At 53.2% G+C, this 69786-nt stretch overlaps 6 protein-coding genes across 6 annotated transcripts in view; 2 read left to right on the forward strand and 4 right to left on the reverse strand.

Annotated features, from left to right (window-relative positions):
- Positions 1-284: 284 nt before the first annotated feature.
- Positions 285-8219, reverse strand: Fbxo42 (F-box protein 42). Its single transcript, XM_037223696.1, has 11 exons — positions 8139-8219; positions 6815-7137; positions 6246-6401; positions 5502-5755; positions 4451-4626; positions 3946-4076; positions 2884-3029; positions 2110-2471; positions 769-819; positions 730-733; positions 285-515 (listed from the first exon to the last, which is right to left on the reverse strand). The coding sequence occupies exons 2-11, from the start codon at positions 7119-7121 to the stop codon at positions 285-287; spliced, it is 1818 nt and encodes a 605-aa protein (XP_037079591.1). The 5' UTR covers positions 7122-7137; positions 8139-8219.
- An 8576-nt stretch (positions 8220-16795) lies between these two features.
- LOC119100620 (gastrula zinc finger protein XlCGF71.1) lies at positions 16796-17895 on the forward strand. The gene is made up of 4 exons (XM_037223698.1): positions 16796-16952; positions 17221-17647; positions 17726-17793; positions 17875-17895. The coding sequence occupies exons 1-4, from the start codon at positions 16911-16913 to the stop codon at positions 17893-17895; spliced, it is 558 nt and encodes a 185-aa protein (XP_037079593.1). The 5' UTR covers positions 16796-16910.
- Positions 17896-19573: 1678 nt separating this feature from the next.
- LOC119099710 (putative G-protein coupled receptor AH9.1) lies at positions 19574-33806 on the reverse strand (the record flags this gene model as incomplete). Its single annotated transcript, XM_037222774.1, has 2 exons — positions 33733-33806; positions 19574-20047 (listed from the first exon to the last, which is right to left on the reverse strand). A coding segment is annotated over exon 2 (474 nt), but the record flags the coding sequence as incomplete, so codon positions are not given.
- Positions 33807-39109: 5303 nt separating this feature from the next.
- Positions 39110-47378, forward strand: LOC119100966 (uncharacterized). The gene is made up of 2 exons (XM_037224193.1): positions 39110-39191; positions 46544-47378. The coding sequence occupies exon 2, from the start codon at positions 46559-46561 to the stop codon at positions 47114-47116; it is 558 nt and encodes a 185-aa protein (XP_037080088.1). The 5' UTR covers positions 39110-39191; positions 46544-46558; the 3' UTR covers positions 47117-47378.
- A 2544-nt stretch (positions 47379-49922) lies between these two features.
- On the reverse strand, positions 49923-66826 carry LOC119100621 (ubiquitin-associated protein 2-like). The gene is made up of 14 exons (XM_037223699.1): positions 66566-66826; positions 62297-62505; positions 58480-58623; positions 57473-57659; positions 56594-57108; positions 56425-56557; positions 55888-56045; positions 55479-55679; positions 55228-55302; positions 54832-55005; positions 54118-54244; positions 52447-52595; positions 51460-51603; positions 49923-51149 (listed from the first exon to the last, which is right to left on the reverse strand). The coding sequence occupies exons 2-14, from the start codon at positions 62432-62434 to the stop codon at positions 50571-50573; spliced, it is 2724 nt and encodes a 907-aa protein (XP_037079594.1). The 5' UTR covers positions 62435-62505; positions 66566-66826; the 3' UTR covers positions 49923-50570.
- Positions 66827-68957: 2131 nt separating this feature from the next.
- The window catches only part of LOC119100622 (regulator of nonsense transcripts 1), a 16644-nt gene continuing 15815 nt past the window's right edge, over positions 68958-69786 (reverse strand). Inside the window, exon 20 of the mRNA XM_037223700.1 lies at positions 68958-69136. Coding sequence (XP_037079595.1) covers positions 69128-69136 — 9 coding nt within the window. The 3' untranslated portion in view covers positions 68958-69127. The remainder of the gene's footprint in view (positions 69137-69786) is intronic.

Raw genomic sequence — 69786 nt, forward strand, 5'->3', positions numbered from 1 at the left:
GCCCACACCCAGACCACATGAAACCAGCACTGCGGCTCTAACAGCACCGGCATTTCCCCCAGCGAGCCATCTGCTTACGTCTTCACTACGCGCTGCCAGCGCCAGCTGCCTACCGTGAACAGCCTGTCACCTATGGCCACCCTGAACAAGCAGACGATCTTTGCCCTCACACAAGTCCGCTGTAAGCGCGACAGGCCGCGGGCCGCTAAAGACGGCGGCCAAACATAAGCACAGCAGCAGAGGAAGCCGTGAAACCCCGCCGAGCCTCTCCAGCCCACGTCCCCTCAGCCGAACAGCTCACAAGGGATGGCGATAAAGCTGAGTGCGTTGAAGACGGCATTCTCGTGGGCGGCGTCGGCGGCGGGCTCCGTGGAGCGCGGCGGGGTCACAATACCACCGAACATCACCAGCTCGCCACGCGCCGCCACCAGCGAGTAGAAGTTCCGCTCGTCGGGGCCGTCGGGGCGGGCGCAGTGGCGCCAGCGCACGGTACCAGCCGACACGGCCGCCGCCACCTCCAGCACGTGCAGGGCGAGCGGGCGGCGGCCGACGGGCGCCACCAGCCGGTAGCCGGCGGCGAGCGCGGCGCGGCAGCGAGGTCGCGGCCGCGGCGCCGCCCGCTCGGCCGCGGCCGCCTCCAGCCGCGCCTCCATGCGCCGCAGGCCGGCCAGGCGCAGGTCGCGACTGCCGCGCGCGTTCGGGCGCACCGAGGGGCGTGGCGCGCCGCGCTCGGCTGGCGGCGGCGCGCGTCGCGTCAGCTGGCCGGTCTCGGGCCCGGCCGAATGCGCGGCCGGTCGCGGCGGAGGCACGCGACGCTCGCTGTCGGCAAACGGGAGGCCAGGCATTCAGAAATGAGACCGAGCCAGCACGAAAGAAACACTCACAGCTTCTAAAACCTTGAGACGATGAAAAACATTACGTAAGCTGTTAAGTGCATTTGCGCGAAACAATATGCACATAAATAAGACAGTACTAATAGCCTTATTCCTCGGAGACAGACCAGGCCAAAGGAGAAACAGATGCGTTAAAAATACGTACATGCGTTTGCATGTACACGCGTTTTTCGCGTATTCTCTTAGCTAGATATGCACAATATGGTAGTAATGGCTGCCCAGTGCTCCCTGTTTAATCCCCTGAATGTTGGTGTTCTGTAAAAACTGTGACTCGCTGTTTCCCCCCCCCCCCCAAAAAAAAACTGAAGCGTCAAGTACGATGAACGGCCGGCAATTTTGAATTCGCTTCTGCTATTCGTTTCAATGAAGGCACGTTGCCAAAATATCAACGCATCTTTATCTCCATTCTCCTAGCTTTTCCCTGAGGAGTACGACAGTGAAAAACATTATTTTCTGCGCGTCGGAAGCCGGCAGCCCATCTTCACGACGGAGAGTGCTCGTTTAGCGCAGTATGCCGCTCATGGCCTGACTAATCGCAAAATGTCCGCCAACGACCTTATCTACGCAGCAGCACAGCCATTATTCAGAAGATAACACTGCCCACGAAGCCAGTCGCGCAGCCAAGAGGGGTCTCATGTCGCTTTAGCCCCTTCCCCCCTCGTCAGGTTCAAGCGCAGTATTTCACCACGACGCTACTGAATAACCATTTTGGTTTGGAATCTCGAAGACACCACCATGGGTAGCATCATGCAGAGACCACCAGCCATAATTTAGGTGAAACAACTGATAAAGCCACCAGGGCAAGGCGACGACGGCCCATTGATGCGCAGGCTGGGCACCGTACTTAGCAGCGTTTATAGGGTGTGTTAGTCTGTTCGCAGTGCGAATTACCCCTAATGGAACTGGAAATCGTGCGGTGCCTGTGGCCTCTCAATCGGAAATCAAGGTAGCCCACCCCCCCCCCCTCGTCTAAATTCTGACTGCGCCCCTGCACGGATATTGTCCGCAGTCACTCATACGATACCCCGAAATACACGACACGATAATACGTACGCTAATACGATATCCCGAAATACCCGACACGATAATACGTACGCTAATATGATTTCTCAAGCGTCACAGATGCTCTTATCGAAACACAACATACCCAACACTCAACCGGTAATTGCCAGCCGACGCAGCGTATGCGACGGTCCAAGTCCGCGCCACCACTCACCCGTGCAGGGCCGGCGCTGCATGGACGCTTCCTTGCGCCAGGTGCACGTTGCCTTGAGCCGGAATGGCGTTTTCCTGGCCCTGGTGGACATTGCCTTGCGCCGGAATGGCGTTTCCGTGCCCGGGGTGGGCGTTTCCCTGTCCGTGGTGGGGGTTGCCCTGTCCGGGGTGGGCGTTTCCCTGCCCGGGGTGGACGTTGCCTTGCGCCGGGTTGGCGTTTCCGTGCCCGTGGTGGGCGTTTCCCTGCCCGGGGTGGGCGTTGCCTTGCGCCGGGTGTCCGTGGCCCCGGGCGGTCTGCGTTGGCGAGGAGAGAGCGGTCGACTCGCCGCGACACCGGCCCAGCACCACCACCTTCCTGCCCACCTGGGAAGCGAACGACGCCAGTTGGGTGACACCTGCACCCAGTAGGCCATGGTGTCACCATTCCGGGGGGGGGGGGGGGCACTCGCTACAGGCGACAACGTTCCCTGGTGTTGATTCGCTGATAAGCCGGATCTGTTGATCTGCGCAACCATCAGTCATATGTTGCCAGTCTAACGCGGGCGACACGGCGCAAGCGAGGGGGACGCCCCATCATGGCGTGACAATCGGCGCATCAGTGGACCAGGCGACAGTGGTCAAGCATGAGGTAAACCATAGCAGCAACCAACGAGATAAAGAGGCACTTGTAGGGGACTCTAACTCCCACTTATCGCTGAAAAGCAAACAGAGGACCCGTGCTCAGCCCATTGAGTCTGCGCAACCAGCACGACCAGCGACAAATTCACGGACGGACCAGGCAGGCCGGGTGGCACCAGAGCTGCAGCGGCGCGTTCTCGATGCCCTCCACGGTCAGCTGACGCCAGCGCCACTCGGCGGACGGCGCGCCAAGCTCCAGCAGCCAGGCGTCCTGACGAAGCTGGTTCGGGCCGACGCAGCCGCCTGATGGCAAACGCGCGAACTGAGAATAGCCGCGCTCGGCGGCAGGCTGCGCCACCATGCAGCGAGCGATCAGGAGCGTGCCTACCAGCCACATCGCGCAGGGTGAAAACCCGCGCGGATGACAGGTTTCCAGTTTCTTTCCTCCGGTACCAACTAAGCAGCCGCCGTTCCTCGCTTTCAAAGGGTCCCCTGGTTCATCTGGTTGTCGCGGCAATCGTTCCTTGAAGGGAGTGTTCCACATTTAAATGGGTTTTCGAACTGAACAGGACATGTTGGAGACTTTCCGTAGCAGTTCACGGCCACGCTCATTTTAAGACCTAAACCCCTCTACTTTCTGAACTATACGTCCGCGAAGATGTACTTAAAGGCCACCCACGCATCCACAGGACCATCATAACGCCGTCCAAATCCTGCTATTCCATTGCCAGTGCGGCGAATAAGGCCGAGAAAAATAGAATTGTCGAGTTGGTCGTATCTGACGACCGTGAGCACGATTTCCTGACATAACAGCCGTCAATGGACTCTCAACAAAGATGGTGCAAGGCACGATGACGGAATCACACAATGCCACATTGAGGAGCGTGTTTACTTAATAGGAAAATTGTATTGTCCAGTGCAGTCTCTGTCAATTAACGAGTAAGCACGGTTGTCAGTAAGCTTGTTCCATCGCATCTGATGCTTACTTTAATATCTTCAAATGTGGAGCATTCCCTTCAACCCGAACATGGTCTCCGGCTACCGTTCACCGTTGGCGTCGCCGTTCAGTGCTCGTTGCCCCCGCACCCGAGCCGCCCCGCCCGACAGCGACCCTTCCCCGAGTCCCCGGCACCCGAGCCGCCCCGCCCGACAGCGACCCTTCCCCGAGTCCCCGGTACCCGTGCCCCCCCCCCCCCCCGCCCCCAGAGCGGCCCCTCACCGAGCAGCAGCAGGTGCCTGTCGTCCAGCACCAGCTGGGAGTGGCCGTAGCGCGGCTCCGGCGCCGGCACGCTACACCGCTGCTGACGCCACTCCTCCGTCACGAAGTCGAACACCCACACGTCGTTGCTCCTGCATGGGAGGCGCAGCCGGCTGTGACGGTCACGCGGGACGTGTGCGTCGATGACACGGCTGTGTACGACGCCATCGGGTCCAGCTCGGGCCGACACTACACCCACATCACGCGACCCGCCTCAGTGGACAGTGCACACACGGGCCACGACATACAAAACCAGACACGGACTCCTCGCTAGGCTTGCGACATCACCGGCACAAGGGGCGGTGAAACGGAACTGTTAACGGGTCTGAACGACACCAGCCTGGCGGCGACGACCGGAGACGAGCCTCAGAGCTGGGACCTGCGGACCACCGGCACGTGGCCGGAGGTAACCCGCCGCCCACCGCGTGCTGCCAAGTCCCGCTTCGGCGGCGTCGTGTCGACTCACGGCGCAAACCGGCTGCTGTGGCTGTGCAGGCCGCCCACCACCACCATCTGGTGGCCGTGCACCGAAGCTGCGTGCCGCGCCATCTTAGGTGGCCAGCGCGCCGAGCAGACGGTGCCCGGCAGGCCGGTCTCGGGCACGCTGGACGTCACTCCACGCACCTCCTCCCAGCGACACTCCTGCCGGCCGGGGGAAAGGAATGTCACCGCACACATCCTCCAGTGATGCTCCTGCCGGCCGGGGCAAGGAACATCACTGCACACCTCCTCCCAGCGACACTCCTGCCGGCCGGGGGAAAGGAATGTCACCGCACACATCCTCCAGCAACACTCCTGCTGGCCGGGGCAAGGAAGGCCATCGTACACCTTCCAGCGATATCCCCTCCGGCAGGGGGCAGGGAAGGTCACCGTAACCTCCTCCCAGCGATATCCCCTCCGGCAGGGGGCAGGGAAGGTCACCGTAACCTCCTCCCAGCGATATCCCCTCCAGCAGGAGGCAGTAAGTGTCACCGTACAACCCCAGCGACACTCCTGCCGCCCGGACCAGGGAAGATCACTGTACACCCCACTACATCCCACTCTGGCTGCTGCCTGAAGGTGACTGTACACCCCTGTGGTTTATAGTAGGGTCGCTGTATAGTTCTGGGGCGACGAAGCGAGGCTGCGTGCCTTGTCTCAGCGACACAGCTTATTGAATCTATAAAATATACGACCACCGTGGAACTATTTACTATTTAACTTAACTATTTAAACTCTTATTGCACTACACATGAAAGAATGTCCCATGGACTACCTGGAACCATGTGAACGGCAACAGTCCTAGCTGCCCATTCCTCCCCCCTCCCCCATTGATAAAAGACGTCAACGGTCAACCCTAAAATGTCGTATCATCCCCACGGCATGGTGAGCTCTCCACGACACGACGAAAATGCACCACAGCCAGACATAGTAAACCAAAACCGCGCTACAGACCACTTCCAGAGACGGCAGGCACGATTCCAGACGCGGCACGAGCCAGGGCCGCCTCCGGGCTCAGTCCAGCCGACGCCACACACCTTGGTGTGATATACGTGCAGCTCGTCGAACAGCTTCCAGGACTGGTGCAGCGGGTAGGGTGCCGCCTGACTCCAGCCACCGAATAGCACCAGCCGGTCGCCGTAGGTGACCAGCGAGGCGTAGGCCTTGGGGCTGGGGTACGAGCCGACGGCCGGGGGACGCCGCCACTCCAGGCCGCCCAGCTCCAGCCACCAGAGGTCGTTGAACGAAGTCATGCGCGAGCTGCAGCCGCCGAAGACGTACATCCGCCCATCTGGTGACAGGGAACAGCATCAGAGCCAGACTCACACCCCATCCCTGGCGACAGGGAACAGCGTCAGAGCCAGACTCACATCCCATCCCTGGTGACAGGGAGCAGCGTCAGAGCCAGACTCACACCCCATCCCTGGTGACAGGGAGCAGCGTCAGAGCTAGACTCACGCCCCATCCCTGGTGACGGGGAGCAGCATCAGAGCCAGACTCACACCCCATCCCTGGTGACAGGGAGCAACATCAGAGTCAGGCTCACGCCCCATCCCTGGTGACAGGGAGCAACGTCAGAGCCAGGCTCACGCCCCATCCCTGGTGTGTCTGGTCGTAATGTCGCACTGCGAAGATAACAAGCTTTGGCGTGCAAGCACATGGTCTCACAACTGCTACAAATAAGAGCAGAACTCGAAACAGAGCGATCCTCTCCAGCACCAACCACGCTTCAGAAGGGCATGGCACCACCCGCCACACAAACAGACAGCGGCAACACCCACCGAGCATGGCGGCGGAGTGAGCGCAACGTTTCGTGATGACGCGGTGCGGGGCGATCGGCGAGCCCGGCACCGGCGGCGGCGTGTCGTAGTGGAACCAGGCCACGGACAGCTCATCCAGACTGCGAGTCAGCAGGCGGCGCAGCTTGATCTCCACACCTGCGCCCAGCACACAGGACAGGCCATGGTGACAGAACTGTGATGAGTCTGATGATTGTTAGGGAACATCAGAAGGTTCATCCAAAACGTACTTTGAAAAACGGTCTGTTGAAAGTAAAAACTGCAGTAAAACAGCAGTAAAAAGGTTATGACTAAACTGCAATAAAAAGGTTATGTTGTATAGGCACACTGCAATAAAAGGACCGGAACTGCAAAAAGAATTCCATATGCAACTGCCAAAGCATCATTAATAATGATCAACTGTGGCACCTCAGCCAAGGCGCAACATGGGCCACAACCTCACATGAACCTTAAAATCAACCACACTCAGTGACAAGGGCGAAAGACACGTCACCGCCGCTGGCTGGTCTGGTCTGGACGCTCCACCGTTCATTTCCCCGTCTGGCCCTCACGTCTGACGGCGTGCAGCCAGCGGCGCGACACCAGCCTGCAGCTCCGCATGTCGTCGTAAGGCAGCACGAATGTCAGCAGGTGATCCAGGATCTCGTCAGGTAGGTCGCCAGTGGACCTGCCCCCCTGCCACGGCTCGTCGTGGTCTGAGTCCGTGTCGCAGGGCGAGGTGTCAGGCGCTGCATCAGACATGCTGGGCAGCTGCCCCTCTTCTGTTTGTGGGGTGTTGTCCATGCTGGGTCCAGACACTATGTCTTCCATGCTGGTCATTGGTTGGGCACCAGCAGAGTTGACGTTTTTGTCATTCATGCTGATCTCCTCATATCTGGAAATGATGGAAATGGTTGGATTCAGCAGGAACAGTCCTTACATACCATGCCCATCCAACAAAATGGACTAGCCCCAAATATTTTTGCATGAAGAAGTTTGAAAGCACTTTCTATTAAGCTTAGGTTGGTGGTTCAGCTGGCAAATCTAATGGGTGGGAGAGGTATGTTTAAACTCATCCAGTGAACTCTGATGGCTAAAAACCATATAACACACTTTAATCATCCTTTCAATGGATAGATCACTACTGCAAGGCTGATGTAAGTTTGTTACAGCAACCCCTTTGATGGCTTTATGTCACTGATTCCTCCAAGACCATATTAAATGGAGCAGGGCACTGCCACTATTCCACCTAAAACTTTGTCATGGTTGCAGAGCATGTCTATAAGGGCCTCATAAACAAATATATATCTGGCCTAGAGCTTCTTATCACCAAACCAAAATGTGAGTTGGTTGCATAGCACTTGCAGGCTCCAGAAGAATCTCAGATAGCTTAATTCTGGTTGCTGTGGCAATCATGGCAACACACAATGATAGCAAATACCAATGACAACACCCTCATTAAAAATCTATCCCTTGCTTGGGGTGTGACCTCACCATCTTTTTTAAAAATGCATCCCTTCCATGGCAAACAAAGTGAACACAGCCAAAGCATTTCACAGAAACATGACTGAATAAACTGGCCAAGTTTACATCCCCCAAGTCAGTTGCATTACAGCATTCCAAATGCATTTCCATGAAATTGCACTTAGGTAACAAACCTAAATGTCTAAAAATTTATTCTGTCTTCTCTTTGCTCCAGGGAGGCCTGTTTTATTGGTGGACGATTTCCGAGAAATGGCATCACAAGTTTTTGGGCATTCCCAACGTAGGCCTGATACTTCCAAGGAGTTTGAATGAACTGTACTGATCATTAAGCCCATGCAATATTGACGAGCCAGATACAAAAGACATTTCTGAATACTTATGGCACCTTCTTGAATTATATGCTCTGCATACTGGCTGTAAATCGTCCGCCACCTCCCCCTTCTCAACCACTTGCAAGGCTATATTTCGCTTGTGCATCAACCAACGTCTAACCTGCGGCGTATCCGCCAGCTGACTAAAACAGCAAAATATAGCACAAATGCCTTCAGCTGATTGTACGATGACGTCACAAAACCAAAAACCGATGGAACCGCGCAGGGCCGTACGGGAACGGGCGGAAATGGGTGGGACCAGACGGGCTCGGTCTGATCCCGCCAGGCCCCGTTCTGTCTCTTTCTACTCCTTTTAGATACGTTCCTTGCCTTCCGATCCTGTTTCATCGTGCCAAGTCCTGCATGGTTAGGTCCCTTCAGGCTCCATCTAGTCCTGCCCGGTCCAGGGTCTCATCCCTTTCCATCATGGACGTAGGAACAGGTGGGGGGGGGGGGGGGACAGCGGGTCATGCCCCCCCCCCCCACACACTGTTCAAGGTGGGAGGCAGCAATGTGAACTGCCCCCTCCACTTTTCAGATTAAGGTTGCATTTGGCTTACTTTTGCACTACATTAAACATGCATGCCGATTTACCTAGTTCACCAGCCATCAAAGATCGACGCAGCACGGCCTGGAGACCGCAACGCCGGACATCGAGGCTGTTCTTGCTATGGCTTGCGAGCTCGCATGTTCAAGACCATATTACGTAGCTGTCCTATCAGTGATCAGCTCTGACAGGATCTTGAGCATTTTAAGACGAACATGGGATAGCCATGTTAAAACAAATTAGGAATTTTATTTCGTCTGCAATCTACAGTCAGAGAGAATCAATATCTCTGAGGAACACAAAAAACACGGAACTGGAGTCTATGTGTCAACCATCGGACCACCTGCAGTGGTCAGGGATGTTGTTGCGTCAATGACGGTTCCTGTGCTGATCCGCGGCCAACTGCGCGGATCATAAGGCCTTCCGTGTCAGGAATGGGAACAACGTGATATGATATATCCTTCTAATGGTCTCCGGATCGACCAGGAGATCCTGCCCCGTGCCACCAGAATGATAGCCAGAAGACACTTTGCGATGGGACGGAATGACCCTTCAGCCCTTGACCGGAAACGGTAATGTACCCCTGGTGCTCTACTCAAGAGGCCCTTGCCCGTAATGAAATAAGGGATCTCATTCTTGTTGAGTAGATGGGTGTCTCATTGTTGAGTAGGGTGGGACGAAATGAGCTTAGAAGACGAACGAGTTCATGCCATATTTTCCTGAGAACGTTCATTTTTTCAGAACGTATTTTGAAACAAATTACAACAGGAGGCTTGAACATGCGCGCCCGCAACCTCGAGAACAAGGACAAGGATGGTCCGGGTTGCAGCTTCCGTAAAACCGAAAAGTTTCGGCAGCTGTAAGTGCCGCCAGACAGCGGGCGTCGGGTTAATCTGTCTTCTGGATAGATAAATAGCTGCAAAAGCACGAGAAATAGAGATTCTGCCTTCACTCTCCCAGTTCAACCACCAGATTCCAGCCCCACTTCGCGGTACTTTAAGGGCCAATCCGTTCTTTTCATCAGTCGAAAAATTGTACACGTGAAATGTGCGCTCAGATTGCCTTCTAAATGTAAGATATGATGTCATGAAGCGTTTGAGGATACTTTTTATGTCTTTTGTCATTGTTTCTTGCAGTTTCAAGCTCCAGAATTTGTTTCAGCCTAAAATGTTGCGACAAGTCTTACCTTTTGAAAAGCAGACAGCAAGATGAAGGTGCATGGAAAATCCGTCACACTGTGAGCCATCGATCCACTTTCAAAATTTCCACCAGCCTATATCCGGGCCGTATTTTGGCATCTACACTGTGGAGGCAGATGCTTCCTCAATGACCCAAAATGCCTACCCTCTCGTGGAATTTCGTCTCCCCAGGAAAGACAATGTTAAATAGAGAAACTGGATAGCCTTATTAGCCAAATGACAGATAAGTCCAATAGGCAAGATTGTGCACCAGTGAGAAACAGCTTTAGATACATATCTAGCGCAGCAGCCATGACATTTGAATGAAGAGCGATAACAACCTCCATCCCCCCCCCTCCGGTCATCGGGCTCGCTTTCCAGAAAAAGTTCCTGAAGTACACCCTGAGCTTGGCCCCGCCCCGCTTTCTGAAACGTTCTTACGCCTATGCTTTCTATCCAAGCCCATCAGTCTCGTCCATTTCCACTCAGCACCTTCCAATTCCGTATAGTCACATCTGATTTCATCCGGTCCACTGGTCTCATCGCATTCCATCCTGTTCAGTCTGGTCCAGTTCCGTGTCGCCCCGCTCCATTCGGTCATGTGCGGTGCCTCCCGATTCCATGTGATACTGTCCGTTCACGTCTGGTTCGGTCTGGCTCTGTCCGGTTCCGTCCGGTTTGGCTAGGTGCTTCGGTCCGGTCCGGCCCCGTCTTGTTCAGTTCTGGCCTCTATTCCGTTTGGCTCTATTCGGTCACGTCCCGTGTCGTACGACCCCATAAGATCTCATCCAACTCCATCCAGTCCCGTTTGGTTTGATTCCGTACGGTCCCGTTTGATTCTGTTTGGTCCCGTCCGGTCCCATCTTGCTTCATTGCGTTCCGTTCGGTTCCGTTCACGCCCGGTACCATCTGATCTTCTCTAGTCCTGTTTAGTTCCATGTGGTTCCGTCTGATTTCATCAGATTTCGCCCGGTTTCATGCAGTCCCGTCCGGTCTGGTCATTCCTGGTCCCTTCTGGTTTGGTCTGAAATGGTCCCGTCCGGCCCCGTCTTGCTTCATGGTATTCCATCTGATTCCGTTCGGTCCGATCCGATTCCGTCCGGTTATGTGCAGTCCAGTTCTGTCTCCCCCGGTTCCTTTCGGTCCTCATGACCGCATGTGTGACAAGAAGCGGGCAGGTGCCATCATGGAATCCAAGGCCTAAATGCTCATGTAACCGCCTTGCATGCGACTACCACCACACCGCCGCACCGTAGTTTGTTAGCTGTAATTTTGTGACGTCATCAGCTGCCCGTACAATCAACCAGAAGTGCCATTTGCCATTTTCACTAGCATCGCATAATCAGCTGACAACCGCACATCAGTTTCGTGTTGACGCCAGGTGATGATGAGTGTACGTCGGTGATAGGTGCGGGGAAATTCCCATTTGTTAACCACATTATTTAGCGCCTAGATCACACCAAATGTGCTCGATGTATGCCTGAAAACCTAGTGCGTCGAATTATACTATTATTCCATGATTTGCTCGATGAATGTCTTTTGTTTAGCCTGTTTTAGCAAGTGCAAGGCCTACTCCGGTGGTACCGAAGTTCCATGGCAGAATTTGCTCTGATCGGTGGCCTTAGGTTCATACCATTGAGGTGGAGATTGAAAAGCACCCTGTGCCTACCACTTAAGCATTCTTGTAGCTTAATTATTTCCAGGCTCAGTTTCAGTACACTGTGTTGCAATATGAAATTCGATTTTTTCAAAGGCATGATACCCAAAGATGTCTGAAGTTGAGGTTACCAGTGCACCAGCATTGAAAGATAATTCAGCTGATTGTCATCCACACAGAGACAGCTATGATGCATCATCTACACAGGTAAGCACCAGTCAGTGGCTTCTGCTTTAAAAGCTTTGGTTTGTCACTACTAGTGAACTGAAATCTGCTCATATGAAATTGCTGCTCATTACAGCTATTTGCTGATCTTAGTGACATGGCATTTGCATTTCCTTCCTTGCCCTGCTTTAGCATGCTCTGGATGAATAAATGTGCCTGTATTCTGTGCATCCTTGTCTAGGTGTGCCTCTGTAGTGTCCCATGCCAGGGTGTTGTGCCAGGGCTGGGCAGATGAAGTGGCCAGTCTTCAAGGATGGGGATTTATGTGCTAGCAGTTGTCAGTAGTATGTGTATGCTCTGGTATCATTTTATTGATGGCTACTAAACTGCTCTAAAGGTATCAATTAGTCCTATCTTGGTAGGCATTTGTTTTGGCCATTTTGAGATTGTTATCAAGCAGTAGGTCTCTCAGAAAGTGTCAATAGGATCCTGCTCTCATGATTATTTAAAATGTGTACCACCCAACCTTTCCCTTGAGTCTTATCCTTGCAAACCATGCCATGTTTTCTGCTATCTTTGTGCTGATGCAGCTTGTCAGCTTCTTTGTGAATTTGTTCATCACTTCCCTGCTTGTTGATGTTTTTCAGGAAGCTGGGCCACCAATCTGTGTGCTCTGCAGCGGTGCTGTGACAGTTACCCAACCAGCAGACCTGGACAAACTGGATGTGTTTGCCAGGCTGTCCTCAGCCTCAGATATCATCATTAGCAAGGTATGCATACATTCTGAATTAATCTGATGTGTTTAGGACATCCACAGCTTAATGTCTGGTGGTGGAGGTGTGACTTGTCTGCTTTGCAAGCTAGCTTTGATGTGCACACATGCAGGAATGCTGGACAGTGGTGTGTGTCACTGCACCTGTCAGTGACCAACCAATCTGTACTATCTCCATGACCAGTGTGTCACTGCAGCTGTTGGCTACCACTGCCTGTACTGGCATGGTGGTCTGATTGTGTAGGCTGCTACCCTGTATGTACTGGTACTGTGGCCTGGTTGTGTGGACTGCCACCATGTCTGTACTGGTACTGTGACCTGGTTGTGTGGGCTGCCACCATGTCTGTACTGGTGTTGTGACCTGATTGTGTGGGCTGCCACCATGTCTGTACTGGTGCTGTGACCTGATTGTGTGGGCTGCCACCATGTCTGTACTGGTACTGTGACCTGATTGTGTGGGCTGCCACCATATCGGTACTGGTGCTGTGACCTGATTGTGTGGGCTGCCACCATGTCTGTACTGGTACTGCGGCCTATTGTGTGGGCTGCCACCATGTCTGTACTGGTACTGTGGCCTGATTGTGTGGGCTGCCACCATGTCTGTACTGGTACTGTGACCTGATTGTGTGGGCTGCCACCATGTCTGTACTGGTACTGTGGCCTGATTGTGTGGGCTGCCACCATGTCTGTACTGGTACTGTGGCCTGATTGCATGGGCTGCCACCATGTCTGTACTGGTACTGTGACCTGATTGTGTGGGCTGCCACCATATCTGTACTGGTACTGTGGCCCGATTGCGTGCATGCCTGTGTGTATGTGTGTGTGGCCGCAGCTTTCGGCGGTTACCTCACCCCCCCCTCTATCTTTACGGTCCCCCCCCCCGTGACCGGGGTGTGTCTGTGTGTGACCGCAGCTCTCGGCGGTAACCTCACCCCCCCCCCCTCCCCCATCTTTGCGGTCCCCGTGACTCTGGGCGTGCCTGTGTGTGACCGCAGCTGTCGGCGGTGACTGGCTGCAGTACTGCGGCCCTGCATTCCCGCGGAAGCCACGTCTGTTCCGCCTGCCTGGACCGCTTGCAACAGCTACACAATCTCGAGGCCACGGTACGGACCACACGATACAAGCACAACGTCCACATTACCGGGAGTAACTGGCGCCTTCAGCTGGGAGGAAATGTTCCATGTTTGAACAAACTGAAGCAAGCATCAGTTATGATGGAAAATATAACCTTTAACTGTTGGGGCAAGTGCAAAAAGCTAGGACAAAAGACTTGCAGAAAATTAAGAAAAAACAGAAAAAAGTGCAGAAAATTTTCTGATAAAACTCATTTACTATTTAGTAGATACACCACACAATATGCCGCCATGTGATTACGTCATGACACGTCTATGACGTCAGAGTCGCTGCCGTTCTGGTCGTATCAGGACTGCCACTGTAGCGGACGGGGTGACTCACTCCCAGCACTTTAACTGGCCACAAGGTGACGGGGGCCGTCGTCCGAGCGCCAGGCGACATCCCTCGGAGGGATCTCTGTGCGGGTAGTCTCGATAGATGGGTTAGTAGACACTTTGACGACTCCTAAATGTTATGAGACTTTTAATGACGTATTCAAACGATAACGTATGGAGGAGCGTATTTATCAAATGGTGGAATATTGTTAAATGGAGCCTTTTGAGCTTATGATATCTAGCAAGAAGAGAGAGAGAGCGAGAGCGAGAGCGAGAGCGAGAGCGAGCGCGAGCGCGAGCGCGAGCGCGAGAGAGAGAGAGAGAGAGAGAGAGAGAGAGAGAGAGAGGAGAGGAGAGAGAGAGAGAGAGAGAGAGAGAGAGAGAGGAGTTGAGTTGAGTGAGTGAGTGGGGGAGTGGGGGAGTGAGAGAATACACATATCCTGCGCCTCTTTCTTTCTCTCTCCACACCCTTCCTATCTTTCCGTCTCTCCTCTCTTTTTCCCTCCCTCTCGCTTCCCTCCTTCCCGCTCCTCCATCCTGTCCTGTCAGTAGCTCCGGCTGCGACGAGGCCGAGATTAGTTCTTTTCGACCCAGTATGCTTCTGCTGACACTCGGCAATATGGCCGATTTTCAGTTTTGTCACGAATAGTTGCCTTCAGAAACGATCTCTCTTTGGCGTTATAGTCAGCACTGCGTTGTACCCCTTTCGTGTTGATAATGCTGGTATATTTCGTGGTCAAGTTTGTTCTCATGGTATTATCTTGAGCGCAGCGTGACGTTGTAGCCTGTCTGCTAGAGAACGTCGCGATGTGATGTGAATTGTTGTTTTTCTTGCTCAGATTACGAACCAAAAAAACTGTTTGATCACTTCATAAGCGATTTTTGCGAATTCCACGGTTCCAAGGACAATTTCAAGACTCGTCGGCAGCTCATTTTTTTTTAGTAAGGTTTTTTAATGGGAGTACCCCGTCTTTCGGGCATATTTAAAAAACATGCTCTGGTCAAACCGCAGAGCCAATTACATGTAATTGTGGCACAGGGTAGTGCCATTGCGTCTCCATGAATTTATCATAATGAGGATCGGTTTGAATTATTTTCGGGGTCCAAATTACCTTGTCAACGCCTTGCAATAACATTAAACTTTATTCTTGGTAGCCCCAGAGCGAAGCCCTTGTCGCGACTGTCGTCATGACGACGGTTGAATTCTGCTTAGGGCCGTCGTCGACTGTTACGCTACGGACTAGAGGTACTACCTTTGGGCTGTTTAAAGCCGCCCATTGCAGCCGTGGAGCTTTAAAGTTGCACCTGTCCCAGCTTCAGTGATACCAGTGCAAGTGAACGTTTCTGGTTGGTGCGTTAGATGATGAATGTCATTTACCGAGAAACGCATTGGTTGAAGCGTGAACCAGTGTGTCACTGAAGACCATGCTATACTATGTTTCCCAAAGCCAACAAGCGTTTCGAGAAGAGCCACTACGCTAGACGCTATTTGGGAGAACCGGAGGCCAAAATATAATGTTTCATTGCATTCGTGTGATGATAGCTCATGTTTACATATGCTTTTCCTAAATAGAGCGCTTTCGTAAAATGCGTTGCAAAAACATTCTGACGAATTAGTGTATCGCTTTCATTGGGGTGAAGATGGAGTCTAATGACATTTCTCCCGCCGTAGCGCTTACTTCGAATCGGAAGACTGAGCTGTTCAGAAGGCTTCCAGGAAAACTGGCATTGCCGATGAATGTGAGGCGTCTGATCGAACAATGCTTGAAAAGTGCAGCAAAGGTGGCATACTCCCTTTAACTATTCCGTTTCGAGTTATGTGTGTTGTGGCAGGAGTAAGGATGCGTCTGTGAGTGTGGCGGGAGCGGGAGTATGCGCCCGTGAGAGTAGCGGGAGTGCAATAACTTGCCTGTGGGAGGGATAGGAGTGTGACGATGCGTCTGTGAGAGTGGCGGGAGTGTAATGATGCGTCTATGAGAGTAGCGGGAGCGAGAGGACGTAGTCGGCAGTGGCCGAAGCGTGAAGATGCGTCTGGCAGAGTGGCCGAAGCGTGAAGATGCGTCTGGCAGAGTGGCCGAAGCGTGAAGATGCGTCTAGCAGAGTGGCCGAAGCGTGAGGATGCGTCTGGCAGAGTGGCCGGAGCGTCAAGATGCGTCTGGCGGAGTGGCCGGAGCGTCAAGATGCGTTTGGCGGAGTGGCCGGAGCGTCAAGATGCGTCTGGCGGAGTGGCCGGAGCGTCAAGATGCGTCTGGCGGAGTGGCCGGAGCGTCAAGATGCGTCTGGCGGAGTGGCCGGAGCGTCAAGATGCGTCTGGCGGAGTGGCCGACGTGTGAGGATGCGTCTGGCAGAGTGGCCGACGTGTGAGGATGCGTCTGGCAGAGTGGCCGACGTGTGAGGATGCGTCTGGCAGAGTGGCCGACGTGTGAGGATGCGTCTGGCAGAGTGGCCGAAGCGTCAAGGTGCGTCTGGCAGAGTGGCCGACGTGTGAGGATGCGTCTGGCAGAGTGGCCGACGTGTGAGAGAATGCGCCGATGGCCACTTCTTCGTTGGTCTCTTTGCAGTCCCCCCCCCCCCCCGCCCCAAAAGCGGCAGCAACATCATCACGGAGCGTAAGACCTGTTGAGATCTGTTGTGTCAATGTCGTGGCAGATGTCGCGGCAGATGACCCGCCGGCCTGCTGTCCCGTACGGATCAGATGGTGGCTGGCAGCTGGAGCGGGCCTGTGTCGTGACGCCGCGCCCTCTGCTGTTCATCGGGGCTGGCCCGGAAGCCGCTCTGACCCGCTGCTTAGCCCCTGTTCCTGCAGAACGGATGGGGTTCCCTGACGGCGACGCGTCCACCTGACCGGCCGGTGCCGCCCCGCAGGTCGAGCGGGAGCGGGCCCTGCTGGCCGAGCTGTTCCGCCGCAGCCGCGCCACGCCCGCCGCGCCGGCACCGCCGCCGCGTGAGGGCGCCAGCCTGCTGCTGGTCGATGACGTGGAGGTACGACTGCAGGATGACCGGGTGGCCGCCGTGCCCCTGACCTCCACGCGCCGGCGGCAGCTGATGCGGCAGGCGCGCAAGGCCGAGCGGCGCTTCGAGTGCGAGGTAAGCTGCTCAGGCTCAGGCGATTAGTGATGCTCGCTGAGATTTTTACTGCTGTGATACGTGTGTTGAACTCTGATCCAACAATGTCTGCTTCAGGCATCAGGGGTGGTGGGGTGGCTTCTTTCACCGACGGCTGGGACGTAAAGGCGTACGCTCGGAACTTGTGCGGTTCTGTAGGTTGTTTGGCTAGTCACGTGCCTGTTGTTCGTTTATCGGCAATGCTTGCCGAGAGTCGACGTCCTCGAACTCGCTGTGGCGTTGTTGACAGGCGTGCGGCAAGCGATTCCGCGCGTTCAGCCACCGCGTCGAGCACATGCTGATCCACGTCAAGGAGCAGCCCTGGTCGTGCCCGCACTGCCCCAAGAGATTCCGCACCAAGTCGGCGCGCACGGCGCACCAGCGGGTGCACGCGCCTGCTGCCGACGGCTTCGCGTGCACGCTGTGCGACCGCCGACTCACCGACGCTGCCTCCCTCCGCCAGCACGTGCGCACGCACTCGGCGCGCAAGCCGTTCACGTGCGACACGTGCGGCCACGCGTTCGCGCGACGCAAGGACCACGCCGTGCACGTGCGCCAGCACACTGGCGAGCGGCCGCACGCGTGCCCGGAGTGCGCGCAGACGTTCGTGGCGCGCTCGCGACTGAACCGGCACCTGCTGCTGCACCGCGACAAGCAGTTCACGTGCGGTTGCGGCCGTGCGTTTCGGCGGCGCTACGAGCTGGAGCGGCACGCGCGCGCCTGCGGCCAGCCGGCGGCCGCCGAGCCGCTGCCAGTGACCTACCTGTCGGCGCTCGTGCTGCCCGAGCCGACGTCCACGCTCTACTACCAGGTGGTGACGCCGGTGACGGCGGCGCCGGCCGAGAGCGAGCCGCCGGCCGTGGCTGCGCCGGAGGCGGACCGGCCGCCGGCCGCCGCCGGTCAGGTACTGGTGCCCTCCTACTGACAGGGGTCGGCGCCGGCGGTGGCGGGATGGTGCGCCCGGCTGCCGCGAGAGAATTCACCGCACAGACCTTCCTCGGTTGTGAATCTTGACCGCGACAGCGCGAGCGGACGCGAAGCTTCAGCTCGGGTTGGGGGCCAGCCACTGGCTTCTGGCTAAGGATGTTACAAACGTTGCAGCTATGTCAACTCGTATTTGGTCTTGTTGCTGATGCGGCCGTCTCTGGCGAGTGTGGGGATCTGGTCCAAGTGCATGTAGCATTGAGTCATTGCGTATTTATTGGAACGCTGGTAACCGTCTCAGTCGTTGGGCAGACACAGACGGAGGTCGCGAACAACAGTAAGAAAAAAGACGACTGAAGTTCTCAGAAGTTGTAAAGATTACGTCAAGGGTGGCGGGGTACGAGCCCGGATGCCAGACTTGACGCGCTGGCACTCGATATCGCACTATTTTTGTCGCATACCGGGCCGCTCGTTCGTTTTATTGCGGGCGTCCCGAGCTTCTCTGCGGCGAGTGTATCCGGGCGTGAAATATTGTCCTGCCGCGTTGCCCCCCCCCCCCCTTCCGAAGTTAAAACGTGCATGGTCATGGTGTGTGAGCCGGTGTAAACACGCGACGGTAAACAAGCCTGGCTGCCGTGCTTGTATCGCTGAGGTATAAGGGCACATGATATGAATTATGGCTTTGACTTGTTGATTACTCTACGACCCGGATCAGACCACTGATTTGAGTTGTGAACGACTCCTGAGTATCAGCAGGGCCTTTGTGTGCAGGATTTATGACAGTCCTGAGCACAGTGACCGCGGCACTAACGGTCTGGAGTGATATCATGTGTTGACAACGTACATCTCACGTTTTTACAGGTCTTTTTTCATGCATCGTCACTCTGCGCAGTGCGAGTGCGAAATTCACCCACTGTCATGTAAATATATATTTTGTATAGAAATGGTCGTGTTAGGCAGGCAATCGACGAAATCGCTCTTGAAAATGACGATTAAAGAGTCTTGCATTTTAAGCAGACTTCCTTCAGAGAAGTCCAGGTGTCATATAAGCATATCACACACGCTCACCCACGGACGTGCCGTCTTCCGGAGCTTGGCCAGACAAGACGCTTCAAGCCACAATGCAGTCGCATCACTCATCACGCATTGTCAATCGATATTGGCCTATCTTTGCGCCGGAACAAGTTCCGGTAAAACTCCGCCAGCGACTTCCGAAGCCGCTTGTTGAAGAGTAGATAGAAGAGATAGTTGGAGCTGAAGTTGGCGATCTCGAGCAGGTTGGCCGCCGCGATCGCCACGTCGAGCGCCTTGCTGGGACTGGTGACGTACAGCAGGTAGAGCGTGGTGACGGTGCCGGGGATGAGGCCCACCACCAGACTGACCATGATGACCACCACCAGCCGGACGAGGGCGCGCTCCTCCGCCGCCAACTGCGAGCCGGGCTCCGGCATGCTGGCCACGCTGGCCTCGCGCCGCGCATGCGGCGGCGGCGAGAGTGCCGCCGCACGCGTCACCATCTGCTGGAAGCCCGCCGCGATCCGCCAGTTGAGCGCGACCAGCGCCGTCATCGGCAGCAGGCGTGTCAAGCACTCGCCGAAGATGACGTAGCCGTTCCAGGCGGCCGAGCTGGCCTGCTCCGCCTGCCAGCCGCCCGGCACGGCGCGCGCCGTGCCGCGGAAGAACCACGGCACCGCCGCGGCCGTCGCCACGCAGAAGACGACGACGACGCGGCGGAGCGCCACCTCGCGCCGGTGCACGAGCTTGAACTCCATTTGCCGGCAGACGGAGACGAAGCGGTCGACGGTGAGCGCCACCACGGTGCCGATCGACGCGCAGGTGGTGACGGCCAGCAGCCACTGCTCCACGTGCGCCGCGTACACGGCCAGTGCGTGTGAGCTGAGCAGCGCCGACGGCGCGGCCAGCCGCACCAGCGTCGGGATCAGGCACAGCATGATGGCCGTGTCGACCGAAGAGAGCACCACCAGGAAGAAGCGCGTGACGCCCCAGCGGCGCGGCGCCGCCAGGCACGGCAGGCAGACGACGTTACCGACGATGCCGGCGGTCACGAGCAGTGGCGCGATGACGCCGTACGTGACGTGGTGTAGCCGACGCGTGAAGACCGGGTCGGTGACGTTCAGGTACGGGTGGTCCATCTGCGGGTGCGGCAGGGCTTGAGGTGGCGGGTGCAATCATCGGCAGACACACTCAGTTGGAGTTGGGAGGGGATGCAAGAAAACGCAAAGCTCCGAATGCAACGCCGTGGCCAGGGACCTCGGTTGGAGCTTCGACCCTCGGTCGGAACCTCGGTTTTCGGTCGAAACTTTGGTCCTCGGTCCTCAGTCTGTATGAGACTAAACCTTCACATTACTAATATTTGATTATTATTATCAGCTGTGCTGGTAAAAGCCTTTTTGGCTGACAAACTCTCAAATCATAGCGGCGCATTGCTTCACCGCAGCGTAATGCTGTAACACTGTGGTGTTACCATTTCGGTGGTAAACTGGTTTGCGAGCTTGTTCGGAATGTCAGCAGTTTCGGAAAAGACGCGTTGCTTTAAGAGCAAATCAAGACCAATGGGTTTGATTGTCACGAGGCGTGCCCAGATTTTTGCAACGGAGGAGCAAACTTCTAAATTTTGTGTCGAAAATCCAGTAAGTCCAGTTACGGTCTAATTCAAAATCCAGTTAAAATCCACATTTTTAGATATTGAAGCAAGCATCAGTTATGATGAAATGAGCTCACTTATCACGGTTGGTATAACTTTAAGTGAAAACTGCTGTTTTAGACAGCACGATTTCGCTATTTAGTAAACATGCTCCTCCACACAACATCGTTGGACTATGCCATCGTACCTTGTACAACATTGTTGGCGAACCAATTGATGGCCGTTACGTCTGGAAATCATGCTCACGAGCGTCAGATATGGACGACTCGAAAATCGACTTGGCCTTGGTCGTCGCATAACCGACGGGGTAGCAAGACTTAAACGACGTTATTATGGGGTCATGGATGCCTCGGTGACCTTGAAATAGTCTCCGAGAAAAGTCTGCACATCTTCGTGGGCTGTAGCTCAGAAACTAGAAGGATTTAGGTCTTAAGAATGACAGATTTGTGAACTGCACCAAACGATCTTCAAGATTGCCACTTCATTTCAAAACCCTACGGAAATGTGGAACACTCTCTTTGGCAAGCCGCAGGTGCGTGTAGTTTATCGCGGGCCGTAAAACAGCATCGCGTGTTCTCGATCTTCTCATTTTGCGTGTTTCTTTCGCCTTTTTAAAATCGATCCATTCACTCGCACACTAATTAGTAAATGCAATACATTTGAAAAGAAGATGGGGCATCTGAATTTTTAGGCCCCAGGGTATTCAGCGGCGCATAAACTAGCATGTGTCAGAAACCTTCCCAAAGTCAAATGACGGGGTCACATGTCACCCAAACTTTGCAGCCCGACTTAGGATGTGTAGACGCCAGAATCTTGTTCACAAAATCCAGCAAAATGGGCATCATTTTTGACGTTCGTGATATCCACTTTCGTCAAATCTGCAATAAATGACTCTCATGGCAAAAATAAGATCACAAAAAGTGTGGTATTTCGGCACTTCTTCGGTTCCCAAATTGATGCAAGAAATCGGTATCATGTTAATGCTCGTGATGTCCACTATTCGAGTGAGTCTAACTTACCTGCTCGTATGTTCCGCACTATGGTTGAAGTGCAGGGCAGACCCACGGGGCGGACAATAATCTGTTTACACCCCGTTCGCGTACTGAGATGGGAAAACGACGTTTTTCTATTCGCGTATCCAAGATGCACACCGAGCTCCCGCAAAAAGACATATGAAACACATGAAGATGGAAAGACCTGTTTGTACGGCGGAGTCGTGACTAGTGTGTCTGTGCGTGTGTTTCAGTGCGTTTGCTTTTGAATGACTGTCTTTGTCCTCATGACCTAGCCGTTCATCTACCTGCTAACGATGGGTAGTAATAGCCCTGAGTTTACTCGGAATTACCGAAATACACGTCGATCCATCAATCAACCTCCAAAGATGTCCTCAAATCGTCAAAGGTCCTTGTCAAGCAACACGGGAGGTACCCTGGTAGTCACACACACGAAAACAACGTACATGAACACCACGACAGAAGTTCAAGGTACATGCAGATCATGCTTCAACGGAGCACAAGAAATTAATGCTTTAATACGATACGCGTCGTTGTCGTAGATACCTGGCGACTTGAGACCACCAGGTGGTCCCTACTGCTTCAAACTTTTGCATATGTGTCATTCCCAGCCCCAATTCTATTGACTTCAAAATTGTTTCCCCATATCATACCAGCCTAAAAGCTATGGTATACGCACCTTGCGTATATCCTTTAAACACGCTTAATTTATTTAAGTGCAGGCCAACTCATCAAACTCGCTGCAGGGTAGTACTTGGACATGGCTATTTATTTTATGATGATTATCTCATCAGGTTGTTTTGCTAATTTAAGGACAATGAAAAGCTGTTTTTGTTATCTGAATACGTACTTTATGATTCCATAGTGACCTTGGGCTGTATATAGCCTTGGGATGTCCTTGATGCATAAAAGCATTGCATAATTAGCAAATTTCTTGCAAATTATAAAGTATCACGTTGTCAATGGTTTTTTCCCTCGCGTTTTTTCCGCTGTTGCAAAAATGGACAGTGACCTGAGGTCAAACAGAGATAGTAAACCACAGCATTATTCAGTTTGTCTTGTCTAAGGCCTGTGAATGCTGTTTAATTGTTGCTTTCATTAAAAAATATGTGTTATAGGGTGTGCAAGATATGCCTGTCTTAGCATAATAGGTGCCGCGTAGTAAGATCCGTAGTGGCCTTGCGTTATTCGATTACATTTAGCGTTCAAGCCTTTGAAGGTGCATGATCCCCAGTCCTGTTGAATTGTACGGAAACTGAAACTACTGTTCCATCTCATTTCAGCCTGAAGTTGTAGTATAAGCACGGTGTGGCCCTGATGACCTGCTTCTATTTCAACAAACCGATCGATTAAATTTCCTACGGAAAAGCTGTGTTATTTACATGCTGGTGATTACCTTTGGAATATCTAATATCAATCCTAACTTAACAAAAAAAATCGTTTGCATGTGAATGCGCATCTGATAATTGTAAAGAACACCTAATTGTAATTGACCTTGTCATGTCTCGGACCCCTCATAGCACTGTTTGATAATAAATGCCTGTTTATGCTATAAACGCACAATCTGCCTTTTTCTTGCCGTAGCATGCACGCGTTTATTTTTCAACTTAGCAAACATCAGCTGTGACCTGAGGTCCATATGGTATTGCGTGCAGAGAAGCGAGTTGACACTAACATTCTCCCCCCCCCCCCCCAGCTCTAAAAGGGTTCCACGGTCACTGAGAGCCTATGGTAGTCAACTAATGTATAGGATTGAGCACCGCACGGAACGCGCCCATTGATCCGGCCGGCACGTGAGATTATTCGAGTGAATAGATGCCCCGAAGCCGTAGAAGCACTGGCCTGTTTTCTGTCCAAGAGCTGCAGGCTGCTATTCGATGTAGATCACAAGGAAAGTGGTTGGGGTCAAAGGCGTAGTTCCTTGTTCAGTTGCGGGGGGTCGCAACTTGTGCTCCAACCCCCATTTGAGAGAAGAAAGTGGTCCAAAGTCGAGGAGAAGCCCGTTTCTGACTATTTTGCGGGTTGGTTTCGTCATTTTTCACTGTTCGATTCTTCCCACACACACTCATTTCGTGAAACTAAGCCTCCGCTTGGAGGAACACATTTTCGCCTTCCGCCATGATCAGGTGGATAGATGGGAAGGGAAAGACAGGAAAAAGGAGGCGATGCACCCACCGCCGGCGCTGGACCGGCGGTTCAAAACTTCTCGCCAGTTAAAATGTCTCTTTGTCGCGCTGCTCCGTGTGATAACAGTGAAGGCCCGCAAAGCCTTCTGAGACTTGGGACTTTGGGACTGGGACTTCTATACAGCCTTTTTATATTGGGATGCGCGCACGTAAACGGCAGCATAATCGATGCGGTCATCGGTATAAGAACAGCTCTCTGCTGCAGCTGCTACCTCTCTGAACTGTCATGAACGTGTCATGAAATAGAAGGAAATCTTAGGTTCTGAATGCCTGTGAGGGAAAGGGAGGCGACTTTGTACTTTCCGTTTCTGTAGAAGGTTATTTTTCCTCAGTAAACGTATGAAACAGCTGTAAGTTTACCAGAGGAACGTATATGCGCTAAATCATTTGTTGCCTGCCAGGGATTCCAATTAACTGACCGACATTAGTTTTGGACATTGCTAAGTGAATGCCAATGCATACTGGCGAGAATTCGGACAGGCAGATTTTGAATTTGTAGGTGAACCGCTTGAGCACTTTGCGTTTAATACTGAGTCTGAAATGCCATAGAAATGTCCCACTATGACTTATAAGCTATGTCTTTGGGCCTTCCGCATCCAGCACGCATTAGCTATGCCATAGATGGGAACGAACAGTTGTCCTCCACTCCCCCCTCCCTCCTCCCGCCGCGGCATTTTGCGTTATGCCTAAATGTCATCACTTACAGAGAAAGCTTTCGAACCTTATGCTTCACGCTTTCCCGTGCTGGACACACTGCATGCGTAAGCAGCAGTAGCCATGAAGACATAACGATATTCTCTAAATTTGAAATTTGAATTTTTAGCCAGTGACAGCGGAGGCTCTGCATGCGGAGATTGTGATTGGGTAAAAGTGATTCTTTTGCCTCTTTTCTTTTCGTGCACCGCCATAACAAGCATGTTTAATGTTGCCCGGAGTTCGGCGGAAAGGAGAGGGGGGGGGGGGGCGGCAGCTCCCTCCCCTCCCTTATACGCTTCCCCAGGACTTATCCATTAATTTCCGAATGTGTGCGCTCTGCCTAAAGTTGTGTGGAATGCTGGAACAATAATCTTCAAAATCTAGGCCTGTTAAGCGTTAGAAGGAGTCACGGCGTGTTGCGTGCGGAAGTAGCGGCAAAAGGCTAGTCTCGTGCGGAAATAATTTCTCAACTCGGTGTTTTCGCTAAGTGTTGTGTACAATTAAGCTGTTAAAAATATGCACAGTTAGGAGATGATCTTATTCCCAGGATGCGTACCAACGTGTTACCTTCTTAATTTTGATTAAGTTATACAGATATAAACGTTGATCTATCGGACAGCAAAACTGAGCAAGACCTTCGTGGGTATGGCCACCTCTAAACTCCCGCACGCCTAGCACCCATCCGCGTTCGTGAACCAACCACGTGACGCACGGAGCAAGTACAAGATTGCAATATGTCCAGCATATTCTTTAAGCGACGGCTTACGGGACGAGACTATCGCATCAAAGTATTCCGTTTCGCTAAAAGATGTCAGATAACGTTGCAAGACATTATCACATCCGACACATGGAAAGGGAACTTTGACCAAGCATGCATGGAGACGATGACCCGAAAAACGGGCCGTTTCATGCCATTCGAGATGTTTTTCTCTCTTCTGTTGGCAAGCTTGCGTAACAGCTTGTGCGATGCATCACTAAATGTAATGACATTCCGGGATTTGCAAAACCTATTCAAGGACGAGGTCAATCCTACGATAGCGAAGCAGATGGACGAAGAAAACCGCCGGTACTTAATTCTCACCGTCAATCAACCAATGATGTAAGTAAGCTGAATAGTTTAGCTAGTTAGTAGTAGCATAGTTTCCTGTGCAGTTTTGGGCTCCAGCCCCCACGCCCCCACCAACATGGGTTCTAGTCCTCCGCTACTTTGAGAAGCACTTGCACGGAAAGAAGCCTTTTCAGTGTTCAGCCCCCCCCCCCCTCCCTCCCCCGCCCAATTATTTTTGCGAAACCACGCTCCTGGTAAACTACCAATCTCTCGGCAAATATATTGAACGTCTCACGAAGATATGATGGCTTATTCATCCACCGTCTTTATCGGAGTGCGTCCTCGATAAATGGAGATTTCCAAATGAACGTTGTACCTTATCCCCAATCGATTCCATGACAACGCTGTCGCCTAAATGTACGCTTCCCGATTGAAGAGTGGAGTTTCCTGCTCAATGGGTGAGGGATGTTTTTTTTTGTTCTTTCTTAGTTGGTTGGATAGGACGTATGGAGCCTCCCCCCCTTCCCCACCCAGCTCTGAGATGAAATCTGCATGAATTAGAAAAGTCCGGTTTTTCGTGCATTTTGGAGTAGTTTTAGCCATTTTTATGCTCAGTTCTGAAGGATATCTGGCGAAACCATGTCCTTGCTATGAGCGGTACGTTGCTACAACTGTCATTTCAAGAACTAATGACGTTGTTAGCGAGGTGCAAATCCCACCAGGTAAGGATTAACCAGACAAATACGATGTCCTTGAGCTGCACTGCGACAGACACAGACTTATCGTGTTGCTCCAATGATGCTCTTAGATTTGACTCTGAACACGTGTTTCATCTTAACTGTGGCATGAATTGTCAGCCAACACCATCGCACGGAAGAGCATCTAAATTCCTCTGTTACAGAACGCACTACCCTCTACCGCTGTTGTTCTCCCAGCATCCCGATTCAGAGCTGAGCAGCATAACTAAGCAAGAGCTTCAAAATAATATGGCTGAAGCTGTCAGCAACCAGTCAGGTTCTAGCCCTCAGCAGTCCCGACCCGTCATGAAACGAAACATCCGGAGGAAGGAACGCGGGACTGAGCCTCCAAGGTCACGCTCCCGTAAAATCTCCTTCGGCAAGGGCGACTTCCTCGAGCGTGTAATGGGTGAGCAGATCGAGAAGGTGCTGAACGAGAGCTTCGGCCACGATACCGCCGAGCAGGAGACGGTCGACTCCCTGAAGCTGGAGCTGCGGGAGCAGGCTCGCGAGTACAAGCGCGTGCTTGCCCGGCTCCGGCGCGAGAACGAGCGACTCCGGCGGCGTGTTGAGGAGATGAAGATCCGAGAGATGGAGATGACATCCGAGATGGTCCGGCTGACGGAGCGTCGGCGGCTCAACCTGCCACTGCTGCCGGAGCGAGCACGACCGAGCCAATCCCGCTCGTCCTCGCCGAGCCAGCGTCGCCGCCGCCAGCAGGGATCCGAGAGCACCGCCAGTCTGCTCTCCTTTTCGCCTCGACCGACCTGCTCCATGTTCAATTTTTTCGAAACGGACGAGGCTTCATCGGGCCGGCGGCGGCCGGCGGCCGACCGGCGCCGCTCGTCGCCGGCCATGCGCAGCCAGTCAGTCGAGCGTGGTCGTCGCCTGCACAGCCAGATGCGCTCCAAGTCGCTGGACGACACGCGCTCAGGACGTGGACCTGAACGCTACGTGTGCTCGCCCGGGCGCCGCTGCTACCGCACCACGGAGCCAGCGGACCTGCCCTGGGGCGACGCACCGCGGCCGCGCGCTTGGGCGCCGTTCGACCCGACTCAGTACGTGTCGGAGCGGCGCGAGGCGCTTCGCCAGCGCAGCCTGGAACGTGAGCTGCTTCACCAGCGGCCGCCGGTGCGCCCGCCCTCTCGCGCCAGGGTTCGTAGGAAGGGTGCGATCAGGGTGGCGCCTCCCCAGACCGACCCACCGCCTGAAGAGGCCTGGGAGGAGGTCGGCGACTCGGCCGTCGTTGGCATGCGTCAGCTAGAGACGAGGCTGAAGAACCTGCAGCGCATGCTCGCGGAGAAGCTGACCTGACCGGGCGGAAGCCTGTGAAGCCTGTTTTATGTTAGCACTAGTCCGATGCTTTGGCTTGCGATAAGGATAGGAGAGCTCTAGAAATGCCAACGTGCGTTGAACGATATATGGTTCTAGCAGCCGGTCTTTCAGTGGTCACCATGTCGTCACATTAGTGCTGCTCAGGAGATGAATGCAGATCATCGAGTTAACTGTAGATTTTTCATATCTAACCACAGAGCATATTCACAGGCGAGATAGCGCAATACATGCACTGACAAGCTTTCAATATTTTCCTTTTTCGGCCGGAACATTGGCTTAAATCGCAAACCGCTTTCATCTGAAAACAGCAACCTGTTTCTCGTAGTCATAGTATTTTTGAAGAAGTTATTTGCTATTGAGATCTTTTCACACAGATTTCGAGTAAGTGAGTAGGAAATTGTCACCACAAGGTGCAATGATACATACATACATATGTATGCATATATATATATATATATATATATATATATATATATATACATACATATATCAAGTTACATATATGGATATATATTAAGTTATACCAGTGGTTATCAACCTTTAATATTGCCATTTCTTAACACGCACCCGAGTGGCGGGCTAGATACCTTTCGCTCGGGTGGGGATCAATTTGACCCCCTGAGATCTCGGAAACTAAGAAAGCTAGAGACATTAAATTTACAGAGTGTGTTGAGCTGTATGTGAACTCACTTAGGTCAAAGTTTTAGATCCCTAGGTCATGACCTTCGGGTCAAATAAGGTAAACAAGGTCAATTTCCGGGTTAGTCTCCAACGTGCCCCCAGAACCTAGATAACCGTTTCTAAGCAAAAGGTCACATGCTCATTTAAGATCAGTGGCCTTGTTTGACCTTTTGAAGGTCAAGGCGACCTAAATCATACAATTTTGCTGTGAGGTTTGCATCTGACTAAGCGACAAAGATTACACTGGGCTGAATGTTGACCTGGGTCATTTTGTGTCAGTGACATACTCTGACCTCAAAGAAGTCCGTGGATGATGTATAATGCGGTTCCTGCTATCAGTAAATTCGAAATGATCACAAGAAACTGTCCCATACAGCAAGCCCTAAAGTAACAAAACAGGTTGGTTTTGACCTTGGTGTGACCTTCATAACTGACCTTAGGCCAATACAATCCGCTCATTCAACTGCTGTGTTGCCTAAGATAGCATCTCAGAGATGTATGACTTTGCCTAACACTCCGTTGTTGGATGAGATTAAGGGATTCCCTAGAAATTGCCTTCGCTGAAACCATGGTCTGACTTTGACCTGCCGTAGGTCAGCGACCTTGCAAAGTGCATCTAAATTTTTGATGCCAAACGATCCGCTATTAAATTGTCTACAGTTAAGCAAAGCTTGGTGCGGCTGCGCAGCGCCGTTCGAAAACCATTCTGGAAGAACCTTCGGGGGTTCAATTTGACCCCCACCCGAGCGCGTGTTAAACTACCTGCACACCGTAACCCATATATCTGCAGAAATGTATCGCAAACTCATCTTTTGCTGTGAAACGTATTGTATATCATCATGCAGCCTAGGTGCATTTCGAAGGAGTGGTGAATTGACCAAAACTGTTTTCTTCCACGCAGAAACATTTCTATACATATATGCCTTTTGCAAGCATATGAATATATATATATATATATATATATATATATATACAGTGTGCACACATATAGTGGGCATTTAGGTCTGCCCGGTTCGTAAACTACTAGCTTCCTGTAAAGGAGTCATTTCATTTCACTCGAATATGCATCGGTTTGGACGAACCGTTATTTCCTTTCCCTAATTTAAAGATAATGACAGACACGTGTGTATTGGGCGTGAGCCTAGAACACTTTTTTAACACATTTCCATGCTATAGTTGGTTTTTATGTTGGATCTGCCTTGAATATGCGTTATTTCTAGCATATCATTCCACCTTTTCTCTTTGGGCGAACTATTTACTATACATTTGCTCAAAATTCTCTCCAAGCCAACACATTTCAAATCGTTCTTGGGCTCCCGACATAACGTATGCATCCGTTCACCGTACAATGAACACAGCATATCGCGTTGCCTTGTTTGCATGCAATCGTTCGATGATACATACAGCGTATCTTAGCTTCACTCACCAGAACATGCTTCTGACAATTCGCCGACAGATGGCGCAGTTTTTCAGACTCCCGTACGCTCCTTTCTTGACCGCTTATGCCTTTTTGTTTTTTGTTTTTTTGCGTGTGCGAGATAATGATGTCGTGAATGACAGCTTTATATATACAAGTATTATCATTTGTATCACTAGCTGATTGTGACCGAATGTTGAACATTTCCAGACAAACATGGCTTCGCCAAGTATTGTTAACCCACTTCAACCAATAATTTGCATTCGTCAGGTCCCTTATATATATGTAGAACCCATAAAAATTATGTCGATGCTTTTAAGTTTCATCGGGTTAGAAAATATCCACTGGACCATTGTAAAACGGAGAGTGCCGGCGATTCATTTTTTGCAATCGTTTAACGCGTAATTTGTTCAGTTTATTGACCATTACATCCAGTCGGGATTTATCGCACGGAGCTTCTGGCTTCTGTTCTAGTTAAAGAGGAAAAATATCAAGGAAAAGCATGCCCTCATTAACAAATGGGCCATATCTGGCGATTTGTTGGTGGGGGACTTTTCACTGTCAGGGCCTTTTGTTAACCCTGTGCCCCTTTGCCAAGACTTTGGCTGCGTGGCTGATCGTTGTTGACCGAAAATGATCAACGTGCAGACACATGGAGCATGCTCGAACGAAGTGTATGAAACAATTTAAGTTGTTCCGGTGCAATCCATGGTTACTTACGGTATGACCAAAATATGCTGTTATCATTATGCAAACTCTCGGTTCTTCCGATTATTAATATGGGTCCACGGTGCTTATCGTGTTCTCACGACCGTCTCAAGTCACTATGCGTCATTCAGAGCATGTTTTTAATGCTTGCGCTTAAAGCGCAGCGTGCACCTTCAATTTCGGCAACTGAGGTGGATGTGTACTTTATGGCCCTAGCCTTTCAACGCACTGAACGCACCTTGAGCTATTTTAAGTATGGATCCGTGGTGCTTACGGGTGGTCTCAAGACCGTCTCAGGTCATAATCTGTCATTCAGAGCATGTTTTTAACGCTTCCGCTAAAAGCACAGCGTGCATCTTCAATTTGGACACTCGAGGTGGATGCGTACGTTATGCCTTCATTCCTCCGACGCACTGAACATGCCGTGAGGTATTGGCGACGGAACGGGAAAACCACAGCCACCTGATGATTGGCTCCACCCATATATTGCCAGGCATCCATCACACATTCGTTGGACCGTCAGGACGCCGCTTGGGACTGATAATGACGTCTCTTAGCGCCACCATACTGCCGCAGCTAAAATTATTGTTTGAATCATGTTCTACCACGGGCATCCGTGCCACCTGCTTTAGCAGTGCCTTCCTGGCAGTTAACACCACGCAACGTTTGTCTTTTTTTTACAAACTTTAAATGTTTCGAGACAACAGCTTATATTGAATAAAGGTTCAACGGTGACGTGTCTGCTTGCCGAACGTCCTTATTTTTGCTTTATATTCGCGCTGTGCGTATGTGAATCGCAGGTGGATCCAGTTGGATCCAGGGCCTAACGCTTGACAACCGCATTGAATGTGTCATGCTCCGTGACACACATAACACATAAAATGTAAATTACCGCATGACACGCCTGAGCATATTGTAAAACTAAAGGCTCTTTTCTTTCTGTGCAACATCTCAGTAACCAAGTCATGCGTCGGAAATGATAGTAATCTGTTCGTATAAAAGGTGGCTTTGCAGTCACTATCGATGACGACTAAACTTACTGCGTCATCGTCAACATCTTAGATCTGTATCGCTTCCTATCCACACAAGACACAGACAACAAATATTTGCGGATCCCACGACATAGAGGCATCACAGGGAATGAGCAAACCAACGAAGCGACCAAGAAGGATTGGACGTTGTCTTGCATCAGAGCCATCCCTGTTGATTGAGCCCGTATAAATTCCTCTTCTTACAGCTTGAAAAACAACTTCAACATCAGCAATGAACAAACAATAGGACCCAAGTGTGTGACAAAAAAGCAGATACTACACCCTCGCCATCTGTAGAACGCACTGACAGTGTGGAGAAGAGGCCTCGACCAGCGCATGGGATATTTGGGATATATAGAGCACAGCCGAGCATGGGATATTCCAGCCCCCGGGGGGGGGGGGGGGGGGGGGGCTGGAATATCCCATGCTCGGCTGTGTCAACGAACCACTATGCAAACACTTAATAAAGCGTTTCTTAAAAGCTACATTCATGTGATTTCTGACGTTTCACTTGCATGGCGTTGGGCACCAATTTCATTTTCCAGTCGTGCGCTTGTCAGCCGTGGTTTATTTGCAAATTTTGCGTCCGCTTTCTTTTTTGTCTTCCATTCCCATTAAACGGAGTGCTTCACATTTGTAGGGGACTTTGAACTGAAACAGCTACCTTGGAGATCGCACGATGACTTTCACAGCCCTGCCTTTTTAAAGCCTAAAAAACTCCCGTTTCTGAGCTAAACACCCGCGAAGATGTGCAGACTATTGTGTGCAGATCATTGCAGGGTCACTATTTCGTGCAGATCATTGCAGGATCTCTATTTCGTGCAGATCATTGCAGAGTCACTATTTCGTGCAGATCACTGCAGGATCACTATTTCGCGCAGATCATTGCAGGGTCACTATTTCGTGCAGATCATGGCAGGGTCACGCTGGCAGGCAATGACGCCATAATAACATTGTTCAAATCCTGGCATTGCAGTGGCCGTGTGGCGACCAAGGCCAACTAAAATATAATTGAGGGGTCGTCCATACCTGGCGTTCGTGAGCGCGATTTCCAGATATGACTAGCAACCGTTAATTAGATCTCATTCAGTGTTGTGCAAGGTACGACAAAGCAATCGAACAATGACGTATTGAGGAATATTTACTTATCATGCTGTCCTGAGCAGTCTTTTCCACTGAACGTGGAAAAGTTTTGTAGTTAGTTTCAGTATTTTAGAAAAGTTCCAGTAGTTATATGTGAGTTTATTTCATCATATCTGATGCTTGCCGTAGCGTCTCGAAATGCGGAACACTTGCTTTAGCTGATTAAACCAGCGGTGTGATTCGGTCGGCCATCCATACGAAATGGTTGATTTCGTTTATTCACAGGCGCCTCTCCGAGCTTTTCCATGACGTCATCGAGTTGCCAGTCTGCGGCTATCGCCACCTACGGCTTTGCTCGAATGAGAGCAGGCCTGTCTGACCCAGCGCTCAGTGATGAGGTGCAGACACTGCTGCTGGTGACGGGCACCACGACATCGGTCGCACTTCAGCCTCTCTTCGCTCGAATGAGAGCAGGTCTGTCTGACCCAGCGCTCAGTGATGAGGTGCAGACACTGCTGCTGGTGACGGGCACCACGACATCGATCGCACTTCAGCCTCTCTCCGTTGGCCTGGGGTATATTTCTTGTTACGAGCTAATCGAGGGTTGATCGTAATCTGGCAGCATGATTGCGGACCTCCAGACCAAATTCCATTGCCCTTTGTTCAGGTATTAAGGTCAGGCATAGGTTAAAGATAACCTGGTTTTTTACTGGAGAGCTTGCTTTATTTAGTAGTGTCTGGTGCTCATTTCGGATTTCCTGATAACAGGGACCGCATCAGACACCATCCATACACTTTCCTCTTGGGGTACTCCAGTAAAGTATCTCTCTAGGCTCTATGGAACATCTCCAAAGAGCATTTCGAGATGCTCCAGTGGCCACATTTGACGTATGGTTCTATGCCCCTCAGAATTTGTTGGAGAGTCTCCGGGAGTCGAGGAATTTTTCAAGACTGTTGTAAAAGACGGTTCTTGGATTCAGGTTTGTTCAAAATTTTGTTGAAGTATTTGCTCGGATCCCAGTCTTGTTTTGAGGAAGGACAACTGGATGTAAGATCTACCTGTTAATTGAAAATCACTGTAATCCGGAAAGCGTTTCTGAGCTCCGAGGGGTCAAATTCATGGACAACGCGCATGCCTAGATGTGAGAGGCCATTTGGCAAGTCCCATTTCTCCACATGTAGCACCCGATCAACCCTAACCCCGCCGCTCTCAGCAGTCGTACGGTTACGAAGCTTACCTTGCCGGTGTGTGATATTCCCTGCCGTCTCCGTCCTCCGTTCCCTGACCCCCGCGGGATGTCCTCGGAGGACTTCCGCTGGCCCAATGCCTCGGAGGCCGAAGCCATGGGCTGCGCGAGGCCGCGATACGGCACCGTTAGTCAGCAGAGCTCAGACTCTGACGTCCTGTGCAAACCGATAAGATAGGTATGGCGGTAGCATGCCAGTCATAAATGGTTTTAGGGTGTTTAACAGCGGTAAAGTTTGCCCCAAATTCGGCCGCAGTAATTCTTATGTGTTGCGACTTCGCTTTTGTCGAACACAATACTGATAATCATCGCCAAGGGCGCAACCCGAGTCTTGTCAAGGGCGGGGGGGGGGGGGATAGAGGGTTGACAAACACCACTCCCCGACAAAATTAGCGGGTTATTTTGCTGATTAACAATGGGGGACTTCATTTCGAGCTGGCACACTTTTCCTGGTTTCATTCACATTCTCACCTCGTTCAACTGGAACAAACTCCAGAGTCTAACAGAAGATGCAATTATGTTGGCATCTTGAAATCAAGAAACTCACGGAAGCCGGGCGTGAAGTGTCTGCATGGAATAAATCGCCTTCAGTATTGGTTTTGAATTTGGGGTCTCTGGGACTCGACTGGTCTTCAGCGGACTCTTTCAGCACCGAGAGCACACAGGAGCTTTGTAAGAATTTGTGTGGGTTCTTCGGAGATATTGAGGACTCCGTGAACGTGGTTTGTAGATCAAAATGGACGAAAATTGTACGAGCATGACCAATTCACGTTCTTTTGGAAAGCTAAAAATTCGTCTAGAGTTGATTATTGAAGCTGATTTTGTGACATAGTTTTGATCATGTACACTCGCAAAGCATAGACAAAACCGACGTCCGGTGGTACAGTCTCCATGCATAGCGACTGTGTCATGTTCCCGTCGCCTTTAACATCCTCTTTTCGACGTGGCGATTCCGTCGGTCCATGAGTGGCCTGTCCATGGCCCTCGAGATCAGTCGTCGCCTGGACGTGGAAAGGAGTGCTCAGCAGCCCGGCCCGCTCTGGCGGCAGTCGTGACAGCATTAATTATATATATATATATATATATATATATATATATATATATATATATATATATATACAGTGAGGTCGTGTATCCTGGACAAGATGGATAAGTGAGGCCTAAATGAAGCTCCTACACCCTCACCCTGGCGCGTGTCAACGCATTAATTCCAGACCTGACCAGCCACATAGATAGCGCTGCATTGTTTCAGCGCGGGCACGGTACACATGTGCCGTCCAATGTCCTGCGGCTCATATTCGCTCCTTTATATCGCGTTTCTGATAATATGAAATCAATTTCAGAGACGACCGATTTCAACAGCTCACGCCACCTGAGCCACCACGCTCAAATGAGCTATTGTTTGCCGGCTTAGGACCACAACATCTTCTTCGTCGGAAAGAGACTGGAAGACTTTTTGTTAGTGATGCCTGTCAAAGACGCCAGCTTCTACCTGGATACATGCCCAAGTGCACCAGCCGGACTGATCTACCCCATATGTCACCTAGGGTGACTGCCCACTCAGTGCGTGTTGTGTGTACGGTGTGTGTACTGAACGGTGTGCCCACACAGTGTATAAGACACTTGCAGTAAACGGTGTCGTCTAAACATAGTTGCAATAAAGTATGACCAAATACATTACCTTTTTCCCATTGGGCATTAATTCAGACGTGTGCGCGTGCCGATAAGTCATCAACTCAAATGCCCTGACAATTTTCTGCAATGTTAGGTGTCCAACGTGGTTATGTTGAGTGAGTGCGAATTGGCAGCGATTTCGATGGAAAATAACCAATTTCTTAAGGAGTCCACGACCATTTCGTATTTCGATACGCGGCATGCTCCGAGCTCGCAATAGTTTACTGTTCGATAAAATTGGTGCGTTGTGTTTGCCTCGGATCACCGTAGACTGCATACTGTTTGCAAATTGCTGCTTAACTCATTACGAATTGCTGCTAAACCACGAACAGCCGAGCACACCCTGGAGTGGTGGCGCCCGGCAGGTATGGTGTAACTCAATGACACCCATCACTGATGACACGAATCCCCAATTCGTCATTCATGCATGGAGAGAAAAGTAATGTAGCCGATTATTTACCAATTACACCTCCTGAAATTGACGACCTGACCCCCTCATCGGGCATCAGTACCCCTTAAGCAAAACCAGTTCTAAAGCGGACTCCCGTGAGGGGTGTCACATGCACTCTCAGGGTGGTCATTTGGGGAGTCACAAGAGAGAATTGACTGCCCTGGGGAGCGTCCCGACTCCCGACGAAGGTGTCATATGGGGAGTCAAATGTAATTGAAAGACATGATTGGGGAGTACGCACTTCCCGTAGGGACGGACTTTTGACATATCGTGTAATTCCCTACAAGGGTGTCAACCTTTTTCAGTGTGGGGCGTACCTCTTCTGCCCGGTGGCTAATATAAGATGGCGACCAACAGACGATTGAAAATGATGACGCATTTAAAAGAAGATGCTTTGAATGCTTTAGGACATTATTCGCACGTTCAGAACGTAGTCCGGGCGTATATGTCATGTGTGCCATTTCTAGATTTACAATAGAAACGCATTAGCGTTTTCAGACCGCGAATTGTAGTTTAAATCTGCTGGTGGAACTGGACGAGTGAAGGTCCGATGTCTATTTTCCGCGTTGCTGTAACTGTTTATCTGTTCACATGCTAATCTCAATTTGAAACAGGCGAAACATAAACTTCGGTCTCATCTTTGAACTGCACACAATGACTTTGAATGGCGTTCGAAAACCTCGCTTCACGACGGTCGTCCTCGCACGCCCGCCGCTCGCGCCTGGTGCTATCTGCAAGGGGCAACGCCATTCTTGTTGGCGGAAGCTACAGCGTTTGCCATAGGCGTTCTTGCTCCCATGTGCCGCCCCACACCGCATTTTTCACGTGGCGCGGCGGCGCGGCGCGGCGCGACACAACAGGATGTGACCTAATGCGGCAGACCGCGACTCGACGCGGCCTGACGCACCTGTCGTCTATAGCTGTCGCGTGTTAGCCGGACGACGTCACTCACGCGGCTCGTTGCCATAGATACCGAATAGCTAAAGAAATAGATGCCGATACACTTCTATCCGGGTTTTGGGTTTGCTCAACATTGTTTTGCATACTAGATTATTCTTATTTTTTGGCTACGTTATTGCATATTTCGTTCAACCTACATATTATAAATGTCGCCGGCGAATGAGTACCTCACATCGGCGTTTAACATGTGATTGCCACATCAAAAGAGCGAGCGTAAACGGCGATGCACTATGTCGGTCAGACAGTATCAGTACCGAACAGCCGGCTTCGTGCCGGCCGGGACTGAGGGTCAATTTCCAAAGTAGCCACAAACCGGTTGCGTGATTTCCATCGGCCGGGGCCTCGGAATCGAAGAAGGGCCCCCAGGGCCCCCTTTGTTGGCCAGGGGACCACAGTGCCTAAAAGGGGCTCCTGTGTCTGCAAGCGCCCCGAGTCGGCAAGGAGTCAGGGAGCAAAGGGCTTGAGTGGGCTTGAAGGGAGCGAAGAAGGCTGAAGAAACCCTTCGCAGACAAAGATCAAGGCCCCGATTGGGCCCCACCTCGGTCCCCCGCCCATAAGACCGTGACCTCAATTACTAGTCGTAGGGTCTCTTGAACCGGTTTCGGACACCTTGGGCAATGCAGGCCTCTATTTCAGCCAAAGCCCAACACCTAGGGGTGGATCCAGGATTTTGTCGAGGGCGGAGGCACGCTTCATTGTTGTGTCCCTGGAAGTTGGTGTCCTTCCCTCACAAAGAAACCTCCAGATTTCGGCCACAATTATCAGATCCTTTTTTTAACCGGTAATATGTTTTCTTCTTGAATAGTCTACCGGATTTAGCTTATGTTACTTCTACAAGTCAATTTCTTTTGTCTTTTATTTTGAACTTTGAGATTTGGGGCCGTTTGGGATGGCCCCTAAACTTTGGTGCGTCTTGAAAATCAAGGTTATGTGTTCTCGAAAAGAAGATTTTAACACGCGCTCGGGTGGGGGGGGGGTCGAATTGACCCCTCCCAAAGGTTTATTCCAGAATAGTTACCGAACGGCGCGGCGTAGCTGCGCCACATATTGCCTAGCTGTAGACTATTGAATAGCGGATCGTTTGGCATCAAAAAATTAGATATACCTTGTAAGGTCGCTGACCTATGGCAGGTCAAAGTCAGGCCATGGTTTCAGCGAAGACAATTTCTAGGAAATCCTTCAATCTGATCCAACAACGGAGTGTTAGACGAGGCCATACATCTCTGAGATGCTTTCTTAGGCATCATAACAGTTGAATGAGCAAATTACATTGACCTGAGGTCAGGTATGAAGCCTTTAACCATCCGGGGATCTTCTCGCCACTGGGGAGCCATTTAAGGTTAAGCGGGTCTTTTACCCTCAGGAGCCTTTGTGAACCTTGTTCCTTCGTGCCAAGACTCTGACTGCATCCTTGCTCTCTGCAACATATCACTCATAGGCTATGTGACTGGAAGCCTTGGCGACTATTTTTGCAATCAACCCTTTGACAGCATGGGCGACATTGTACAGAAATAGTGCAGCCCAAAGAGCAATCATTGTGTATGAAATCCTGTGGTTCGAGCCGCCGGGTTGGGGCGCGGCGGGAGGGGGAGCATAATGCCCCTGCCTTATAATAAGCAAATATGACAAAAGCTCTATCGGGGCCAGTAGACTTGCTCTTTCCACTTCCTAAAGTATTCAACCACTCTTGCCATTACCCCGCCCTCCACTTGCCCTTCACAGACAACCGGTGGTTGCTGGTGGTTTCACAAGCACCAAAGGCACGGCGCTAGTACTGGAACTCTTGGTCACTCTCCTCTTTTTAAATTTATCATGCGCTGGAGTGTGAGTCAATTTGTTCCCCAAATGTTTTCACAAAATAATTTCAGAACGGCGCAACGGTGCCACGCAAAGATTGGATAGCGAATCTTTTGGTACACAGTAATTAAATGCGACTCGTACGGTCGCTGACCAGGCCACAGATGTCAGTTAAAGTCAGGCCACAGATGTCAGCGAAAGCGGTTTTTGTGGAACCATGCAATCTGATGAGGCAACGGTTTGGTTCGGCTCGATTCGGTCCGGTTCGGTGCGGTCCGGTTCGGTGCGGTGCGGTGCGATGCGGTGCGGTGCGATACACTGCCCTGCGGTGCCATGCGGGGTGGTGCGGCGCGGCGTTACCACTGGAGTAACTTATGATTGTTTACGTTTTCAGTGACGTCATTAAATATTCAAAAATACCTTAAATACAAGTTCATATTTTGATTATCCTTGGTACAGCGAGGAAATCGGCGCGTGCAACAGAACAGCGCCAATTGTGAGCGCCGTGTTCGTGCGGCTGATATTCGACATTCTGGGTGAAGCGATACTGTATGGGCTTATAGACATCGTGAGTATCGTACCTCCACGGTGTAAGCTTATATAATAACGCCTTTAAACTACTTGTTGCTGCCGTTGGCATTGTTGTCTTTGCCGTCGTCGGTTAGCTGTTGATTGGGATACATTGGTGGAAAGTAATCCTCTTATGTGGTAAGCAAATAGTAGCCCCTTGAGTGCACGACATGCAGATGGCCAAAAATTCTCGTTATGTGTGCATACACCATGTAATCGAAACATGGTAGGAACACTGTCAGTATATCTACATAGTAACCCCAAGCATTCAGGGTTAGGTGCCTGTTTTGCACCAATTCTGCCCCATTAGAGCCATTGTTTCAAGAAATTGTGATGTTGCTCACATGCCATCAGAAAAATATAATTTTCTAAATAAATTTCCACCAGAAATTGCTTGATTATTCACCACAGTTTAGCCTGGCCTGAGCTTGGCATGCATGATCCTGGGGTTGAGCACACTCATGCTGCTTAGGCATCTGGTGCAGTGGATGGACTTTTTGCTGACTGGCACACACCCATGCCTATGAAAATTATACATGTGTTTGTGTCTGTGTGGCTCAGTTTAACACCAAACATGAGCTTAGATGTGGTAAATACACAAGGCACAGAAGACATTAGCACATCAAGACTGAGTTATGTTTGAATGCAACCAATTAGGCTTGTCTGAGACTTCCTAAGCTCAGTTTTTGGTGGAAACTCTCAGCATTGCCCTTCCCATCATTATATCCTGCACATGGCCCTGCTATATATAGCTTTGGTGTGAACTTGGTGGTGTGAAGATCAGTAAACACCAATACCATGGTGCCTGAATTGAATAGAAACATTTTGTGAAGATCTGTATAAGCCTTGCAGGAATCAAGGCATGCTTTTTCAACCTGGTGCACTTACCAAAGGACTGGATTGCAAGGCACAGTAAGATCAAAAGCTTTATTGGAATGAACACCCTTGCTTGAATTTATGTGGCACGTCTTATTTAATCCATTTTTTTCCTATAAGCTTATGATTGGATTTTCACTGGTGAATGCTCAGTCAGTGGATTTTTTGTCAGTTCAGACCATCTTGTCACATACATGATCCTTGCTACAATTCAGGCTGGTGTATGTTGTGGTATACAAAATAGACAGAAATTTGGCTTGCAGGGTGGCAGCAGTAAGCAGCACAGAAGGGCTCCAAAGTTGCATGCCACAGTGTCTTATGTCCAAGAACCAAGCCCTGTCTTGGTTCTTGGACATATGTTGTATGGTATATCTGGAAGTAATCTGGAAGTGCCATACAAAGTGAGGTGGATTACAACCTTTAAGTTTGCAGATAGTCTAAAGGTGAATGTTATAGTTAAGAGGAAAACAAAAGTGATGATAGTCTGCTGCAGGCTGATTAAGACCCAGTTATTAGGTGATTTATAAAACTTTGTGGTTTTCATAAGTTCTACTAATTAAGATGAGGGATTAGGACTTTTTTTAGTTTTTTAAATGGTTTGAAGCAATGAAAAAGGAATGCCATTTTATGTGCAGGTGGAGGGCATACAAGAAGTCATGTGATATGAGTGTTCCACAAACACAGAATGTCCTACTTTTTTTTTGCTGAGATAGACATTTTGAAGGGCATTCAGTGCAGCTCTCAGCCTTGCCTCTTTTGAGGCTCAAAACTCTGTTGATTCTGAGCTTGACACTTGCATACTTAAGCAGACCCCTCCATGCAAACTTTCAAGATCACCAAGGTATGCATGGCAAATGGGGATCAATTTCTCAAAATGATTAGGAGGGGGTCAGAGTCTTGGGAGTTGCCATCTGGGCCGTGTACGGAAAACTTCTCCAACGTGGGTCACTTATGGTGTGGATTATACAACATATATGCTGCTCACCATTAAAGTGGAGTCAAAAAGGCCTCCACCGAAAGTAAATCTTCCTCGCGGGCACAAGATCTAACTGCATCGGCAGAAGCCTTCTCCCTGGCCTTGAGCACCTTGTGGCCTGTGGGTGGCAGAATCTGAGTGGCGTTGCTGCGAGAGAGAGTGGCGGAACCGGAGCAACAGAGAGGAAGACTTCCGTTGATGCAGCCAGATCTAGTGCCAGGGACGAAGATTTACTTCCAGTGGAGGCCTTTTGACTCCCATTTTATGGTGAGCAGGTCTTAGCTATGAAGCTTTTTTAATAGACTAGAGCCCTTTGGACCAGAAATGATCATTTTAGGACTATGGGATGACGGAAGATGGTTAACGATGGGGCAGACTTGCATGCGCCTGGGGGGCCAACTGCCGGGCTTTAACCCGCGCATGCGCGCTGGTTACCTGGTCGGGGTCCGCCTTCCCAGGGGCCTCTCGGCCTTCTTGTGGCTGACGCATGCAAGCTGCCCCGGACAGCCGGGGTATCGCGAGGATGCAGGATGAAGTGAGCTAGAGGACAAAAGGGACAGCTGAACTATGGAGCTTGAATCATTTTGTACTACGTAATATACAAGTTGGTCATGGTTGCTAGTTGTCACGGAAATGGGACTTGCAGTCGAAGAACGTAAGGATTGCGCCATAGTCAAGCACGTGAATGCAAATTAATTTCTTGAAGTCACGGACAACTTGGCAACCATGCAACATTACGAGAAACGGCGAAGCATGGCACAACAATATTTAGCTCAGCGAGTACTTTCAGTGCCGTCACTACCATCTCTCGGCGAGTTGAATTACTATACGTGAGTGCTTGGGTTACATTCTCGCGCGGCTTGTTTCACAGCACCTCATCGTCATACAAACGTTCCATGACGCAATCAAATGACGTTCCCAATAACCACTCATGTGACGAACAAAAGCGTACCTGCAGCATGTGTACATGACTAAATGTTGACAGCTAAAATGGCGGATAAACGCGTACAAATAAGATCGATGACATGTGCAGTTGTTCTGCGAACACAAAACGCGTGCTAGCCTCGGTTTTCAGTGATTTCTTGTTTAAAGTTTTACGCCTTCATGTGGAATCGTGCTCACGCCTCTGTAATGAGTGATGGTGGAATAACAGGTGTCAGTGGGATTTTGAATTTATCTTAAAATTACTTCTAGGTGAGACTTTGACTGATGCTAAGAGTCTTGTTCCTTGTAGAATAGCCGAGGCAATGAGAGATATATGTATTGATATTTCGTTTACATGCCTGTTTCGATAGAGGTATGTAGTCGAAATATCAATGAATCCATGTCCTGATGCTCTTGACGAAGAATAAGGCTATTAGTACTGTCTTATTTACATGCATAATGTTCCTTGCAAATATATTTATCAACTTGCGACCTTCAAATAACTTAATTTTTTATCCGCAGCTTTTCGTTATTGCTCTGTCACAGAAGCATCGTAAAAGAACAGAAGCAAAGGCGAAATTGGCCCATCTGTTTTCTCCTTGTAAACAATCATGAATGGTGCAAATGGACGTGATCCGAAGCTGTCGTATTGCAACGTTGTACGGCGCGTAAAACCGCGCGCCAAAAAATGCTAGAGGCAAAATCATCTGCTGGCATGGATACACGCGAAAACCCTTGCTTACATAGTGCTTCGAACCCAGAACCACCTGTGCGGAACATTTAAAGGGTGCGTTCGTCGGAGGGAAAGTTAGCCAACGAATGACTACCCCTCCGATGGTCATCCACGGAGATTCTCCAATAGCGTTCAGCAGGTCGGGAAATTACCCGCCAGATTCGTCTCCCATGCGTCATGCAGAGCAGACGGTCATAGCTATGCGAAGAGAAAACAATATTTTCCGTCCTGGCCATGCTCTGAAAATTTTCCGAGACAACATTTTTCCGCTTTTTGTGATTTTTTTTTTCTCTTGGCGTGAAAATGATCTGGCTCACGTCAGTTGTTTTTCGTGCTTGCTGTGCCGAACGCCGTTCCAGAAAATTATGAAGCATTCCGGAGAATTTTGTGAGATTATCCGCCGGACGAACGTGCCGGAATTAAGTGTATTTAAGGAAATCGTGCGACGCTTTGTTCTGCCTCATCCAATTCTTGGCCTGTTCCCTGCGCCGCCAGTGTATGGAAATTGCTTCTCTTGTGGATGTTTGACACACGGTCATTCTCAGTAGTCACTGCCAGTGGATGCTGGCCTGGATATTAGGCAAGGAAGGACTCAACTCATTTTTGTGTGACAACAACTGATTTCCAATTCCACACTTTTCCCATTTGACTTCGCAGACACGGAATGGCAGACAAGGAACAGAGCGTTCCCAAACATTCTGGATATTTGGGTTCTCAAGTCAAGGGTAGTGATGCTGCTGATGCCTCACAAGCAGAACGTGCTGAGCAAGAACATCCACGTGATATCGACGCCGGGCTGTCAGCGCGTAGCGCCAGTGCCACACAGCCGGGGCCATCAGGGGCCAAGCCAGCGGAAGTGGCGGCGGCGGCTGCGGCGGAGCGGCCGGCCGACTTCACCAACCCCTACCAGCCGACCGTGCCGTTTATCTGCCACCTGTGCGGCCTGGCCGAGCTGTGCCACTACAAGGGGACCCGGCCCGGCTTCACGCGCTCCGTGCAGCCGGTGGAGCCGTCGTACGTGATGCGTGACCCGTTCGCGCCGCGCGGCGCCGGCCAGCTGCTGCTGCTCGGCTCCGACTGCGCGGCGTGCGGCCGCGCCGTGTGCCAGGACGCCGGCTGCAGCGTCTTCTACACGCGTCGCTTCTGTCGGCCGTGCGCCAGACAGCGCGCCGACGAGTTCCCCCCGCAGATGCGCTCCAAGATCACGTGACGCCTGCGGGTTTGCGGAGTGTGGCGAGTGGAGGGCGTCGTGATCACCGCAGTGATCGGCGTTTGGACAAAATGTCTACAGTGATGGTTTGACATGCTAGTTGTAGGCCATTGTGGTAAGGGCCACCACATGCTGGCGCTGTGGCGGTACGCACAGTAAGCCTCGGAGCCTTTGGTGTGCATGTATTATTGCTGGTGGAATGATTAGCTAGGTGACGCAAGAAGATCACCGTTACGTGCATGTCAGGGTGGTCGAGGAAATGAAGATTCAACATTAATGTTTGCGGGAGCTGTACCATGGTTCGTCACCAGGTACTTTACAACGTTCCCACTTTATTTTGCCCAAATGTGTTTTCCTGATATGGCTCTGCAGTACAGTTCGGTTTATAGACGGCTTAAAGAGTGTTAAAGTTGTGTATGAAAAATATTGTGCGCAACACGAAACCAATCTTACGTGACTGCTCGATGCAGGTTCCAAGTCATATCCGAAAATATTAACCGTGCGTTAATATTTTGCTTTCATTTGCGTTAAAGGGAATGCTCCACATTTGAAGATATTGAATCAAGTATCAGATATAATGAAAAATCACTTGTAACTGTTGGCATGTTTTTAAGTAGAAAAGGCTGCTCTAGACAACACGATTTCTACATGCAGTAGATATCCTCCTCAATGTGGTATTGTTTCATTGCGTCATTGTACCATGCATAACACTGATTGACAGCCAATTATCGGCGGATATGTATGCAAATCGTGCTCACGAATGTTACATATGAACAACTCGGCAATTATATCTTTCTTGATCTTGATCGGCGCATCGACAGTGGAATGTTAGGATTTAAAGGACGTTAGTATGATGTAACGCAGACCAGGGTTACCTACCTAATGGCTCTGCCACTTCTTTGCAGTATTTAAGCTCAGAAACCGGAGGATTTTAGGCATTGAGAAGGGCATGGCCTTAGCTACATCGAAAGGTCTTCAATATGGCTATTTCTGTTCAAAAACCCCATACAAATCTAGAACACTCCCTTTAATATGTCGTGCAACTGGTTAACATCATTTCATATCAACCACCACTCCCTCTGGGAACATCTAAGGCAGCTGCTTTCTTTCATTATAACCCAAAACTAAAAAGGGCCGATACCTGAGTTCGTTAATACTCTCAAATGCCTGACATGTCCTTTGCTTAAAACGTACAAGTTCTTTTCATCATGTCTGAATTCAGACCAAAGTGGCCTTACTGATGGTAGATCTTCAGTTGTGCGAGTTTAGAGTTCTGATGTTGACAATAATACCTTACCTTAGGCCTTAGATACACCAAGACCTTACCTTAGACCTTAGATATACCAAGAGGTACTGGGTAATCGACGTTTTGGAGCAAACATTTGTTGTGCCAAAACCTGACGTTTCGAGCCGCGGTCATGTTCACGAGTTAACAGGATTAAGCCAAGAATTGCTCTAAAAGTTCTGCATTTTAGATGGCGAAATTAGGTTGAATCTTTGCGGGGCCTGCCTTTGAAAATGTATCAAAGTAATGGTGTCGTTCAAACTCCCGCGCTCTAACTGCCGGAACATGGCGCAACGCTGAAAGCTGCACGAAACACAGGCTGTCAAACAGGAGTTTACGGTGTCCCACATTGAGTAAAAGGTAGGAAATTGTTTGCTCTGAATATCGGGCATCACGGACATTGCGTCACCATATTCGAGCCCTACAGGTTCTCGGGTGTCAACACAGAACAGGGTACTGGGCTGGGGGGTATCCGGAACACAGGCTCCTCAGTAGAAAGACTTGGATGACCCGTACCGAATATATATATATATATATATATATATATATATATATATATATAATATAATGCATATATATGCATACATCTTTCAACTATTATATTGTTATCGTTCGTGTTCAGGCTCGGACGAAGATGTCAAACGCACCAGTATTTCTAAGATCTTGAAGTTTGCGTTGTCTGGCTGTTACTGATATTTTTTCTTTGAAGTTGCTACTGGTTGCGCTATGGTCAATTGCTGCGCGCCGGTCTACCATGTGTTGGCCTACTGGTGTGTACGTCCTCCGTGAACGTGCATCTCCAAGGTGTTTGTTGTGCTATTTTATGCCATATCCGAATGCTATGTTTTCTTTTCTCCCACAAAAGTCACACGGCAGGGGTTACAGGACATCACATATGCTACGTTCTTTCGTGGGCATTGTCCTTCCAGCCCATGCGTGCGTGCGTGCGCGCGTGACAAATTGGACACCCAGATGGGTGCGCTGAGGTGCCCAGGGCTGATTGGACTAGCATGGACATTTAAATGGGATCAGTAGTCCACAGCGAACTGCACGTCAAGAAGTTAACGTGCGTCGGCGTCATCTGGTCCAGTGGTATCTTTTGCTGATGAAAGCACCGAGATAACTACTACATTTTGTACCAGTCATTTACCAAGGATCCACGGATCATTGGGTAACAAGTGCGAGTCAAGCAGCGTCGACAGTACATTACAGCAGTGGATCATCACACATTACGACCTTGCGCTCTTATTTGGCCCCTTAAACAGCGGGTTTTTTGGGGGTTGATGTGTTGCTGCGCACCGCGGTGTGTTCGGTGATCCGCGGGCCGACTGTGCTCTCTCCGGCAGACCCAGCCGGCGGTGATGGCCCGTGTCGGCCTGGACAACTTCCAGCGGGCCAGCTACCTGTACCAGCTGGCGTGGGCGGCGCTGCGGGCCGAGCCGAGCCGGCCAGCCGCCTCACGTCTCTACGCCCACATGCTGGCCACCTTCTCGCAGAAGGCTGTGCTGCGTCTGGAGCGGCGGCTGAAGCGCACCGCCTGCCGGGCCTGCCACGCTCTGCTCGCGCCCGGCGTCACGTGCACGGTGCGCACGCGCTCGCGGCCGCAGCGCTGCCAGGTGTGGACGTGTCGGGCGTGTGGCCAGAGCCGCCGCTTCCCGTGCCCGCGGCCGGCCGGCGGGCGTCGCCAGTCGGCAGCACAGCAGCGGGCGGCAGGCGGCGCTGCACAGGAGCTGGCGAGGTCGGCGGGGCAGCGGCTGGAGAACGGCGACAGGCGACGGCTCGATGCGGAGGGTGTGCAGACCGAAGACGATCATGGACGGCCGACCGTGAGACAACCGGAGCTGGAAAAGGCGCGAGTTAGTGAAGAGCAGCTGCCAGAGGCGACGGGGCGGAACTCTGCACTCGTGCCCGGGCATTAGTCAGCAATGCGTCATCACTCGGAGCGCCGCTGCGCACTGGTCGTCAGTGGGCTCATGGCATGCGAGAGCCCACGCTTGCTATAGCTCTGTCGCTATTGGTGCTGTTCACCTTAAAACCACCGAGTTAGCCTGCTGTGGTCCACAGTGTGGACGATCTCGCCTTATACGACTGCTGAATGCGTCCCGGTTTATGCTCGGTTTCGTGAAAGTCGATGAACGTGCCAGCTTGCTCGCAGAGTATCAATACCACGCGCGCATCTGATGCTACGCCGCTGTTACCCAGTGGACCAGGGAGGTGGGGGAGGCGGGCCAGCGACGACAGTCTGACGTCATTGAGGTCGGTAACGCGTGTGTGCGAGGCCCAACCGAACGAGCCATATGACTTACGTGTTCTTTCGCCGAAGCCCTGCCCCCTCACCAGACGGCCAGTCGTCGACGCATAGCGTCCACGATTGGTGCGATGTTCTCACCGAAGCCCTGCCCCCTCACCAGACGGCCAGCCGTCGACGCATAGCGTCCACGGTTGGTGCGATGTTCTCACCGAAGCCCTGCCCCCTCACCAGACGGCCAGTCGTCGACGCATAGCGTCCACGGTTGGTGCGATGTTCTCACCGAAGCCCTGCCCCCTCACCAGACGGCCCGCCGTCGACGCATAGCGTCCACGATTGGTGCGATGTTCTCACCGAAGCCCTGCCCGCTCACCAGACGGCCCGATGTCAACGCGTGTCGTCTCACGGTTGGTGCGAGGCAGCGGGACTGTTCAAGCGGGGCCTTCACGTATCCGCGCGCTAATGTAATGGCGGAGCGGACGCGTACGGCCGTGGTTTTGTAAATAAACGAACTGCCGCTTACGCAGTGTCCCTTGAAACGGGCAAGGAAGACTGTTGGGGCCGAGGACTCGCTGTTTCTGTGGTGTAGGAACGCGGGGGGGGGGGGCGAGGCGGCAGGGAGCCAGTGCCCCCGACCCACTTTTCAAGGTGGGGGAGGGAGTGCAGCGTGTGGTTAAGAGAGCAAACTCCAAGCGAACGGTCAGGACAGTTCGGAAGCGTAGTAGCAACACTCGAGTTTGGTTACACCGGAGTGTGCCACCCGCCAGACGACGCCCGAATTGATCCGCCTGCTGGCACGGATGGAACATACGCAGAAAAAGTGTCAGCGCTGCAGAGCGTCACTCATCGGAAAAGCCATAACATGCATATTTGGAGGGGAGATGGCACGCCGGCTGTATACCTACAATGCTCCATTTTCTACCCGCGGGGCGCATCGTTGTCAGACTTCTATAACCGTGGGAAACGCACTCATAGCTTCCTATCGTTGGCTTCTTCCCACAGTTGTGTGGCTGCCACACCAACTAAGTCATTACCAAGTTGACAACGCTGCGCCGATACTCACTGTACCCGCGCGAGGGACTTCAAATGTAAGGTGTCCCTGCCGGAGGCCTGTGTTAGAGCCGCGACAAGAGCCTGGCACGGCCGGAGGACCCCGTTTGCATAGTCCGGGGGATGCGTGGCATGAAGTCCCCCTTTCCGAGGTCACGCGTAGTTGAGAACCCGAGAGTAAATATTTGCCGTTGTATGTTGATTATTAAGATACTCGTACTGAAATACCGTCGCGGAAAATACGGTTAGGTTAGTTTGACCAACATCAAGTCTTGTCACTTCAAGATCAAGCCTTGATCACTTCAAATGTGCCAAATGAATGAACGTTTATAATGTACCGTTTCCTCCAGTCATGACACACCCAGACCTAATGTTGGCGATGTTGGTATTTCTGCTGGCTGATGTTTGGGCACCGCACTCCCCGCCGATCTGCCTCACGAAGGCTGGAATTATACCCTTATCAGGTGCCTGTTGGTGGAATTATACCCTCATCAGGTGTCTTCATGTCGTGTGACACTCCGCTTCCTGCCGACGAAATTGGCTGAATCTTGTACCAGCGCGTTCATGCTGAAGGGGGACGACGCATGACCGTTCAGCGCAACCCGACAGAGACCGCGGGCAACTGACGCATCACTGCCCATACCCAGCCTGACGGCAACGCTTACTTGGAGCCGGCGCCAGCTGCTGCAAATGTCCCGTTCAATTACACGTGGAAGCTATCAGGACGTTGAGGGTGCTAAGTCTGATGAAATAGCCTAACCGGCGCACAAAATTGCGGCGGCCGAGTGTCACACTACCCGGTCATTTCTGGGAGTCGATCAGAGGTTTTTAATTGCTTTATCCTTGTGTTCTATCTAGCCCAGAAGCTGGGAGTCGAATGTATTGAACCCTCACCCCAAGTCATCACCCCTCGTTCCTGCATTACCGGTCCCATTTCCCAGGTCCAATCCTTCCCCCATTACACCCCCTGTCCCGCAGCCTCCGGCAAACCTGTGAACCGGTGCACCTTACGCCGCTCCCAAGCCTCCGCTCAAAGAAAGGAGTTTCGCACATTAGCATACGGAGTTCGATTTGGAATATTTTTCTAAAAACATTTAGAACTCAGTGTTGTCACAACATTCTGGACGCGACCGGCACGCTGCTCGTGTAGACATGTTCATCAGCGGCGACACATTGCCAGCAATGAATAACGTGACGGCATCTGCCACATCTGTAGTCTGCGGGGTTTGCCGACTCTCGGCCAGATAGCCAGACTGCGAGCGTGCTATCGCACACGTCCACGCCGTGCACACCCATCCACTCCGCATGTTGTCGGTTCCCTTTCGACCTGTCCAGGCACCAATCCGGTCACAACCCAGCCGCGTAACAGCGACCCCAGGCGGCGACAAACATCCCATCATCGCCAGCACAGAGCCGCAGACGCCAGCACGTCTTTGTTTTGTATTGACGGCGAAGTACCTCCAAGAAAGCTTTACAAAACACGAAAGTAGTAAGTTATCGCGACACCTAATTTTCAAACGGCGCGCTGGCGCGAACCGCGCAGTATATACAACCAGCGCAAACTCGGCCGCTCCTCGAATGCCCAATGTGTACGGAGCGCGTGGCGCATACCCCTCCCCAGGACACAGGCGTCTGTCGCGGTTGTCCGTATCACAGGTCTGAAGGTATAGGACCGCGTCTCCGGACAGGCTGAGGTTAAAACCATGGTACAGGGCTCGGACTGGAACCAAGTAAACTGGCTGTCGTTCGGCCGTAATACCTTTGTACCAAAAACACATGATTATCTGTCAGACAATTTGTGCCCGTCGTGCCGTCCTGCGAAGCACCTATATACAAAACCGGTGTCGACACCCTACTACATATTTAACATCAAACATCAAAGGTCAATAAGCCGTTTTTGCGTTTCAAATCACACGAGAGCGAAAAATAACGGTACATTTCACCAATGTAGGTACAGCGAGGGGGCGGGCCGGCTGCGCCCGCCAGAGACGGCGCCAGACGCCGGGGCTCGGGCAGCAGGGCAGCCTCCTGCCCGTGAGAGGGTCGCCGCCCCTGCGACGGCCGCCGGCGCCCGTCTAATTGCCCGGCCAGTAGCCGCCGCCGTAGCTGTTCTTGGCGGCCGCCTTGCTGGGCTGGGCGGCGCGCTGCGGCCCGCCCACGCTCGAGTCCTGGTGGCCCGGGTGCACCATTTGGTGCTGCGGCGGCATCGTCTGGATGAACATGTGCGGCGCGTAGCCGCCGGGCGCCGCCAGCGGCGTCGTCTGCGCCTGGCCGGCCAGATTGAAGGGCGGTGGCGTGGCCGCGTGGAACCCCTTGTTGTCGTACTTGTTGCCCAGCTGCATCTTGCTGTAGACGGCGCTGAGGTCGGCCGCGGCGCCCACCGAGCCCGAGCCGCCCAGCTTGTGGCCGGCCGAGCCGACGAAGCCCGCCGACTTGTAGTCGCCGCCCGGCGCCGACGCCAGCGAGTCGTACGAGCCGCCGAACGAGGTCGCGTTGTACGCCATCTTGGGGTACTGGCTCGTGCTGGACGCCTGGTGCGCCGCGTTCGTGGCCGGTGGCATCGGTGTGTAGATGCTGTACTGGGGCACGAACGGGAAGTACGTGTAGTTGGGCGGGATGGCCGCCGCGTTGAAGAACTGCTGCTGCTGCTGCGACTGCAAACCACAGGACAGCGGCGTCACTCACCACAGGCGACTCCGTCTCATCCGTCACACCGCCCAGCGGCACCAAAAGCAGCACACACCACGCCACACCGTCCACGAGCGTCTGGCAAGCGCGGCAAGACGGCCTCCACACACGTAGCACCTACCAGAGCACGCCACGCAGCTGATTCTGGAACGCAGCCTGGCAGCGAGCGAGCGCGCGCAGCAGGCCGAGCAGCATCGCGGGCGGGGGCGCGTCGCCGCTCGCCGCAGCAGCCGACGGCGCGCGCCAAGCAGCAAGCGCAGAGGCCATGGCACACACCTTTACCTGCTGGTTGAGCGACGATTGCACGGGCGACGAGGCCTCCTGCCTGCTGTACTTGGCGTCCGCCATGGAAAACGCCGCCGAGGCGCCCAGCGCCGAGGCCGCGTCTCCGCGCCCCTGGTTGTTAGCCGCCTGCTGCTGCTGCCGGAGCGACAGGTGACGTCACAAGACGCAGCAGCAGCAGCGGAACGGCGGGACGTCACGAGCATGGCCGGAGCGGAATGGACGCGTGACGCCACAAACACTGCTGCCGCGCGGCCGGCGGTGGGTGACGTCACAAGAGCTGCTGTTGCGGCGGAGGGGAAGCTGACGCCACAACACTGCTCCTGCGGCGGGGAAGTGACGCCAGAAGCCTTGCCGCAGCGGCGGGGACACGCGGCATTAGAAGTGTCGCCGCCAGGCGAGTGATGCTCATAACACTGACGCAACAAACGGGAAGCCAACGTGACAATGCTAAAGCGGGAGGGAAATGTGACGTCACAGACCCAGGTGACCTGATTTGGGACGGAGACATCACAAACATTGCTGACCACGGACGCGAAGGAGACAGCACAGCTGCCGCCGAAGTGAGTATGGGGCGCACGACGGCGCATCCAGCTGCAGCGTCAGCGACAGGGGGCGCCACGGTCGCTGCCACAGGGCAAACGACAGACGACAGCAAACGGACGCAGGAAGGGAACACGGGGGGAGGGGGGGAAGGACTTACAGGCATTACCACCGAAGAAGAGACAGTGTGCTGACGTCACAAACATAGGCGTGTGGAGGAGAAGCCGCAGCGAGCAGCACGGAGACGTCAAAGGCTGCGAGAATCGCTCCCGAGACGAGGCAACGACCCATCGCGCATTCCAAGTAAGGCTGCCGCGTCCCATTTCAAAGTCCCTGATACCAGCCACATGGCACGAGCAGCTACCGAGGACAGCCCACCCGGTGCCGGCCCCGTCAGCGCACCGCGGCGGCGGCGGCGGCGGCGGCGCCTCGACTGACCAGGTGCGGCAGCCTCTGCTGTAGCGCCTGCATCTCCTCGTAGCCGTAGATCTGCTGCATGCCCGGGTAGAAGGTGGGCACGCCCGTCTGGCCGACGAAGTACTGCATCGGCACGCCGGGCGGCACACTTGGCATGCTGCCCGACCGCGCTGCGGCAGGGCGGGGGCGGCGGTCAGCCGCTGGGGACGGCGGCCAGCCGCTGGGGACGACGGCCAGCCGCTGGGGACGGCGGTCAGCCGCTGGGGGCGGCGGTCAGCCGCTGGGGGCGGCGGTCAGCCGCTGGGGGCGGCGGTCAGCCACTGGGGGCGGCGGGCAGCCGCTGGGGGCGGCGGTCAGCTCCTGGGGGCGGCGGTCAGCTCCTGGGGGCGGCGGTCAGCCGCTGGGGGCGGCGGTCAGCTCCTGGGGCGGCGGTCAGCCGCTGGGGGCGGCGGTCAGCCGCTGGGGGCGGCGGTCAGCTCCTGGGGGCGGCGGTCAGCTCCTGGGGGCGGCGGTCAGCTCCTGGGGGCGGCGGTCAGCTCCTGGGGGCGGCGGTCAGCTCCTGGGGGCGGCGGTCAGCCGCTGGGGGCGGCGGTCAGCTCCTGGGGGCGGCGGTCAGCCGCTGGGGGCGGCGGTCAGCTCCTGGGGGCGGCGGTCAGCTCCTGGGGGCGGCGGTCAGCCGCTGGGGGCGGCGGTCAGCTCCTGGGGGCGGCGGTCAGCCGCTGGGGGCGGCGGTCAGCCGCTGGGGGCGGCGGTCAGCCCCTGGGGGCGGCGGTCAGCTCCTGGGGGCGGCGGTCAGCTCCTGGGGGCGGCGGTCAGCTCCTGGGGGCGGCGGTCAGCACCTGGGGGCGGCGGTCAGCTCCTGGGGGCGGCGGTCAGCCCCTGGGGGCGGCGGTCAGCCGCTGGGGGCGGCGGTCAGCCCCTGGGGACGGCGATCAGCCGCTGGGGGCGGCGGTCAGCCGCTGGGGGCGGCGGTCATCCCCTGGGGGCGGCGGTCATCCCCTGGGGGCGGCGGTCAGCTCCTGGGGGCGGAAGTCAGCCGCTGGGGGCGGCGGTCAGCTCCTGGGGGCGGCGGTCAGCTCCTGGGGGCGGCGGTCAGCTCCTGGGGCCGGCGGTCAGCTCCTGGGGGCGGCGGTCAGCTCCTGGGGGCGGCGGTCAGCTCCTGGGGGCGGCGGTCAGCTCCTGGGGGCGGCGGTCAGCTCCTGGGGGCGGCGGTCAGCTCCTGGGGGCGGCGGTCAGCTCCTGGGGACACCCGCCTCGCCGTGACGACGGCAGCGCCCGGCGGCCAGGGCTGGCCACTGTCTGACCCCGCTCTTACAACATCAGGGCCGGACAGGCTGGATCTGTCAGCGATACATGTGGCATCGTTCCTAGTGCCCTAACGCTAGGGACATCATTGATGTTCCCGACACTCTGCGCTGATTTGAGCGGTCCAGCGCTGGATAGGTTTTGCAGGGACAAACGAGGAGCGTTGGAAACATTAATATATAAACAGCTCGTGTAACGTAGTAACGGACATAACGGCACCGGCCAGAGTAGTCACTCAAATTTTCCGTTCATAACAAGCAACAACACGGAGGCACAACCGATTTACTGGAGGGTCAACCGCAATATTAGGCGCCACCACTCGAGCCTGACAGCCACACGCCGTCTCCCACGAGCGCAGCGGCCAGGCCCCGCGTTCTCGGCACGTACTGGTGGCGGTGTGGGAGCGACCAGGCGCCGAGGCTGAGCCGACACCGCCGGCCAGGCCCACCGGCAGCGAGGAGGCGGCCGTCGACACGCTGGACGCCAGCGAGCTGGCCGCGTTCGACGACTCGTACTGCGGGCGGGACAGCCAGACGGCGATGGGTCAGCCGCCGGCGCCGGACGGGGCGGGGTACGCACGGCTGGTGTTGGGAGGTCGGAGCCAACACACGCCAAGGCCCCGCAGCTGCGATGACAACTGAATCGAATCACGACTGCCAGCCTGAGTCTGCGACTTCAACGTCAAAATGCTCATGACGACTTAAATTCTCAAGTTTGATTGCTTATCTAGGCATTAAACTATCTAGGCCAGTGACGTCATCAGTCCAGATGGTGACGGTTTCCTGTATCGGGAGGTCAACCCAACTCCCTGGATCGAGATCGACGGCACCATTCACGCTTAAGACTAAACGGGTCCAAACACGACCGACACCAGTCACAACACGGCCGCACACGAACTGCGTGTTATCACTCGTTTTAGCTGCGCACACGACACGCACCGGACCACGGAGTGCGGTTGCGATACGGTGCGAGCCAGGTCAGGTCAGGTCAGGTCAGGTCAGGTCGGGTCAGGTTGGGTGGCAAGCAATCGCCTCGGGAGCGCACACAACACTGACCGCGCGCTGACGACGCCGCCGCCTGCCGCCCGCAGACGTCACCTACCTGGCTGGCCTTGCCGCCACTGGACAGCGCGTTGGTGAGCTTCTCCTGAAGCGAGTTACCGGTCAGCGTGCCGCCGGCGCCGGCCGCGTACGAGCCGTTGTTGTAGGCAGCGCTGTAGGCGGCGGCGCCCGCGCCAGCATAGCTGCCGCTCGGGTACGAGCCGGCCGAGCTCGTCTGACTGAAGGAGGAGGTGGGCGCCGCCGACGAGAAGGCCGGCGCGCTGGCCGTGCTGAAGGCGGCCGGCTGGCTGTAGCCGGCCGGCGCCGCCGCCGCGCCGCCGTACGAGGCCGCCAGCTGCGAGAACGAGGCGCCGCTGACGCTGGGCGCCGCCGGGAAGCCGGCCGGCCCCGGCGACAGCTTCTGCGACGAGTAGAGGCCGGGCGCCGGCGGAGCGAAGCCCGTGGACGGCGCCGCGTCGTCGCCGGTCGCCGCGCCGGCCGAGTACGAGGCGGCTGCCGAGTCCCGCGCGCTCTGTCGGCGGACACGGCGGGCCGGGGGCTAGAGAGCGAGCGGCGGAGGGCGCGGCGAGGCCCGGCCGACTAGCACACCACGGCACGCCGACGCGGACGACGGGCGACACACGCACACGGGCCGGTTAGAGGGCGGGGCGTTACGGGGGCGCGGGCTGGCGGCCGCACGGCACCCACCTTGACCGGCTGGCCGGCGGACGGCAGCGAGCCCAGCTGCTGCTCCGGGCCGGACGACGCCACGCCCGAGGAGAAGGCGTCCGCGTCGCCGTCCGGCGTCTGAAACGGCTTGCTGTCGGAGGTGCCGAAGTCGAGGCCGCCGAACTTGACGCCCAGCGACGAGACGGGATCGCCGGGCATCTCCACGGCCGACTCCGGAATCTGAAGGCCGACAAACCGCGCGTCAGCACGCCGAGCGTGGCTACCTCCCCTACGCCGCTGGAGCCAAGACACGTATTCCTCAATGCCATCAAACGGGAATGAACGGCATCAGCAGATAAACCAAGCTGCCATGCCCCGTTTCTGCCCGATGACAACACATAAACCCAGCGGCCTCCACGCTGCAGCCCGTCGGCGCTGCGTCACTGACCTTGGACGGCGGCTGCATCCGCGGCTTTTGTACTTTGCTCCTCTGCGGCAACGACTGCGACATGCTGGTGGCCGTGGACACCGGCTCCGACGGCGCCAGCGACGACTTGAGTTGGCTCGCGAAACTGTCAGACGTGTACCCCGACGAGTAGCTCAGACCTGCGCAGAACGCACGGAGACGCTGCGAATCAGACCTGATGAGGCGGAGACCAGACGACCAGACCAGACCAGACGAGTCACAGCTGATGGGGTGGAGACGCTGCATCACGCGACCCATCGTGAGAAGGCATCGACAGCGAGACAACGCTTGATCACAGACCCAGCCCAGGGCCCGAGTAATTTGTGTGACAAAAACAAGATTTTGTTGCGGTACTTGGTCTGCAAAGCCGTATAGTGCCCTAGTCGTCAAAGGAAAGCAGACCGATAATCCCAGGCACGAAACCAAAACCAGGGAGGGGGAGGGGGAGGGGGAGGGGGAGGCCACTCGACGCAGCCTGTCGGACGCCTCAGCGGTCCGGCGGCGACAAATGGGGCTGACCTGGTGGGTTGGTGTAGCCGGACGGGTACGAGGCAGCCGGCGCGGCCTGCTGCGCCGCCGGCCGCGCCGTCGCGCTACTATAGCTGTACACCCCGGGCGCGTTCGACGCCACCGCGCTGGCCGCCGGCGCCGACGAGCCGATGGCCACCGGCCGCACAGCGTCCCCATCTGCCGGCGTCGCCGCGAACTGCGAGTACGTCGGCGCGTCGCCGCCGGCCTCGCCGGCGGCGGGCGCCTTGCCGAGCAGTGCCCTTAGGTCGAGGCTGGGGCCGAGTGTGGAGGCGGGCGGCGGCGCAGGCGTGCTAGACACCGGCGTGTCGCCGGCCGCGGGCGCCGCCGGCTGCACGGGCGCGCTGGGCGTGAACACCTTGGTGTCGGTGAGCGAGCCGCCCCACTCCTCGTTGTCCCAGTCGTCGGCGGCCGGGAAGCCCTGGTCCCAGCCGCCGCCGGGCTGCGTCCGGCTGCGGCCGCGGCCGCCCCGCTCGTCGCCCGGGTTCGTCCAGGTGTCGATGGCGGCGAAGTCGTCGCCGCGGCGCGTCTGGAAGCTGCGCGAGCCCAGCGCACCGCGCCGGCCGCCACGGCCGCCGCGTGCGCCGCCGCCGCGGCCCGCCCAGCGTGGCCGCCCCTCGCCGTCGCCGCCGTCCGCCGCGTTCTTCTCGTTCTCCCGGCTCTCTCGCGCCTTCCCTGCGGGCGGTGGAGGGGCAGCGCGGTTAGTGGCATACTGCTTTCGAAAAACGCCTGCTGCCGCCATGTCCGTATTGAGTGAGCATCTCGAACTCACGGTCAAACAAGCGGAAGTACGTCAGCTATTTAAAGCTAGGTATGACAGAAGTTCATCATACGTCATGCACACATTAGCCCAACTTTGGCCCTCCCCGGTTGATTAAGTCACATTACGAAGTTCGCCATGCGTCATGTATACATTACACAAACTTTGGTCCCGCCGCTTGATCGCGTCGCATTACGAAGGTAACGAACCAGCTCGTCCACCGAGCCATGACTGCTCGCGAGCCCGCCGCGGCCTCGGGCGGCCCTGGCCGGCACTCACAGCTCCTGTCCTGAGCGGCGCCCCGCCGCAGTCGCGGGGGCTGACCGCCCCGGCTGCGGGACCGGTCCCGATCCCTGTCCCGGTCCCGCTCCTCCTCCTTGGGGCCTGCGCTCTCCTCTGGCGCCTTCTGGTCGGCCGGCGCCGGCTTTGGCAGCTTCTTTTTCTTCGTCTTTTCCACCCACTCGCCCTGGACAGGCGAGAGCAAAAACGGATTTTAGGCTGGACGCCGGCGCCGTGGTTACTTCGGAGGCGTGACACTCGCGGAGGGAAACTGTCTGTCCCTGTCTTTTACCCTTACCCTGTCTGTCTGCCTGTGTCTGTGTCTGTGTCTGTCCCTGTCTTACCCCGACGACCCTGTCTTTCTCTAAAACACACACACACACACACACACACACACACACACACACACACACACACACACACACACACACACACACACACAACACACACACACACACACACACACACACACACACACACACACACACACACACACACACACACACACACACACACACACACACACACACACACACACACCACACACACACACACACACACACACACACACACACACACACACACACACACAACACACACACACACACACACACACACACACACACACACACACACACACACGCGCGCGCGCGCACGCACGTACGTACGCACGCACGCACGCACGCACGCACGCACGCACGCACACGCATGCAAAGAGCCATTCCACAGGAATCCCAAAGCGGGGCAACAACGTTTGAAAGTTTGAAACCATACCTGTATGACTTAAGAACAGCTGCTAGCTGCTAGATCCATTTTGATGGTACACATCGGAAACAAGGCTGCGAAATGGGCGTTCAGGAGTGTTTTAAGCCGTTTTGTCCACCGTGACACAATCTGATAGCCGACGATGATGCGTGCAGGACATGAAATACATGCCAGATGTCGAATTATTCAAACGCTAGTTCTTTTAAAACCAACTATCGCCGACAAAAAAAAGAACGCCGTACCTGATCGTCACCTTCCAGGAGCATGTTGATAGCTCTCGTAGGGTCGTAATCACAGTCGAACAAGGCGATTTCTGCCTCATCTTTTGTTTTGCCTGTGAGCTGTATCACTTGGCTGATTTTGTCTTCGAACATTTTATCTTCTCTCTGTAATATTCAGCACAATGCGTCAACCATAAACATATCACAGGACAGATCAGGTCAGTTGGATGCAATAAGTCGGCGACATGAGTTCGTTCATTCGTTCGTCGGCAGGTGTTGATCACCAAATTGTATGTATTGGTACCCGCGACTGTCGATGCGGCATGTGACAAGAGGCGACAGCAGATGGCACAAGAGGCGACAGCACATGGGCCAAGAAGCCACAGCAGATGGGACGAGAGGCGGCAGCAGATGGGACGAGAGGCCACAGCAGATGGGACGAGAGGCGGCAGCAGATGGGACAAGAGGCCACAGCAGATGGGACGAGAGGCGGCAGCAGATGGGACGAGAGGCGACAGCAGGTGGGACAGGAGGCAACAGCAGGTGAGACAAGAGGCGACAGCAGATGGGACAAGAAGCCACAGCAGGTGAGACAAGAGGCGACAGCAGATGGGACAAGAAGCGACAGCAGATGAAACAAGAGGCGACAGCAGATGGGACAAGAAGCCACAGCAGATGGGACGAGAGGTGACAGCAGGTGGGACAGGGGGCGACAGCGCATGGGACAAGGGGTGACAACGGGTGGGTCGAGAGGCGACAGCAGATGAGACAAAAGGCGACAGCAGATGTGACAAGAAGCGACGGCGGATGGGACAAGAGTCGACGGCAGAGACAGCAGAGCTGGCCACAGTGACCGGGTGTTAGACAGACGATGTAAAAATGAAGCTTATGACGTCAAGACTTTCTGAAACCGACACCAACAGATATCATAAATGGGTACGAAAGCCTAACCCTCCTTAGAACTGAACAGGCCGAGCTACACTGACGTAGCATTCGCGCACTTATTGACAAATAGCGGAGCGTGAAAATGACTGACTGCAAGCCTAGCTTCGCCTGACAATTCCAATCGAGGACATCGATGGATTTGCAAAGATTTGCGGTTTAGCTGTATCACCAAACTAGTGCGATAGATGTGAATGTTTTAATGGGACGATTGACACATCAAACAGGGCTTTACGACTGAATGTTTTTCATGATCACGTTTATATCGGTTTACGTCACACTGCGCCGTAATCTAGATGGATTTTGGAAATAGTGACGGCGGCAGCGTGCGGGCATGTGCTAGGCGCACACATATGTAGGACAGATTTCAATAAATCGCTATGTTGAAACTGGCCAATTTGCCTACATTGTGCATTAGTTTCACATCTTGGGCCTTGGGTTCTATAACCATGGTGTATTCCCCACACGTGTAACCGAAGATGAGAACACCGGCGATAAATCACACCCGACATGGTGGATGGCAAAGCGCTGGCGGTACACAGCTGCCGGTTCATTTACATCGCGGCCTCGCTTGGAGACCAAGCGATGCCAGCCGAGGTCATGCGGTGACGTCAGCCCAAACACGGTGATGAACTCATACGGCCGATTGCACGGCTCGGCCGCAAGTTGGATCGGCACTGCCGCTCACAGCCCGCGGGATTTGACGCTCTCCGTGCCCTCTATTCGACGCTGACACAAAGGAGAATGCCTACATCTTTAGCCTGCTCAGAGGGACTGCGTGCGCAACGAACTGACCGTGTTGCGGTACTCTTCATGTTGAAAAAGCATGGCACGTTGCGCAACAGGCAACATGCGGTCTTGACTGGCGTGAGGTGACCTCGGTCACTACGTAAACGATCATTCCACGTCAGTGACGCCTTACGCAGCATGATACGAGCGAGGCGATACAGATATGGTGAAGTCATCAATTGCACTTACGTCGATGAAGCCCAAAGCACGGCTGCTGGAGCCCTACATATTTCGCTTGCCATGACAATGAGGTCTGACGAATGCGTTGGAGAATTCACCTCTCATGAGAGACCAAAAAGCGGAAATCCACTGATGTGGCACGCAAACATTATTGCGAAGGACATAGATGAATTTGCACAGATTTAAGGCTTTAATAAATGCGACCAAGAGTAGCAGCATATGTCAACATCTTGGGTAGATATGGGTCACAATAAACAAGACCAAATGTCTGAACCAGTGTGGCACAACTCTCGGTTTGGGCCAATGTGTCTTGCCTTCGAGATCGGTTTCGGAAAATGTGACATTGGCAGCTTTCCCAACAAGTCGTGAGTGGTCAGTGAGCTGCGCCCGTGCGTTAGCCTACAACATGCCGGTGGTCTCAGGTCTCCACATGCTCTGGCCGCTGAGATCTGATATCACTCCTTAAAAGGCTCCAACACGGACGGATCCAAGGTGTGCCTGGGACAGATGCGTCATCTACGTGGCCGCCGGCACACATGGCGCGTGCGACTGTCCGCTCTCCACTCCGTCGAACCATGTTCGGCCCGTGCCGCTGAGACGCCAGGCCGTTGAGATCTAGACCCGTTCGTCTCGTGTCCCTGAGCACTTTTGCAACAATAAGCAATGTCGAAACGTTGCAGGAAAACCCTCTTGAGCAGCCAGTGTATATGCCAGTGTCTGCCTGCCATCCTGCATGCAAAGATAGTGTTGCGTCTATGCATGCGTCCAGCCTGCATGCAACAATTCGTACTTGACAACTTTTAAGAGTTGCCGCTCACGCGGCTGAAAACTACATCATCCTGCGATCACCGAGTGCAAATGCACCAGCCAATAGGATGTGCGACGACCAGCCCAGCAACACTGGAGCGCTTAGTTGAAACCTTTTCCATAGCTGAAGCAAAGCTCACCCAGCCCGCGACCTCGCTGGTGATCAATGTGTCCTGTGTCACCTGAACGACCTCAAGATCACGAACGTCCCCCGTAGCCAGTCACGAACGCCCCTCATACCCGCTAGTCCCGCGGGCTGCAGTGGCCATGACCGGTGCCTTCGTCCGCGACAGCGTGGTATCAAAATATACGCCCATGTTTCGACGGAATCTGCGTCAAATCCGGAGCTCACGAGCTTTCAGCAGGAGAAGCTGGTCAATTTCATGCTTTCTGGCGTTGATTGATAGCAGAGATATGACGCAATAGTAGAGGCTTTCATGGCTTTGCGAACTGATGCAGGATATCAAATTTTCCTTCCGCGGTTTACAATGTTTTGCCGCAATACCTCGACTGGTTCCGTGTTTCCCAGTCATACCAAATAATTCAGAATGGTGTCAGGACGGGTCACCAACAAAGACCAAGGCCTAATTACTGCAGGACTAACTTGGACATACCAAACGCAAGCGACCTGTAGTCCCCATTTGTGATCAATTGGCAAGGATAAGCGGAGCCGTTGACAACTACCCACCCTGATATGGTCAAGCGATGCAGCGCGGCTCAAAAGATACACGATACAAATACAAATACAAGGTGAGTAACACGAACTGGCCATAACCATCTAAAATGACATTCACTGCCGGTGGTTAAGCTGCAGGGCTTTTAACACGCACGCCACGCGGCGCAAGGAAAAGCCTGGTAACCTAGGATCTGTTTCGCCTGACCCATGCCATCACCAGCTATGCGGCCGCCGTCCACGTAGCGCTTTCTTGGTACGAACGTCCAGGCTTACCGGACCGCTCGCCACCTTAATGTCGCTGACGCAACGAACAGATCTCAAGTTGCCATAGCAGGGGCAGGCTTTTAATCCGCCTCGCACCCCCGACGGTGGGGGTGACAGATAGCCGTCAGCGCCCGGCTCGGGGCAGAGCGGCACGCGGGGTCGGCCGGCGCGTAGCCTCACCGGTTTGGCGTTGGTGTGTGGCTTGAGCTTGTCGTGCGGCGCGGCCGGGTCGGCGGCCGGCCTGGCCTCCCTGCCCGGGCCGCGCTCCGCCTTGGAGCGGCCCGCGCTCCTGGTCGAGCTGCGACCACCGGAACTCATCGCGTTCGCCGCCTGGGACGCCCGTATGCTCTGTCACGCCACTGTCCGCTATGTACAGTATGTACATATATCTGCCAGAGCACAGGACCCGTGTCAGCATTACCGGGCATACACACATGTCTGGTTGGAAGCTTGTGAATTTAGAGACAGGTTGCGACCACTGCACATTTCCGAAATCCGGGGTGTGAGTGAGACGTCACTGCGGGTTCCTTTGAATTCCTGAGCCAATTACACGGCCTTCAATGTATGGTGCATTGTTATGTACATACACATTTGTGGCACATGTATAGGATTCTGACTTCCCAATGTTGACCACAAGTGAGCAGAACCATCAACACCAAATGCGTACACTTAAAAGGTAAGTGGGGGATGGGGATGGGGGGATCTGCATGCGCTTTACAAGTATATGTGACGAAGTCGTCACACACTCTCTTCACAGAGCACCAGGAACTGTAGCAGTGATAACATTTGTCACGGCGCACCCGAGATTTGAAACCCGGCCCCCACGCGCGAGCCAACCACTCGGCAATCACGGCCAAAAGAGACCGAGCTTTTGAGATGTAACTCATCAACACTTATCAGCAGCATTGCAACAGATGTTGTGGTGCAATGTGAGTTAACATTGCAGGTCAGTATTCTGCACCCAATGCTGGAAGAAGGTAAAAAGTATGCCATTGGGCACAAATATGGAGGCATGTCTGTGTGGTCTGAAAGTTTCACATTCAGACTCATTGTACGTGCAAACGCGTGAAAAACCAGCAACGCATAAAATATCTGAACAGATACTGCATTCCAACCACAAGCTAAACAATTTAACAGCAAACTTCATATTTCATCGGCTATGAGGGAGACCACCGACATGTCGTGTTCTATTTGGGGGTGATACAATTTTGGGCTTGGGCGGACCAGGATGGCAGTCAGGCCGGCTCGGACGGCACACACTCTAGACGCTGGTACTTTGCAGCCGCTTACTGAGACATCATGCCCGTGTCAGCAACGAGCGGTGTAACTCCCGACAAGTCAGGCAGAATACTTTTTTACAACGGTTACGCACAAACGCTTTCATAAGGCACAATTTCCCTGCAGCACTGTTATGTGATGATAACTAAATCCTCCTTTCATGCAAACAAGCCAAACGTAGCCCTGAGACCTGCCGTAAGCTAAGCTCCACGGTAACCCTACTGAACACGGGCCACGGCCGCCCGCAGAACCCGCCGGCGCGGCGTAACAGCGACGCAAGGAGACCTGATACCGCTCTGACACAGATCGGAGCGGTCTGATCGCGCTGGCACGGCGCAACAGCGACGCAAGGCGACCTGACACCGCTCTGACGGAGATCAGAGCGGTCTGATCGCGCTCGCACGGCGCAACAGCGACGCGAGGCGACCTGACACCGCTCTGACAGAGATCACAGAGGTCCGATCGCGTTGACAAGAGTGCGGGGCGATGACGCGTGCAGCCGACCACACACGTGCGAGCATAAACCAGGGTCCGACTATCACCAGGTCTCAGCGACTACGGCCATTGAGCCATGAACACATCAGTAGCTCATCACAGTGCTGTCCCACTAGTGGATGCGCCGACCACCGGCCGAGGCGCGAGCCATGTCACCTGCTCGGTGACATGCGAGCCATGCCACCAAGCCGGTCTCGCGTACACAGGTCACCGCATACACCGAGGGAGAATGGGACAGTGGTGGATCCCAGAACTCATCAAAGGGGTGGAAACGCAGCATTGTGCCCCTCCCCACAAATCCTCGGATTTTGGCACATTGTGTTTACAACAAATTTTAACACTTCAAATTTGCTTTGATGAACAAAAAACATTTTCCTGTACATAGCCTTACAAAACTAAGCATGGCATGTGTGTGCACACAATGAGCATGTTTATTTTCTCCAGATCAATGTGGGTCCTGTCATTTAGAGGCCAACTACTTCAGAAAGGATATGGTAAAAACATTGAAGTTTGCCTCTGAATATCATAATTTCAGTCCTGACACTTCATCCCAGGCTGGTCACAGTAAACCAGTCTCTGGCACTGAGTCAGTAAGTCTATGCTTTGATCAGATGATGGCTAATGACTGAACCCGAGCTTGTGTTTTGACAGCGATAAATAACTAGAGTATGACAACATTCAAACTTTGTTAAGAATGTGCAGTGCATGCAGCAGCATGATAATGCATTATAAATGTCACAGTCAACAGTGCAGGATTCTCCAAGCAAACACAAACCCAAAATCAATGTGGTGGGCCCCTGAATAATCTGGAATGCCACAGGAGAAAGGGTTCTGGCCAGAGTGCAGGGTCATCTGGACAAATGTGAAGGACCTGAGACCACAGTGGAAGGCCCCTGAGTGATCAGGAGCACCTTGGCAGGTAACTGTAGATGGGTCCCAACAATGGTGTAGGGTCCTGAGGGTGAATATGAAGAGCACAACACCAATGCGGTGGGCTCTTGCACAATCAAAAATGCCCAGGCAGGCTAACAGGCAATAGTGCTTCATCATTTGCCAATGAATGCAAGTAAAAAGGGCTCTACACCAATGTGGAGAGCCCCTAAGCAATGAATGTCTCTGAATTATGGGCCCTGAGTAAGTGGAAAAAACCTGACACCTTCACTGAATTGACACTTTGAAGGTTCCTTCATTAACTGAGAATACCCAGGCAAGGGGCTCCCAGCAAGTGCAGCAAAATCAAGGGCAACATGGAAGACCTCTGACAGATCAGATTGCACCAGTAAGTGGACATATCATGCTCTTGGCAACAGCATAGGGCCCTGTATAGTGTAATGAGCCCTGAAACTCTCATTACAGCCTCCAAAACTGTACCCACTAAAATTGCATTCATATCAAGTGAAATTGCCAAGTCTTTTAGACCTACATACAGACAATTTCCAAGCAATGCAATTTGGGAATCTGCAAGTAGCATGTTAGTGAAACTCTCCCTGTTATAACTTTGTCCAATAAGAACTTTCATGTGGCCCATCATAAAAGTTCCCAGCAGGCTGTCATCCTGGTTTGGACATATAGGAAGTGACCTGTGCTGTGACCTGTGACCTATTGTTTTGCCTGTCCTGTGCCACCTCAATGCTTATTGTTTTGCAATGGGCTTTGCACAGTTTCTTCACATACATTAGCAGGAGGTACAAAAATTAAACCTACATTATAAGCTAAGACAAATTAACATTTTAAATTAGATCAAATACAAGCTACCTAGGGACAAATGGACATAATAATCCTGGATTTGGACCCCAGCCTACATACCCTGGACCTAAATCATCATGGACATAGACCTATGGATAAAAGGAGGGTGGAGATGGAGGTGATGGTTGAGTCACCCCTGAAATCCAAAGATATCCCTTCCTTAGCCAACTTTGTGCAAAGCCTCCAATTTTGCTGGGTGTACTAAAGCCAAATTACACAGCAGAACAGCAAATCAGGAAAAACAACTAATTACATGACTGGCATGGCAGAGCAGCACAAAATTCTTAGACATATCACAAAAGCAAAGCAGGGTCCAAGTAAGCTCATGTCCTGATATTTTCAGCACAACATCCAAAGTGCACTGAAGTTTCTGCATGCCATCCACCTTGTTGAAGTTTCACAGCAGTCTTTTGGTCAAAAGTGCAGGCAGCAGAATGCAGCAACATCTGACTTAGAAAACTTTGAGCCATACCCGCATTAATGATATACCAAAGGTTATCCAATAGTCACCCCAACATCCCAGAAATTGGTCAAAGCTTCCTGTGAACAGTGCAGCACTAAATAATTGCAATCTCTGCAGCACTCTTTATTCTAACCAATACCATTCAGTTCTAAATCTGCATGATTCTGGTTGCATCTTGCTAGTTATACTATGTCCACACTTCAGTCTGAGTACTTGGGAAACTGCTTTATGCCTTCCCAGACTTATTATGGTGAGATGAAATTGCCCACTGCAAGCCATCAATCACCAGATACCAACAAACCTTACACTTCAAAGCGCGTACAACACTGAAAGTCCACCAACTGCGACGCACAACCACGCATGCCCACATGCCTTAAAACAAAGAACTTACTGCGCCAATATCGTCTCGGACCTAACGCCACCCATTTCAATGCGCACACACGGCAAATCGGCAGAATAACACTTACCCAAACTAGCCTAGACTTAAGCAGAATTATAAGACCTAAGTGAAATATCTGGTTGAACCTCGATGTATTCCCGCGTATTCAGTTCAGTTGCATAACACTGACATTGCGCTCCGGTGTGCCTTCGGCTTTGTCCCTCTATGAAACAGTCGTAACACAAATTCCATATCAAGTGAAAGCATGGGTTCCACACAATCGTGCAAATAGACCTTAACAACACGTCACTTCGACCGGCGTCAACACCGACAACCACATGAACCCTCCACCTACCAGCAGCCCCTATTACACGAAACCGATGCGTGCGTTGACCAATGTCTCATGGTCACGTGACCCGTGCGCATGCGCGCCTTATGTACGGTTCTATCATCAAACGTTTCACGTCAGGCCCAGCGCGTGTCCAACAGCGCGAACAAACTTTAAATGGACCGTTAAAACACATGAAAAGGTGACCTATGATTATGAAATATGGCTTAGGCGTAGACCAGGTGGTAAAGAAATACTTACAAGGATGTTGAAAGTTGAGCATTATGAACAACCCCCACTTTCAGCCGTAGCCTATCTGCAGGCGACGGGTGATAGGCGGGGTATGGCCTGGCTGATAATTCGTAAGGCTCTGCTCCCCTTCATTCTGCTCAGCATTCCTCCTCGTTGTTAAAGTTGTTTCATCATCCGGCCTACGTCCCGGCCAGCCACGTATTGCCTTTGCTTACATGATGTACGCTTAGTTTTGCCACTCTCAACTCGAAAACTCAGGATACCATAAACTCATGATGCCTTTCGACAAGTAAAGCACGAAATTTTGCCTAGTGTGGAAATTACATTTTTGCGTCCACATTGCAGCAATATTGCGTGACTCCGATTACACACGACACACTAAGCTATCAACCTGTTAGTCCGGGTTGTCAACACATGCATCGTCGTACCGTACTTCGTGCTCCGGGATATGGAGCAACGCTCATCCACCACCCGAACTCCATCATTCAGATGGTTACAATTGTTTTAAGACCTCAGGCCCTCGCGATTTCGATCTGCAGGCGGCGTCACCGGCCCTGACCGACGTAGACTGATCATGAAGCCTGTGTGATCTCAGTTATCTAGAGCTCTCATCCTTTCCAGACACTGCCGCCAGTTGCCGGAACTTGTCAGTGACACTGCCGGCAGTGCCGGAACCTGTCAGTGACACTGTCACCAGCGTCGAAACTTGTCAGCGACACTGCCGCCAGTGCCGGAACTTGTCCGTGACACTGCCGCCAGTTTCCGGACTCTCCGGTGTGCCCGACAGCACCGAGGGCAGCTCCACCCATCTCATAAGCTATGGTTGAAGCGTGGCCATGCAATACCGCCTCGAGGGTTTTCGTGAAGCGGCGGGCCTTCACAGAGCTTCTAGCCACGGTTGGTAGTTTTGAAGAGTACTATTTAACATTCGCATGGCCGATAATTTACTCCTCGCGTAAGGACTATTCATTAAGCACCATGCGCCATGTCAGGCGAAGCGCCACAACACTTCAGGGATCATATCACAAAAATCGTTCCCTAGCCCTAACCTTTTAATGCATTGTAAAATACAAGAAAGTACGCAGCGGTAAAATGCGACCAGTTGGCACGAAGGAAAGCCTACCTTTCGGAACATATCACATAACGCTCCATTGGCCCGATTGTGCGGTTCAGAACAGCCATCCAATAATAATGGCACCCAATCTGGCAAAAAGGGACATCACCTGGGAAACTCATGTACCCATATACCAGAATAACTAGGTCAGTACATCGAATCCTCTGTGTAGGCGACTGCGACCTTACGACATCTCGCGGCCGTGCAGATGTGGTATTGAGTGATCCACAGTCAAAATGCTGAAGTCAACACTCGAAAGGATTAAGGCAGCATGCCTTTCCAACCTCCACCCCAGGTAAACACTGTCTGCTAAACTAAATGTATTCGAAGCGACAGCAGGCAAAACGAATTTCCAACCGCGTCAAAAAGCCGTGAAGCACCCAACAACCTACTCCAGAGTCGCGGTCGCCACCGCTGCTTTTTTTAGTGAGAGCCAGGACAGAGCAGCTGAGGTCCCCACAGCCCGCAAATAAAAAGGAACCTCGAAATCTGAATCCGAGCCCGACGGGCCACGACGCGCGCCAGAACGCGCGCGCGCGCGCGGCGCCGCCGGGCCGCCACTCGACAAGAACGCAACCCGAGCCAAAGACTGCGCCGGCGCGGCTGGATGTTGGTCGGCTGTCGGCGCCGCCGCCGCGGTGTCGGCCTGCCCTCCTCCGCCGGAGGGGCGCGCCCCGCGCCCCTCTGCCCGCCGGAGCGGCTCGCTCTGGCGCCCCCGCCGGCGCGCTGCGTCGCTCTCGCTCTCTCCACCGCCGGCCGGGCGGGGTGGCGCGCGCCGCAGCGGGCGCCGCTCGGGCCGCCCGCGCGCGCTCTCCGTCTCCGCTGGTTCGGCCGTCCGCCGCCAGGTGGCTGCCGCGTCCTCGGCGCGCGCGCGCGCCGCCGGAGATGGACCTGAGGTCTGTTCCTTGGCCGCGGAAACTCGCTGGCCGGGCCGTGTTCGTGGGCCGCCGATGTTCTCAGTAGGGCTGCGAGGAGACGTCGACACGTCAGCATAGCCCGGCGCGGCCGGACCGGGCCGGGCCGGGCCAAGCCGAACAGAACATGGTCCCCGGTGCGACGAGGCCAATGACGCAGCTCAGTCAGCCGGTCAGGGCTACACACGGCTAAACACGGCCCCGCCGAGCCGATGGCTGGATGGCAAAGCAGCAAGCTATCCAATTCGGTGGCCTTTTCCCTGCTGCCTTCGAACGCTACAGTCCGGATGCTCAATGCATTAGATACACAACCCTGATGAATGAACACGAAAATGCACACAGGCCGTCCCGGCACGGCTCACAAATATTTGACATTTGACATTTGACATGAAAAGGATTCCACATTTGAAGATGTTGAAATAAGCACCAGATATGATGAAATAAACCCACTTATAACTACTAGGATACTTTTAAGTGGAAAAAGATGCTCTAGACAGTATAATTTTCCTGTTTAGTAAATATGTTCCTCAATATATCGTTGTTTGATTATGTCATCTTTCTTTGCACACTGATTGAGAGGCAATTGACGGTCGCCATACTTGGAAATCCTGCTTACGAACGACAGAAAGCAACGACCCGCCCATTATATTTTCATTGACCCTGACCGCCGCATGATCAAAGGAGTGGCAGAATGTGAATGA

Source organism: Pollicipes pollicipes, unplaced genomic scaffold, assembly GCF_011947565.3.
Source record: "Pollicipes pollicipes isolate AB1234 unplaced genomic scaffold, Ppol_2.1 Scaffold_4881;HRSCAF=5763_pilon_pilon_pilon, whole genome shotgun sequence".
Lineage (NCBI taxonomy): Eukaryota > Metazoa > Arthropoda > Thecostraca > Pollicipedomorpha > Pollicipedidae > Pollicipes > Pollicipes pollicipes.

Excerpts from the sequence above, each read along its gene's own strand:
- LOC119100621 (XM_037223699.1), bottom strand. The coding sequence starts at position 62,434 with ATGAGTTCCGGTGGTCGCAGCTCGACCAGGAGCGCGGGCCGCTCCAAG. Across the intron at positions 57,109-57,472 it reads CGCCGCTCAGGACAGGAGCT|GGAAGGCGCGAGAGAGCCGG; the intron begins GTGAGTGCCGGC and ends CACCGCCCGCAG. Across the intron at positions 55,303-55,478 it reads CCGCCGGCCAGCCGGTCAAG|AGCGCGCGGGACTCGGCAGC; the intron begins GTGGGTGCCGTG and ends GTCCGCCGACAG.
- LOC119100966 (XM_037224193.1), top strand. The coding sequence starts at position 46,559 with ATGGCCCGTGTCGGCCTGGACAACTTCCAGCGGGCCAGCTACCTGTAC.
- Fbxo42 (XM_037223696.1), bottom strand. The coding sequence starts at position 7,121 with ATGAATGACAAAAACGTCAACTCTGCTGGTGCCCAACCAATGACCAGC. Across the intron at positions 5,756-6,245 it reads TCACTCCGCCGCCATGCTCG|ATGGGCGGATGTACGTCTTC; the intron begins GTGGGTGTTGCC and ends CCCTGTCACCAG. Across the intron at positions 820-2,109 it reads GCAGCGCCGGCCCTGCACGG|CGAGCGTCGCGTGCCTCCGC; the intron begins GTGAGTGGTGGC and ends GTTTGCCGACAG.
- LOC119100620 (XM_037223698.1), top strand. The coding sequence starts at position 16,911 with ATGCGGCAGGCGCGCAAGGCCGAGCGGCGCTTCGAGTGCGAG. Across the intron at positions 17,648-17,725 it reads GTTCACGTGCGGTTGCGGCC|TGACCTACCTGTCGGCGCTC; the intron begins GTGCGTTTCGGC and ends AGCCGCTGCCAG. Across the intron at positions 17,794-17,874 it reads ACTACCAGGTGGTGACGCCG|GTACTGGTGCCCTCCTACTG; the intron begins GTGACGGCGGCG and ends GCCGCCGGTCAG.